Source organism: Bidens hawaiensis, unplaced genomic scaffold, assembly GCF_021521415.1.
Source record: "Bidens hawaiensis isolate Kalapana, Puna unplaced genomic scaffold, B.hawaiensis_p1.1 tig00020125_1, whole genome shotgun sequence".
NCBI classification, from domain to species: domain Eukaryota; kingdom Viridiplantae; phylum Streptophyta; class Magnoliopsida; order Asterales; family Asteraceae; genus Bidens; species Bidens hawaiensis.
In genome coordinates, this window is record NW_027493061.1 from 123647 (window position 1) to 195735 (window position 72089).

The 72089-nt window shown below is 35.7% G+C and overlaps 1 protein-coding gene across 1 annotated transcript; it reads left to right on the plus strand.

Moving 5' to 3' along the window:
* The first annotated feature begins 32833 nt into the window (after nt 1-32833).
* On the plus strand, nt 32834-41261 carry LOC143559935 (11-beta-hydroxysteroid dehydrogenase-like 2). The gene is made up of 6 exons (XM_077048355.1): nt 32834-33186; nt 33400-33592; nt 35787-35872; nt 36801-36932; nt 37012-37140; nt 40930-41261. Exons 1-6 carry the CDS (start codon nt 33004-33006, stop codon nt 41185-41187), a joined length of 981 nt encoding a protein of 326 aa, XP_076904470.1. The 5' UTR covers nt 32834-33003; the 3' UTR covers nt 41188-41261.
* The last annotated feature ends 30828 nt before the right edge of the window (nt 41262-72089 follow it).

The window sequence follows — 72089 nt, forward strand, 5'->3', positions numbered from 1 at the left end:
GTTAGCCGTGCACAACTCAAGAAGGGAATAACCGTAAACGGTGAACGCAACCGCATTGAGGTGAGTTTCTAGCCCCACTTCCTTGTTATGTTTTCGGGGCTGTGTGCATACTCGATGTGATAGTTAATACACTTATCTTAAGTGGTAAGTGTATTCCTTGTATGATTTTTGTATGATGATTGTTTGACGGTGCGTGAACGATCTTCGGATATTGCATGTACCGTCAGGTGGTAGTTAAGATATGATTGATAAGTATGATGAAAGATAGGATGTATGTATGAATATATGATGTATGCATAATGTATGTATGTTATGATGATGGTACGTGAACGCTCTTCGGAACTGGACTACTGGCGAGGACCGCGGCTGCTGCGGCTATGAGAGCTGGACTACCGACACGTCACCAGAGGCCGCTTCATAGATCAGAGAGACCGGGTGCTCAGTTCCCGGTCAGAGAGCCTCGCCTAGAGGATATTACTTTGGATTCGTTATATGACCGGATGGAGTCCGGTTTTGATCAGATCAGGGGTTATGTGACGGAGCAGCGGGACGAGATGAGACAGATGATAGAGGCAAACCAGAGGAGGCAGGATGAGCACATGAGGCATATGATGACTGCACTAAGGATTGAGTTGCCTACTTATCTTCGACAGCCGGACGATGCGGGTCCGAGCGGATCGAGCGCCCCGGGTGGTTCGGGGTATGGTCATGGAGTGCATTTTTATGGGCCGGGTCATCCAGAATTTGATAATGCGGAGTCATACCGTATTCTTGAACTGAAGTCGGAAGAGGAAGAAGACGACGATTGAGTTTCTGAGCTGACATGGGAGTTTATGTTTTGTGATGCTTTTATTTTATTTTATTTTTTTATGATGTTTTTGTTTTTATTTGGTCTGTACGGATATTATTTTAGACTTTTTGGTTGGGTTTGCGAGTTGGAAGTTGGTGGACATTTGAAACTTATAAGTAACCTTTATGTTTTAGATTTTATGTTTGATGTTACTTAGGTTTGTCGAGAGGAGAAGTCGTGTCCGTTCAGAAAGAGAGAACGAGTTACCATTTCATATTGAGCAGTTGGTGAGGAGAGCACCCATGGAAATAGACTGGCATATCGACAGTCTCGCATTTTACCAGCTAAGTCTTTTCCATTGTATTTTGTTTTTATGTTTTTTTGTTTTTTTTATGTCTTTGTTTTTATCTTTTTTAGGTGTTTGCTTTTTATTTTTTTATAATTCTAGCTTTTGCTTTTGATTTTTTCGAGTCGTGTTTCCCCTTGCCCACATTGAGGACAATGCAAAATTTAAGTGTGGGGATGGGACACAAGTGTTTCAACTAATTTGAGTTTTGTTTTCGTTTTCGTACTATTGTTTAAAAAAATAAAAAATAGAAAAAATAAAAAAATTGAAAAAGTTTTAAAAAATGTCCCTTAAGTCTAGTTTTTGTTGCGTTAAAGTGGGAGATGGTGATATTTATCGGAAATTGGTTTTTCAAACTACTAATAATATGAGATAAATAAAAGAAAGCGCACTTAACTTGGAATGTGTCGGTAGGCTCAGCCTTGAAAATGAAAGGACAATTTTGTAAAATGGGTCGGAAATCTCTTGTGGGTAAAGCGTTTTGTCCGTATAAAATAAGTAATGAAAGGTCAGCCATACTCAAGCCTCAATTATTGGTATGAAAAAGTGGAAATATTATAAACATTGAAAATTTTAAAAAATTCTGAATACATTATCATATGACGCTTGGGTAGGTTTAATGTTAGAGTATGCCGTGTAGCCTGTGATATAAATCTTAAACCACTAGTTTTAGTGTTTTAAACATCATTGGCGTATGGTTTTATAACCTTAAATCTTTTATTGATGGGATGCCCCGAGTCCGGAGACCATGGGTCTGTATGCCGACTATTCATCTGGGTATTCACAATTCCAAAAGGGGTTGTGAATATATAAAATAAAAGCTAAAAAAGAGCAAACCCGCAGTTTTCTGCCACTTAAGTGTTTAAACATGATCACAAAAAGTACAAAAGTACAAATGCATTACAGATGTAACATCCTACTTTCGGTTATATTAATAAATAAAGTTCGTTTATTTTATAGCGGGTCGTTATCGGTTTAGTTGAATAGAATACGACATGGACTTGTGTTGGGTAAATGGATATGGGTTATGGACTTGGGTTATGGAGAAATGAAGGAAAGACCATAGGCTTATGCCCATGATCAAAAATATATATACCCTTAATCCTCCATTTAATTCATTTACACATATCCATTACACCATCCAAAACACACACTTAAGATTCTCTCTCTAGTTCTCTCTCTCTCTCTCTAAACCGATATCAAGAAGGAAACCGAGAACCGACCCGAGGTAAAGATAGTATTTTATTGTTTGAGCTTAAATCCGTTAGATATAATCATGAAGACGACGAGCCGACACCGTTAAACCGTTTAAGTCACGAGATCCGGGTATAAACCGAACCTATGATGAGCTTAGGGGTCACCCTAGCTCAGATCTGGATCGAACGGGACGAAAAACGAGTTAAAACACGTTTTTCCGGCGAATCCGCGGTTTTCCGGCGGTAGCGCCGGAAAGGCGGCGCCGGAAAAAGTTGGTACGAGGTTAGCGATGTCAGGGAATGTTCTGACATTCCCTGACCTAACCCTAATTCGATAAGGGTAACTAGCGAAGTATGTGTGATTCGCCAGCCGATTCGCTAGGGAAAGATTAGCGAACTAGCATGTCATTCGATAAGGAAATAAGGGCGAACTAGGCCATTCGCTAAGGCCATTCGCTAAGAGAGGGACGAATGAACCCCCTTCGTTATAGGGTTCATTCGTTGACCTGATCAGTTCGTTAAGGTCCAATTCGCTATAAGGACCAGTTCGTTAAGATGCCTGATTCGTTACAAAGGCAGATTCGCTATAATGGCTAATTCGTTATGAATTCCCATTCGTTAAGAGCATCTTAACGAATCAGAACTTTGAAAGAATGACAGAACAGTCCCTGGACTTAGAAAAGAATGATTTAATTACAATTAGGCCCTTGAACTTTTAAGTAACAAATTAATTAACAATTCAAAATGTTAATGGAAAATTTGTTACGATAGTTAATGGAAATAAAATTTTTCCAAGCTGACCTGGCAGCTCGACCCCATCCAGTGGCTCTGCCCCTTGTACCCTCTAGGGGCTGCCGCCCCTAGAACCCCGCTGCCCCCGGACCCCCGTTCGTTGAAGGTAATTATTAAACTAGAAAGGCGATATGTGTAGTGATAGTTTATAGAAACGTATAATTATTATACAGTTAGTCGTGCACAGCTCAAGAAGAGAATAACTGTAAACGGTGAACGCAACCGCATTGAGGTGAGTTTCTAACCCCACTTCCTTGTTATGTTTTCGGGGCTGTGTGCATACTCGATGTGATAGTTAATACACTTATCTTAAGTGGTAAGTGTATGCCTTGTATGATTTATGTATGATGATTGCTTGACGGTGCGTGAACGATCTTCGGATATTGCATGTACCGTCAGGTGGTATTTAAGATATGATTGATAAGTATGATGAAAGATAGGATGTATGTATGAATATATGATGTATGCATAATGTATGTGTGTTATGATGATGGTACGTGAACGCTCTTCGGAGATTGCACGTATTGTCAAGGAAAGTATGTATGAACAGGTACGGTACAGTTACACGAAACAAAGGGACCAGACCCTAATAATATCTGTGATGTTAGGGACCAGACCCTAATAATATCTGTGATGTTAGGGACCAGACCCTAATAATATCTGTGATGTTAGGGACCAGAGCCTCATAATATCTGTGATGTTAGGGACCAGACCCTTGTAATATCTGTGAGGTTATAGGGCGAAAGGCTCTTTAAAACGTATGATTATGTATGTAAAGGAAGTATGAAGGTAAGAATGAAAGTATATGCACTTACGTGTGTATGTAAGAAAGTTAAGAGGTTAAGTATGAAATGTAAGAAGGTATTGTATGATTATGTGGTTAACTAGAACTCACTCAGCGTAGCTGACTTTTAGTATGCACACAGGTGAGTAGGATGAGGCAGCTCGCTTGAGGAGACACGTAGCACTGAATAAGGGGCTGGCATCGGAAGACTCAAGACGTTTATGTTTAATGTTTTGTTTATTTTGAAAGACAAGATGTTGTTTTAAGACAAGAGTTGTTTTGTTATGAAATGTTTTATGAAAGCTTTTATATTCCGCGAATGTTTTAATTAACTCTGATATTTAGAACTGCGTTTATGAGTCAATCCAACACGAAAGTAGGGCTACCGGTAATGGGGCCTTACACTTGATCATCCACGCTGTTAGCCATGTGGGGTCCCCTTGCTCGCGTCCCATTATGAAACGGACCACAAGGGACACGCCACATGTAATCCCTACAGATGAAATTTTGCATACTCACCTATGGTAATGGTTTGGTGTATTGCTTGATAACGGGAGTATGTCATGTTGTGGGAAACACTAGCTATAAAATAATTGAACCCTAATCATATCTAATGGTTGCTTGGTAGACTTTGATGCTTAAACTTAGATGGATAAACAATATCCTTGATCATCTTAACTATTCATGAAAAATAGAGCAATAAAAAGTTTTAAATCTGCTAATTTTGAGGTTTAAGTCAAGTTGGGGTGGTCTGATCCGGTAAAAGCTGAAAATAAGGGGGTTTTAATTGTGTAAACCACTGAGTAATATAATTGTCGGATCTTATCTGTCCTGGTAAAGATTAAGGCATGGGTTTAAGTGGACAACAATATCGATGATCGTGGTTTTGCGTTATTCTGAGCTTTAAAAATTAACCTATATGTTTGTTAGACTATAATTTTCCGATTCTGATCCAACTGCATCAAACTTTTTAGGGACGAAAAAAAATAAGTGTGAGGATATTTGATATCATGCTAAATATTTATGTTTCCCGTGTATAATTTATTTAATATTTTAATAGTTTATATTCAGTTTTAGTCGCTATTTGAATACTACTAATACTTTTATGTTTTGTAGGTTCCTGGATTTGATCGTGATCGAAAAGGACAAAAAACGACCTAAAAAGAGCCAAAACGGAGATCCGGAACGCGTAAGGAAGGAGTCAGAACAGAGAACCGGTCAGACCGGGCCGGTCTGGCCGGCCCCCTTGGAAAAGCACGCCGCGCCACACGACCGGGGTGCCCAAGGCCCGTCGCGCGGCGCATAGAGGGTACTGATGGGTTTTTAATTCGTTTTTGCTCAATGTTGGGCCTTGTTTTGGGTATTTAAACACCTTTAACTTAAACATGACATAACCTGAAAGCCACCAGCCGAATCAGAGAGTCATTGGAGCTATCTTACGAGTCTTGTGGGGATTTTGAAGGCAAGAGAACATCCGGTGAAGAGCTAGACGTTTAAGATCGAAGAATACGGGTTTTATCGCCTTTAATCTTTTGTTCTTTAGATTTTAACCATGTTTTCATTATTATTTGTTTTGTTTGATTTAGACTTTAAGATGCTAGGATAAATTCCATAAACTACCTAGGTCATGATGAACCTTAGTTCGGTTTGATTTTATTTGGATTTCGTTTTGTTATGGATTTTATGTTCTAAGTAAACGGTTGAGTTTGATTTAATTGATGCGTTTGATTGCTTGGTTTTGTTTACTTGAATTTATTGTTTCACATTGCTCTTGTTGATTGTTTCATATGATAGGGTTTTGTTAGGTCATTTACTGTGTGTTCTTGACTAGTTTGTGATTAATATGCATTAAAATCATAGAAACAATAAAATCAATTAAACAGATAAAAGTGAACTGCCAGCCTAGAAAGCTGTAAGGTGATAGGCTATTAATAGATCTTTGTTGGTCAAGATTGCTAGATTTAGTTCTTCGCAAGGAGTCCGTCTTGGTTTGATTGTCCGCTTAGTCTATTAAGTTAATTGAGTCTGCTTTGCTATCTTTGAATTCCGCGCTGTAAGGTTGGTTTTCGTCATAAAAGATACTTAGACATATGCGATTAAATAACCGTAAGGAAGTTCAATATAAAATTGGCGAGTCTTAAAACTTGTTAGAAATCCATAGGCATCTTCTTGAAGTTCAAGGATCCTGTTTGGGTTTTCTGTCAAGGGTCTATTTTATGATATCAGTTCCATAACGTGAGTTTTCTATTTATTTAATTCCCGTAACTTTGGGGATTCTGGCCTAGGTAGTTATCTTTATTATTTGAGTTAATCTAAGTGTTTAATTTGTTTTTTGAGTTAAATTAATTTGGTTAAAGGTTTATTAATTAATTAATTAAGATTAAGGTAATGATTATGTTTTATTATTATAATAATAATTAGGGTTAGGTTTTTATTATTATATTATTAGTTTTCATTAGTTAATTATTATATAAGTTTTAATTATTATTATTAAATTCCCCCTCAAATATTATTAATAAATAGTCTTGTCTTGTAGTTGAGTCTAATTTGCTAGTTTCGTAATTTAAAGAGTCTCGTGGGTTCGATATCCGGACTTACTTATCCGTACTAGAGTCGATCGGTTCACTTGTCGGTTAGTAGTTTAAGTTAAGTTTAAGGGCCTAGAGTATTACTTAGTGTCTAGATTAGTATAATTTTAGTTAATAATTGTTTAACTACTTTTAGCACATCACCACTTCCGCTTCCACCGTCCATCGAAATTGAGACTTTTTAAGACAGTTTCTCATGGTTGAAACAAATGGAAAAGATCTTTTCGCATGACTTGACAGGAATCTGTTAAGTGCGACCAACCGGCCATTAAGTGTTTGCACTTGCTTGAGGGTTTTTGGGGAGGGCATTTTCAGTGCCGCTTCCACTTTCTTTGGATTGGCTCTGAAGCCGCCGTTGGTCACGATCACTCCTAGGAATTTTCCTTCTTCCATTCCGAAGGAACATTTTCCTGGGTTAAGCATCATGCTGATCAAGCGCAATGTTCTGAAAGTTTCTTCAATGTCTTTCAACATCACTGTTTCCGCATCGCTCTTGATCACCAAGTTGTCCATATAAACTTCTAGATTTCTCCCAATTTGTGCCTTGAATTCTTTGTTCATTAGATGTTGATACATGGACCCGGCATTCTTAAGGCCAAATGGCATCATCTTGTAGCAATACGTTCCATTGTTCGTTCGGAACGCCATTTTGTTTTGATCTTCCGCTGCCACGTGGATCTAGTGGTACCCTTTATATGCGTCCAAGAAACATTTGAATTGAAAGGGAACAAGCGCATCCACTTTCAGGTCTAATTCTGGTAAAGGATAACAATGCTTTGGGGACGCCTTGTTGAGATCTTTGAAATCAATACACATGCCCCATTGGTCGTTTGCCTTTGGTACCATTACTGGGTTGGCTACCCACATTTGGTGCTGAATTTCGCGGATTATTCCCGCTCCTATCAGTTGTTGAACTTGTTCGTCTCAGGATTTTTCTTGCTCTGGTCCCATTTTTCTTCGCTTTTGTACAACTGGAACAATAGCTTGATTCACTTTCAGTTTGTGTTCCGCCTTGGCCCTTGGGACTCTTGTCATATTTGCTAGTGTCCATGTGAACACATCCACATTGCTGAGGAGTAATCTTTTCAGCGCATTTCGCGTTTCCTCAGAAAGGGTAGGCCCTATTGTTACATTTTGTTCTAGAAACTTCCTACTGAGTACCCACTTTTCCGCCTCTCTTACTTTGTTGGTTGTTAACACTTTTTGTGGCGGTATTTTCACTTCTGCCATGTGACATTCTTTGTTGGCATGAATCATCTCCACCCCCGTGGGAGTTGGCACCCCCAATATGCCAAGTGTTGTTGAGGGATTGACATTAAAGTATCCAATCGCCTCCCATCTCAGTATTACATCATAGTGTGGGTGTGGCTTTTCCATGACCAAAAAATACACATCCTCTGTTCTTGAGTGTACCCCGTCAGCAACCGTGACTGGGAATGTCAACTGTCCCAGCGGGTACTCAACACTTTGATTGAAACCTGTGATTGGGGCGTTGACAGGTGTCAGCCTTCGCTTGTCTTTTTCTTTCAACAAATCGAAACATTGGCGGTACATGATGTCAGACGTCGCCCCCGCATCAATGAAGAAACGAGGTGTTCGTTAATGGCCAAACACTGTTGTGATCACTAGGGGTGCTTTCCTACTCGCTCCTCCTTTCACCTTTGGGATAATCACTTACTCCTCTCTCCAGGTGGCATGCTCCACTTGGCTTCGCTTCTTGGTTTTCATGCCGCCAGAGATCATGTTAGCATGCAGGTCTTTAATTTTCTTCTCTGGCATCCTGGTATCGCGAGGGGTCGAACGTCTGTACTTTCCTTTGATGCTTTTGACCAGGTGCTCCAACCTTCCGTTTTTGACGTATTCTTCAATGGCGTCCTTCAGGTTTGAACACTGATTGGTTGTGTGATCGTACTGTTCACGATAATCACAGTAGCTTTTCATGTCTATGTTCGGCCCTGGTTTGATTGGAGCTTGTTTTTTGAATTGGATACCTTTCGTATACTTTATCTGTGATGAGCTTTTGGTCAGTGGGGTCCATCTGCTGGACGAATGTATCTGCCCCTTCTGTTTGCTTTTGAAGGGGTCATACGGCATGGTCTCCTTTTGCTGATTTTCATTATTTAGTCTTGACCATACGGAAGACATTTTTTTCCCTTGGCAGGCTCTATTGATATCATTTCTTGTGTCACTGCGCATTAATTCTTTGCCTAAACTCTTTTCTGTCCGCGCATATCTTTTGGCTGCGGTCATGACATCGTCCCAACGATGTGGCATACCATCCCTGCCCTTAAGGTTCCGAATTTGATCGTCGCACCTTACGTTTTGGCGGAAAGCTGCGTGATGGTCGGGTATTTTGTATATATATTAGTGTAATAATTATGTGGTTTTATGAAAATATTGTTAGAACTTTGGTACTTCATACGTGTTTTTGTACATCAGGTCATTGATCATTAAAGATGCTAAATTGGAGACTTGTACGAGCATGGAATGACATCTCGGGAAGACCGTAGCATGATTTGATGTCTTGGGAAGTGTTACAAGGATTCGGGAAGAGGATGGATGAGAAATCTAAACCAATGCTAAAACTCAACAAGATGGGTTGACAAAAAGCGACCAAGAAGTAAAACGGGCATACCATGGGCTAAAAAATGAGTTACGGGAGCCATAATATAAAAATTTTGGGTTTCTCGACGAGAGAAATCTGAATATGTGGTTTTCTTTGGTCTCGATACGCGATGATATGGTCATATAGCCATCGCGTAGCGCGATGGACATAAAAAATGGGAAAAACGGGTTTTGACCTATATCTTCTATTTTACGAACCCTAATCAGTTATTAGGACTTCCAGCAGCTGTTAGGAGATTTTGGGTGAATTCCAGGGCTGCCAATCATCTCTTGATCAATCCTAATAGCCTTCCACATTATAATTGAAGATCTATCGATGACGATGCTCGGCTAGTCTTCTCCGAATCATACCCGGGTGTAAAGTTTGTATTATTTTCAGTTTTCTCATGTACTAAGAACGAATACTTTTTAATAGTTGATGATTAATCTATGAGTATTGATGTTTAGTATTGCTGTGAATTTAGTCGGTTTAGGTTTATGTTGATCAAAACGATTAGTTTGTCGGTTGCTATAATAATGGCTCATAGGATTGTTTTGACTAGTTGAATTCAATGAAGCATGCAATTGCCCTTAGTTGAGTCACACTAGTAGGGATTGTTTGATAACCAGTGCCATGTGTTAGCAATTGGTGGTGCCTAAGGTTTAGTTCGTTAGTCAGTCTGTGTTATATCAATGATAGATAATCTGTTAAGTTGCATGAGATTACTGTTTGTATGCATATACTTGAAGCCCATGTGTGATTTGCTTTTAATAATTGCTTGAATTTGTTGAAGTGTTTAGTCAGTATTCAAACTCAACCTTATTTGCTTGTGTGATCAGCACTACCATTCAAACTTCATAATATTAGAAATTGTTTACACGATTACATTGACCACATACTCATTGTGTTCGACACCCTACTTACCCAAGCTTGAATAGGTGACTAAGAATTTATTATAAGTGTTTTTGACTAGATAACAACAGTCTAGCATCAAATGGCGTCGTTTCCGGGGAGTTAGTGCGTTTAGTGTTTTTCGTGTTGATTGATTTTTTATGTTTATTTTCGTTTTAATTTTAGTTTAGTTTTCAGTTTTTAATTAAAATTTTATTTTACCATTTTACGCGGGGTGTGTTATTTGTGCAGGTAACAGGTTTATGCACACCCGCCACTCGGACAGACAGTCACCAGTTGTTTTTGAGCCCGAAATTGAGAGATTAGCTCGACAGAACCGAGCTCAGAACAGAACCTCAGAGATGGAAGATCAAAACAAGAACCAGAACCAAGTCCCGCACCCACTCATCGAAAATTACACGTTTCACCCAGATAATATACCTCCACCGTTAAATTTCAACCACCAAACAACCAGAATAACTCAGCTTGTTTTTCTAGAACCCGAAACCGAAACCGAAACCTTGATCAGGCTAAACCATAAGTCCCACATAACACCCCTAAACATGGAGTTCGGATTAATCTTGATGGTGATCATCCCAATATTCCTACAGATGATGAAGAAGAGGGGGACGAGAATGATGTAGTCCAAGGTTTTGAAGTTGTGAACTAGTAAATCGTTGAGTTAGAAGGAATCATGTATTTGAGCCAGAAAACGAGGGTGATGATGATTGGGATGAAGAGGTGGAGGCAACGGTGAATCAGAAACATGGTAATTTTGTTAACAGAAATATGGGAGAAATGGTATTGGGCGAAACAGGGTTAACATAGCCGAAATGTTTGACAGAGGTCAGGGTATTCAGGTTAATAGAGGAGGTCTAGTGAATCTCGGGAGGGGAATGAGGAATTATGTAGCCCCAGTTCAGAGTGTTAACAATCGGTTCAGACCAGCTATATCAGATGGAGCATCCCCGATTTTCCCAGATGTACGAGTGTCGGGACACCAAACATTTAAGTCCCGACCGTCTTACATTAACATCGTGCCACATTTTCACGGAGTGGCTTCTGAGGACCCGTATTCACACATGTATGATTTTTCGGCTATTTTGCAGGATAATTGGTGATGGTACGTTTGACCAGGATGAGGTTCGGTTACGGTTATTCCAGTTCTCAATGAAATACAAAGCAAAACATTGGTTTAACTCGTTACCAATGTATAGTATCAGAAATTGGGCCGAGATGCAGCAGGTATTCTTGAACGAGTATTATTCTTAGTCGAAGACAAACGAGACCCGAATGGAAATCCGCCACTTTTCATAATTATCGGGCGAACCGCTTCACGAGGCATTCACCAGATTCAAAGAGATGATCAAAAAATGCCCACACCATTAGATTGAATTATGGGAATTGGTGAAGTGTTTTGTTGATGGGTTGACTTACGAGGATAGGAAACACTTGAAAGCCTCATGTAATGGTCAACTGTTGAACCAACCCGAGGAAGATGACTAGGATTTTTTAGTGGATATGTGTGAAGACTCTAAAGTAGAGGCAGCAGCTGAAAGACGAAGACACTAGACTACTTCCAGATCAGTAAAGTCAGTCACGAGTGAATTTGAACGGATATCCGAATTGGAACGTGAACTGCCCGTGTACAGAAAGGGTAAGAAGAAAGAAGTCGAGAAAGTTGGAGTGAAATTCCCGGTTTGTGAGGATTGTGGTGAACTCGGGCATAAGGCAGAAAATTGCCTCGAGATTTATAATGACGAGGTGGAGGAGTCAGAAGAGGTTAACTATGCTTACGGGGATTCTAAGGGCCAAGGGTTCAACTCAAACACTTATCACCTGGGCCTGAGGAATCTCCCGAACTTTCGATATGGGAATGCACCCACTCAGTTAAACGCGAATTTTCAGGGATCGAGCCAATACAAACAGCAGGGAAATTACCGCCAAGGTGGTTATCAGCAGCATGGTTTGTATAATCAGAATCAGGGTATAATAGAGATGGTAACCGGGGTGGAAATTCATCGGCTAGTCAGGAGCAGCAGAGGGGGTCCTCGGGAAATGCCGATGAGTCGGTGCACTCAAAGTTGGATACATTGATGAAGATTTTGACAGATGATCAGGCTGAAACAAAGAAACAGTTTGAATTACGGGATAAGTCCGCGGAGACAATGTCAAAGCAGATTGGTTAGCTCGCAGCAGATATGACAAAGTTTCAAAAGAGTGCGGGTCAACTCCCGAGTGATACTACAGTCAACCCGAACCACTATTGCTCTAGCGCCAGAAAGGGAAACAATGTGCACATCAATGTGGTAAGTCTTTTACCTAATTTTGAAATTTCTAGTGTTTAAGTTGATTCACCACCACAGTTTGTTGAAGGGGTGGTGGAAGATGTTAGTGATGAGAGTGATTGTGTTGGTCAAAATGAAACGATTTTCCAAAATAACTCAAAATTAAAAGCAAATGAAACATCTTTTTGTGAAAATTGTTCTTGTGATAAATGTTTTAATGAAAAACTGACTAACACAAGGGATGAAGGGGTGGAGCATAATACCACCCTGAGTAAACTCCAAGACCCAGGAGTGCCGTTTTTATCAATTCAAATTGGGGAATTTTAAAATGATCGGGCACTTCTAGATTTTGGAGCATGTGTTAGTATCAAGCCCGGTAGTTTATATGATCAGTATGAATTTGGCCCGTTAGAAAGGGTCAACACCACCGTGGTGTTGGCGGACCAAACTCATACACTTCCTCGGGGCATGGTGACTAATGTAATGGTTCAGGTGTAGGAATATTTCTACCCAGCTGACTTTCTTGTACTTGACTATGCTAAATGTGTCAATAATACACAACCACAAGTCATATTGGGTAGGCCATTCCTTGCCACAGTACATGCGGTAATTGATTGTGTTAAGGGGGTTTAGGTAATCCAGTGTGGAGACCGTGATACACGGTTATTATTGTTTAAAAATGCTATTAACTCTCTTGTTTACAAGTGTGTATCCTTGGACAAGGATCACACAAAAGAGTAATGTTTTGTGATTGACAGGATATATAAGAAGGGATTTGAGAAACAAAAGAGTGATAAGGTGGAAGAGAAAGGTAACCGACCAAGGACAAAGAAAGCGAGACATCCACCCAACCAAAATGATCGGGAGTGGAGATTGAGGATGTTCAGGCCAGATCTTGGCCAGACGCCCACCTTGAATGCAATAAAGTTTCAAAAGGGTGGTAATTGTACATTTTGTATATTTTAGTTTGCATTTTATTTTATTTTTTTTGTATTACTAATTGTATTTTAAGGGTACCATCATAGCAAAAGCTAAGTGTGGGGATACTTCATGAGAAAAGTTGGGATTTTGATGTGTTCGATAAAGTTTTTGTCAGAACACGAGGTTTCAGTTTAGCTACACAGAGTGCTTTCATGTTCTTTTTGTTGTGATTAATTCAGGTACGTATATATTTTGTTGTATTTTGAACTTTGTGGGTGTTGTTCACTATAAACCCTCACGAGACCTTACTCGTCCACTCGGGCTACCAGGGGGTTTAGGGCTTGTTGCATACGCTAAATGCAATCGTGATTCCAACGAAAGTGAGTTAGGTCTTTTTACATTTTTAATTATTTTAACAAAATTTATTATGAAATTAATTAATTTGGCTCGGTAATTGTTTGAATAAATTTAACAGAAACTCATTTTTATAACTCTTAAAAGACCTATGTCTTACACTTGTGAGAAGCTTGCTTCTACACATCTCGATATTTTGTAGGTTCGGTTGTTAGTTTTGGTAATTGGTTTAGATGAGTGTGTACGAGTGTTTACAAGAGTTCACGAGCCGATTGTTCCATTCTATTGTTGATGATATCAGGTGATTTCAGTTTCATAATCTATTTTGTTTATATTAGTTTCAATGTTAAAAGTTTAATTGTATAATTGCTAGTAGTACCATCACATTAGAGCCCCGAGTTTTTAAATTGTTAAAAAAGTCAATTTCAACCCATCCCTCAAATGTTCATTAATTTTTTAAATATTTTAACATTAAGGACAATATAAACCTCAACTGTGGGGATGGGGGAAATTTGAAAAATTTTAGCCCGATAGTACCTCGAAGAGTGTTCGGAAACCAAAGTTGAATACTATTAATTATTACCATTAATGCCAAGTTATAGGTTTCTGGTCATGGTTGGTTTTTCAGCTTCTCGATAGTCTTACTCACAAATGTTTTTAAAAATAGAGGTTGAAAATGGGGTTGTTTAGGTGGGGATAACGAGTCAAGGGGACGGGTATACATGTTTCATATCGGCAGCCCATTATTCCATACATATTGTGAGATGGCCCCCTGTACTTAATACTCATATAATATAATAGATATAAAACATGTCTTACACCATTGATTGAGGGAAACCGGTATGTTTTACAGAGTTAGAACTTGCTTGTCACATGCTTATCAAGATCTTAATACCACCACCTGTACGGAGATTAGGACTTTAGAAAACCTTTACATACACTTTTCCTCCTCTAAATAAATTTCCTTACCCGACATTATCCCCTAGGAGCCCGTTTGGACCTCATTCTTGTTTATTTGCTAAACCAGACATTACAAACCATTCCAGCCTTGGCCTTCATTATATTCTAACCCTGTGTGATGAAATCCAGTTCGTTATCGAGTTGTATATAGTCAGTTGTTGAGCATAGTACACAATGTACGTATGTCTCGGTTGAGTTGTAAATATGTGTTTATCAGAGTTGTATAATTATTTGCTTCAGTGTATTATCTTTCAGTTTGTCAAAATAAAATGAAAAAAAATCAGCAAAAAGCCAAAAGGAAAGTCAGTTCTTATTCAGTTATGTAATTAGCAGTCTGTTTGTTTTTGATTAGTTGTATGTGTATTTGTTAACTGGGTTTCATCCACCTTAGTCACTAAGTATGCCTATTCCGCACCCAACCTAAGCCTCAACAAAACCCTAGTCCGAATCTTTATGCAACCGGTGGTAATGGGTGGAGATAAGACTGACCTGCAAGCTTATTAAGTTGTGACTCATATTTGGTATTTGTGGGCAGAGACATATACTGGCACATCTTTTGCTAGTCTAGATATTAAACCGAGAGGAGTATTGATAGTGTTAGGGGTATGAATATGTATGCCTTAACCGGAAACAAAGTACACTCGTCTGGGAGGCTCTATTGTTTTTATAATATCATTTAACCTTATTTGTGGGATGTCAATCTAGAAAGTGTTAGTCTGGGATACTGCGTATGACCTTAAACCTTACTAGTATTAATGGTGATAATTTACATACCTATGATGGAGGTTGATGTTTGCTTTAGAGTTTTCTTGAGCGCCAACAAAAGATAAGTGTGGGGATGTGATGGTCGGGTATTTTGTATATATATTAGTGTATTAATTATGTAGTTTTATTGAATATATTGTTAGAAATTTAGTACTTCATACATGCTTTTGTACTTCAGGTAATTGATCGTTAAAGATGCTAAATTGGAGACTTGTACGAGCATGGAATGATATCTCGGGAAGCCCGTAGCATGATTTGATGTCTTGGGAAGTGTTACAAGGATTCGGGAAGAGTATGGATGAGAAATCATAAGCGGATGCTAAAACTGAACAATATGGGTTGATAAAACGCGACCAAGAAGTAAAACGGGCAAACCATGGGCTAAAAAATGAGCTACGGGAGCCATAATATAAGAATTTTGGGTTTCTGTAACGATTCCGACAAAACCCGGTATACCCTAACCGGTAGACAATAGTTACGTTATATTTAACGTCGGGTACATGAATTACCATAGTAATTATACGAAAATACATGGTTCACTGTATTGATTGTACGTGAATATATAATTCATCGTATTGAATATGCGATCAATCGATCGATAGTTATTGAAACCCGAACGAATCGAGGGTTCAATTATAGACGATATCTATAATATTTAGTGATTTTACGAAGCATTAATGCTTCGGGATAAGTGAAGTACGGCGCAGAAAAAGAATTTCGATTTAATGGTACGTCGGTACATTAAACGAAACCTTCAATACCAAACCGAGCAAGAGATGATCGATCAAGCCGAAAAAGATGCGCAATAATTAATAATATGATGTTTTAAGTTAATAAATGCCATGGTTTAAGTTTTTAAAGTTTTTAAATCGGTTTTATATAAATTTCATTTTTAATCCGAAAAACGACCGTTTTAGCCTCGTTTTAAGCCGAATTAAACATTTAACCGAAAAACGAACTGAACCAGATTATCCAAAACATTATCCGGATTACGGAAATCCAATTGTGTGGCTAGAATTGAAAGAGGTGGGTCCCACCCCACCCCCCTCATATTCCGATCGGACTAGGGTACTCTCGTACCCTTCATTTTATTTTTTTTATTACAAAGCATTCCAACATTATCCATCTTTCTCTCAACAATTTCATCCAAAAACCGAGAATTGTAGCAAGAACAATGAGGTAAAAATCGAGTTATATTCGTTTTCATCTTCGTTTCTTGAGTTTGTTTGCAAGAAAATGAGGTTTCAAAGATGAAATCCGATTCTTGCATGATCAAGTGATGTATACGGTTATACAAGGGATCTTGGTCCAAGAACGGAGTTAAACGAACCAAAAACGAATTTTTACGGTTTAAATCTTTGTTTTTGAATCATAACCGAAACTATAGTGTAGAGGCTTGATCGTGAGTGTAACTTGCTTGGTATTGTGGTATGTTGGTTGTAGGTTCTGTGTTTAGTGGTAGATAAGGCGGAAAGATGAGTTTGTAGCTTGTAGTGGCGGAAAACGAAAAGTATATTCGGTTTATGTTCTGTTTTGGAGATTCGGACAGATTGTGATGTGTTTAGAGTTAGGTCATGAAATTTTACAGAGGTGTTAGATATATGAAAATATGAGTTCTGTGAATGTTTGGTAATTTTTGGACAAAGGATGAATATTTGGTGAATTTAATGCTCGGTTTTGGCCAAAAATGATGAAAAATAGTTAAATATCATGAAAAATTCTGGAAAATTGCAGATAGGCTTTTTATATCATGTATAAGTCACACACAAAATTTGAGGTCAGTTGGAGAAGTCTGAGTAGGCTTTTCGGTTAAACGAGGTCTAGGGTTTTCTAGCTCGGTTTTAGTGAAAATGGCATGTAAAAGAAGATTTTGGTTCTGGAAAAATTACAGGGGACTATGTGGATGGCAGAGGACATCCAAGAAAAATTTGGGATTTTTCTAAGATCGTTTGGTATTTACGACATATTTAGTGTTTGAATGGTGTTTAAAAATAGATAAATAAATTTTAAATATAGAAATTAATTCTGGAAATATTTTTATAAAATTCCCCACTGTCAAAAAGTGATTTGTGCAAAATTTCAAGATCCGAGACTAAACGGATAATTATTTGTGCTAAAAAGAAGATAAAAACAAACTTTTAAAGTCTAAAACGCATAAACCGGTAAAGTTCGTCTAAACGAACTGACTGGTTCATAAAAACCCTAAAAATGAACTATTTTCATATAATAGAGTTAATCAAGTAAAAATGAATCATCCGAAAATAATTCGGATGATTTGGGTATTTTTAACCGATTTAACAGTTTCCGGTACGCTAAAGACGGAAACGGGTCCCGCGGCCGATCGGGGCGTCTAAACCGAGCTATAATTTCACATCTTTAATTAAATTATCAGTCAACCACTATTTTCGGGTCGTGTGTGACCAAACTCATTTTTGAAACATAAAAACGGATAACCGTGCTAGGCACGCAAAACGGGGAAAACAAGCTATTAGAAAATTGACTGTTGAACTCTAAACGACATCATAATCTGAGTCCGGAGAAGTGTTTCTGGGTTAACAATGCCCCCAGAACGGGTACAGTGCTGGGCTAACAGTGTCCCCAGATGTACCGGTTGATACAGTTAAAGTTATATTAATAATGAGTGTATAGTAACTATCGTAGGGATCATATTACAGTTTGGACGTGTTAACTGATAATGATTGTTGTTACCTGCTTGCATGTGCTAAGGTGAGTTTCACGAGCCCCTTTTTCTGAATTGTTTTCAAATATTTTCCCGGGGCGGAAGCATGTTACTATTGAAATGTTTAAGTACATACTGAACGCATGGATTTGCGTGTATTTATAAATATTTGATTGTACGGGAATCGTACGGAATGGGTACAGTACTGGGTTAACAGTGTCCCCAGATGTCTCTAAAAGTGTATCGGGGTTAACATTGCCCCCGGAATGGGTACCGTACTGGGTTAACAGTGTCCCCAGATGTCCAAAGAGGTGTTTCTGGGTTAACATTGCCCCAGGAAAGGGTACAGTACTGGGTTAACAGTGACCCCAGATAATATTATATTATGATATTGATTTATCAAGGTTTACTCAAATTATGAAACTCACCAACTATTCGTAGTTGACCTGTTTTCTCACATGTTTTTCAGGTACAATTAAGATGAAGTGATTGCTTACGTGCTAAGTGCTTGATGTGTGTAAGATTTGCGTGTGGGATGTTGGGATACATTATAATAAACAGAATTATGTATCGTATTGTATGATGTGTGTATCACCTAGACGGTAATGAAATACGAGATAATGTAATTTGAAATTTAGTAATGTAATCAGTTTTCTTTATAAGCAATGTGGTTGATATCAGAGGTGTCTGTTGCATCCGGTTTACGTTTCCGCTGCGGTTTCGGGGTGTTACAGAACTTGGTATCAGAGCCATTGGTTATAAAGAATTAGGATGTCTTTAAAAGATACCTAAAATATAACCAGTAGTTCAAGTATTATAGGATCTGAATATCAACTAATAATTTATAGTGACGAGGTCTGGATGAACTTGGATGGACAAGTGAGTTATTATGGTCCGGAACATAATAAGAGACTTGTCCGTACGAGGGAATTCAGGGGAAGTCACGGGGTACATTAATAGGTAAAAATGGCAACATATGTGTAAAGTAAATAATATTATTTATACGTGCTAATGTGTATATATATATATATATATATATATATATGTACATATCTTGTGGGTACATGTATTGAGAAATAGGACCCGGATAAGGAATCAGGGGATGAAATAATAAAAGTACCGAGGATGCTGAAATTTCTAGAGCATCGGTTGATGATAAGCCTGACTTATCGGGCCATAGTTATGATAGTACCAAGTTAGATCTCCCGTTTGACATTAGCCAGAAATATCTAGTAACCGTAACTCCCAACCGAAAGTGATAAATTCCTTACCCTACCAACACCGGTACCGTATACCCTAATAACCCCAGATGTTCACCCGAACCGTCGACCCTCACGTACGGACGGACCCGTACCTGAACCCGTTCTTATTCCATTAAGGTAAATAAATAAATAAATAAATAAAATAAAATAAAAAATAATAATAATAATAATAATAATAATAATAAATTTGATAATAAATGAGCAGATAAAAATAATATATAGAAATATATATATGTATTTCTCACTCTCAAACATATGAGACATACCACCTCCAGATCGAGAATTACTGATTTTAGCAAACCTAGAACGCTTGAGGACATTGACTGAGCAAGTGATAGAGTTTCCCATAATAGTAATTAATAATATTTGAAGGCAACCCATGTTGCGCGATCACCTTGAACCTTGCAACTCCCTATGTTATCCTTACATCCGTTAGATGCCCATACCCATGTATACTCGAATAGAATGATTACCCATACACAAAGAGGTGTTGGAATCATTATAGCCTAGTTGGTTGTTCGTTCGTAGGTGGTATACCGTGTATGCCGGATATACGAATAGACACGGATATTATAACTCCGTGGTACGTAATCGTTTGGTGCTCACGGTGAGCATGTATCGGTTATGCTAACATGCAGAAGGATATTGAAATCAAGCATATTAAACATTGATCTTTGTTGAGAAAGATCTATATGTCAGTTGGTGACAAGGGTTATGAAACATATTTAAACGTTAACCGACGTCAGGTTAAGTCCATATGTTATTATATTTGTGGGACATATATACTAGATGCCGGTATGTGTAATATATATGATAATATTTGGTGTGTATGTGTACCTGTTGTTATGATTGAGCTGGTAACGAGTTATACGGTGAGATTAGTATTGATTACTGCGTACGGGATGAGTACGGCAGAATGACATAAAAAGAGTAGCTCCAATGATGGAGATTGATATGATTCAGTTGATTGCTCAAAGATAGCAGATGATGATACCGAATGTCGTATCACAGATCACTGCTAGTGTTGATGCAAATGTGATCGCAGAATTATAGATCGAGCAATCACATGATTATGAATATTTCAACTCTTAGTGTTATTACTAAGAGTGATAATGTTCCACCGAATACTATTATGACTACAAGTATTAGTTATAAACTAAACAAGAATAGTAGTCGTAATGAACTAGATCCGGTATGAAGGATATGTTTGTTGGTTGTGTTAAGGAAATTATTAATAGTTACTGATGGTAAAGGGAGGAATAGATTAGCGAGAGGATAGAAAAGATCGAAATGGTTAATGGTATTGATATGAGTCTAGAACATTGTGTAGTGAAATATGCTACAGATATGTAGGTAGATTATGTTGTATCGTGATGGAACACGATGGTACAAAATTTTAGTTAGAAAATTATCACTCAGATGATATGGTCAGAGTTTAAAATTCTTGTGCTAGAGCACTTTTATTCGAGTAATTAAGTTCAGAGATTGGAAACTGAGCTATGGAAGATAGAAATGTTGTGTGCTGATCACTTAGAACACGCTAATCGTTTGAAGGAATTGTCATGTCTGATAACATGGCTAATTACTCCTGAAACTAAGCGAAGTGAGCGCTATATTGGGGACTAACTCCATCGATAAGGAGTATAGTCAATCCTGTGAAATATACAACCTTTGGAAGGGTTGTGTCACAAACCAGCCCTGATATATTTGACTCTATGGGAAGCGGACTGGAAGGACGTTAGGTGAGACGTCGAGTGTAAAGAAGAGAAATGATAACGGTATAGTGCAAGATAGACTTTTGAATAAGTAGGTATGTCCTACAACCCAGAATTATACTAAGACTAGTTCTGGTGTGAAAACATGAACCGCATGAAGGGTCCTTCCCTAAATGTGGAAAATGTGGTTATCAGCAGGAAGAAGAATGTCATGTGATAGTAGGCCACAGGTGTGGTAAAGAGGGACGTAATGCCCCAATTGTAGAACTAACTGAAGCCATGTGAACCGGCAACCCCAACCCATTTGTGTACAACCACTCCGAAACCAACAACTTCAATAACAATCCATCCAAAGAAATCAAATTATGCCAAACAGTTGTACTTGCTATGAATGTGGCAGTACAGAACGTTTCAAGAGAAATTGCCCAAAGTTGAACCAAAGTGTCGTTGGAAGACGAACCTCATGACAAGCATCAACCTCTGATCAAGAAAGGAGCCGTGCTTTTGCGAGTAATTCGGATAAAGCATGTCATAATCCAAAGGTGGTATTGAGTACGTTGTAGTTTTAAATCAATAGACTTCAGTGACATTTTTACGGTCATCGATAGAAGTTAGTTCCTGTTGACCTCCTATCATTTGGAAAGATACCGATTAGTGAAACTAAAGAACCCTATACTGTAGAATCGCTAAAAGGTAAATCCCTAATGGTTAACTAAATTGTTCGGAATTGTCCTATTATTCTGAACGATTAACCTTTCCTTATTGACCTACGACCAGTAAAGTTAAGAAGTTTTGACGTAATAGTTAACATGGATTGGCTAACTCAACATGAAGCTGAAATCAAATATGAAAAGAAGATGATTAGAAGCTCTCCTTCGGACGATGAAGCGATTAGATACAGAGAAAAGTGTACGGTATTATGTTACCACTCTAATCTCATCTTGAGATGTTATAATATTTACGACAAGAAGACGTGGTGTATTTAACAAACGCGATTGCCAAAGTATTTAAAAGAAAACATATAGAAGATATCCCGATGGTACGCGAATTTCCACAAGTTTTCCCAGAAGAACTTCCTGGATTACCGCCAACCCGACAGGTCGAATTCAGAATCGATTTAATGTCTCAAGCTGGTCCTGTTGCTAAAGCACCCCACCGACTTGCACCGTCCGAGATGCAAGAATTATCCAATCAGTTACAAGAATTGTTGGATAAAGGATTCATACGACCTAGTGGGTCGCCATGGGGTGCACCAGTGTTATTTGGGAAATGAAGGACGGAAGTGTTAGGATATGTATTGATTAGGGAGAATTGAATAAAGTGACGATCAAGAATAGGTATTCACTTCTTTGAAGTAAATGATCTGTTTAACCAACTGCAAAGGGCGATTTATTTTTTAGAAAATTGATCTTAGATATAGTTATCACCAAATGAAAAAAATCCAAGAGGAGGACGTTGCAACAACAGCGTTTCGGACTCACTACGGCCATTATGAATTCTTAGTTATGCCTTTCGGGCTAACAAATGCGCCGGCAGCATTCATGGAACTCATGAACCGAGTCTGTAAACTTTATTTTGACAGATTTGTCATAACATTCATTGATGATATTTTGATATATTCGCAACGTAAAGAAGAGCACGAACGACGGTTAAGGAAAATTGTGGAAGTGTTAAAGCAAGAGGAGTTGTATGCGAAGTTTTCGAGATGTGATTTTGAATAAAGAAGGCATAATCCTTTGGTCATGTTGTAAAGCAACAAGGATTTCACATAGATCCAAATAAGATAGAAACCATTAAAATTGTGCCAAGAGCCGATTTTAAGTCTCCCTGATGGAGACGATGGTTTTGTCGCGTATTGTGACGCATCGCGAAGCGGGTTAGGATGCGTGTTGATGCAGAATAATAAGGTTATAGCCTATGCTTCCCGACAGTTAAAGGTACACGAGAAAAATTACACTACTCACGACTTAGAACTGGGAGCGGTTATCTTCGCACTTAAAATCTGGAGACTTTATCTCTACGGTACGAAGTGCACCATCTTCACTGATCATAAAAGTTTGCATTACATATTCGATCAGAAAGAACTGAATATGAGGCAACGAAGATGGGTCGAGTAGTTAAGCGATTATGACTGTGACATCCGTTATCACCCCGGCAAGGCTAACGTGGTAGCCGATGCCTTGAGTAGGAAAGATCGGATTAAGCCATTGCGAGTGCGAGCGCTGGGGATGATAGTCCAGTTGAACCTTTCGGACCTGATTCGAGTCGCTCAAAGTGAGGCGTTAAAAGAGGAACAATTGGAAAAGGAGGGACTTTACGACAATGAGAAGAATGTCGAACAGCACGTGGACGAAATTCTCTACTTCAAAAATCGGGTTTGGATCCCGACCCTCCATGACCTTCGTGAATTAATCATGGACGAAGCGCATAGATCGAAATATTCCATACATCCGAGATCGGATTAGACTATTGATGATACGAATATCTGAAAGGATTTTATTAATGGCCGAGTTTGGAGAAAGATATGGTTACGTATGTTGGTGAATATTTAAGTTATGCAAGAGATAAGGCTGCGTACCGAAAACCCTTGGGAACGCCACAACGACAGAAAATTCGCCAATGATAGTGGGAATAAATTACAATGGATTTCGGGACGCAAATTCCCAAGATATATCAAAGGCATGAGGAAAATTGGGTAATCGCAGATCGATTAACCAATCCTCGCATTTCATCTCAATCCATGACGATTACCACAATGAATTCTCGCTCAAATTCATGATGGTGAAATGGTATCTCGTCGTGGAGTACCAGTTTCAATTATCTCAGATCGAAATAGTCATCCTACTTCCATTATTGGAAGGCGGGGAAGGAAGCATCGAGAGCTTGAAGCTTTCTATGGGTGAAGTAATTATCACCAATTTGTTGAATTGAAATTGGGCGCCAATCAAGCCATAAGATTTGAATTGATTCGAAAAACAACCAATCGGATTTATAATATTTAAGATAAGCTGAAAGCAGCGCGAGATTGGCAAAGGATTTATGCCAACATTCAAAGGAAACCATTGTCATCGGAAAGGGGTGACAAGGTATTTTTAAGGCATCACCTTAGAGAGGTGATATGAGGTTTGGCAAAACCGAAAATAGCTCCTTAATATATTGGGCCTCATGAGACTATCTCCATGATTGGTCATTTAGTTTATCGATTAAAGTACTCCATGGGCTAAGTACTATACATGATGTTTTTGCCATGTATATGGATTGAAAAGTACCTAAGCGACGAGGCAACGAAAGTACCAGTAATGGAGGTACTCATAGATGACATGCCTGATATCATAAATAATTCCGTAGAGATAGTAGACGAGAGAACTAAACAGTTTGGACATACCAAGCTTTATTGATTAAGATTAAATGGAATTCACAGCGAGGACCAGATTATACCTGGTAACGCGAGGGTGAATTCTGAGGGAAAAACCCCCACCTTTCTCTCGGAAGGGGATAGTGGACGTGTAAAATTTCGAGGACGAAATTTCTTAACGGGGGGAGAATGTAACGATTCCGACAAAACCCGGTATACCCTAACCGGTAGACAATAGTTACGTTATATTTAACGTCGGGTACATGAATTACCATAGTAATTTTTACGAGAATACATGGTTCACTGTATTGATTGTACGTGAATATATAATTCATCGTATTGAATATGCGATCAATCGATCGATAGTTATTGAAACCCGAACGAATCGAGTGTTCAATTATAGACGATATCTATAATATTTAGTGATTTTACGAAGCATTAATGCTTCGGGATAAGTGAAGTACGGCGCAGAAAAAGAATTTCGATTTAATGGTACGTCGGTACATTAAACGAAACCTTCAATACCAAACCGAGCAAGAGATGATCGATCAAGCCGAAAAAGATGGGCAATAATTAATAATATGATGTTAGTTAATAAATGCCATGGTTTAAGTTTTTAAAGTTTTTAAATCGGTTTTATATAAATTTTATTTTTAATCCGAAAAACGACCGTTTTAGCCTCGTTTTAAGCCGAATTAAACATTTAACCGAAAAACGAACTGAACCAGATTATCCAAAACATTATCCGGATTGCGAAAATCCAATTGTGTGGCTAGAATTGAAAGAGGTGGGTCTCACCCCACCCCCCTCATATTCCGATCGGACTAGGGTACTCCCTTACCCTTCATTTTATTTTTTTTTTACAAAGCATTCCAACATTATCCATCTTTCTCTCAACAATTTCATCTAAAAACCGAGAATTGTAGCAAGAACAATGAGGTAAAGATCGAGTTATATTCGTTTTCATCTTCGTTTCTTGAGTTTGTTTGCAAGAAAATGAGGTTTCAAAGATGAAAACCGATTCTTGCATGATCAAGTAATGTATACGGGTTATACAAGGGATCTTGGTCCAAGAAGAGAGTTAAACGAACCAAAAACGAATTTTTACGGTTTAAATCTTTGTTTTTGAATCATAACCGAAACTATAGTGTAGAGGCTTGATCGTGAGTGTAACTTGCTTAGTATTGTGGTATGTTGGTTGTAGGTTCTGTGTTTAGTGGTAGATAAGGCGGAAAGACGAGTTTGTAGCTTGTAGTGGCGGAAAACGAAAGGTATATTCGGTTTATGTTCGGTTTTGGAGATTCGGACTGTGATGTGTTTAGAGTTAGGTCATGAAATTTTACAGAGGTGTTAGATATATGAAAATATGAGTTCTGTGAATGTTTGGTAATTTTTGGACAAAGGATGAATATTTGGTGAATTTAATGCTCGGTTTTGGCCAAAAATGGTGAAAAATAGTTAAATATCATGAAAAATTCTGGAAAATTGCAGATAGGCTTTTTATATCATGTATAAGTCACACACAAAATTTGAGGTCAGTTGGAGAAGTCTGAGTAGGCTTTTCGGTTAAACGAGGTCTAGGGTTTTCTAGCTCGGTTTTAGTGAAAATGGCATGTAAAAGAAGATTTTGGTTCTGGAAAAATTACAGGGGACTATGTGGATGGCAGAGGACATCCAAGAAAAATTTGGGATTTTTCTAAGATCGTTTGGTATTTACGACATATTTAGTGTTTGAATGGTGTTTAAAAATAGATAAATAAATTTTAAATATAGAAATTAATTCTGGAAATATTTTTATAAAATTCCCCACTGTCAAAAAGTGATTTGTGCAAAATTTCAAGATCCGAGACTAAACGGATAATTATTTGTACTAAAAAGAAGATAAAAACAAACTTTTAAAGTCTAAAACGCATAAACCGGTAAAGTTCGTCTAAACGAACTGACGGGTGCATAAAAACCCTAAAAATGAACTATTTTCATATAATAGAGTTAATCAAGTAAAAATGAATCATCCGAAAATAATTCGGATGATTTGGGTATTTTTAACCGAATTAACAGTTTCCGGTACGCTAAAGACGGAAACGGGTCCCGCGGCCAATCGGGGCGTCTAAACCGAGCTATAATTTCACATCTTTAATTAAATTATCAGTCAACCACTATTTTCGGGTCGTGTGTGACCAAACTCATTTTTGAAACATAAAAACGGATAACCGTGCTAGGCACGCAAAACGGGGAAAACAAGCTATTAGAAAATTGACTGTTGAACTCTAAACGACATCACAATCTGAGTCCGGAGAAGTGTTTCTGGGTTAACAATGCCCCCAGAACGGGTACAGTGCTGGGCTAACAGTGTCCCCAGATGTACCCGTTGATACAGTTAAAGTTATATTAATAATGAGTGTATAGTAACGATCGTAGGGATCATATTACAGATTGGACGTGTTAACTGATAATGATTGTTGTTACCTGCTTGCATGTGCTAAGGTGAGTTTCACGAGCCCCTTTTTCTGAATTGTTTTCAAATATTTTCCCGGGGCGGAAGCATGTTACTATTGAAATGTTTAAGTACATACTGAACACATGGATTTGCGTGTATTTATAAATATTTGATTGTACGGGAATCGTACGGAATGGATACAGTACTGGGTTAACAGTGTCCCCAGATGTCTCTAGAAGTGTATCGGGGTTAACATTGCCCCCGGAATGGGTACCGTACTGGGTTAACAGTGTCCCCAGATGTCCAAAGAGGTGTTTCTGGGTTAACATTGCCCCCGGAAAGGGTACAGTACTGGGTTAACAGTGACCCCAGATAATATTATATTATGATATTGATTTATCAAGGTTTACTCAAATTGTGAAACTCACCAACTATTCGTATTTGACCCGTTTTCTCACATGCTTTTCAGGTACAATTAAGATGAAGTGATTGCTTACGTGCTCAGTGCTTGATGTGTGTAAGATTTGCGTGTGGGATGTTGGAATACATTATAATAAACAGAATTATGTATCGTATTGTATGATGTGTGTATCACCTAGACGGTAATGAAATACGAGATAATGTAATTTGAAGTTTAGTAATGTAATCAGTTTTCTTTATAAGCAATGTGGTTGATATCAGAGGTGTCTGTTGCATCCCGTTTACGTTTCCGCTGCGGTTTCGGGGTGTTACAGTTTCTCAACGACAGGAATCTGAATATGCGGTTTTCTTAGGTCGCGATACGCGATGAGATGGTCATATAGCCATCGCGTAGCGCGATGGAAATAAAAAACGGGAAAAAAGGGTTTTGACCTATATCTTCTATTTTACGAAACCTAATCAGTTATTACGACTTCCAGCAGCTGTTAGGAGATTTTGGGTGAATTCCAGGGCTACCAATCATCTCTTGATCAATTCTAATGGCCTTCCTCATCATAATTGAAGATCTATCGATGACGATGCTCGGCTAGCCTTCTCCGAATCATACCCGGGATGTAAAGTTTGTGTTATTTTCAGTTTTCTCATGTACTAAGAACTAATACTTTGTAACTGTTGATGATTAATCTATGAGTATTGTAACACTCGTTACTTTTCAAACCCAAAAGTCCGGCCCGTTTTAATTTTTTGTTTTTTTTATTTATAAATGTATATAAATATAAATATATATTTCAAGATTCGTCAAGTTATAAATCAATCATTTTCTATTCGTTTCGTTTAAATAACAAAACTCCAGTATTTAAGGTTGTACTTAAACGAATCTCGAGCTACCCAAGTATAATACGAAAGATATCTAACTTCATAAACTTTTGTATCATTTTTGTAACATTCAAAAGTTCAAGGTTTATTATGTAAATATATTTTAAATTATGTTTTAATCATATATGAAACATGAAGGACCATTTGTGTAAAAGTTTCAAATTATAATAATATTATAATAAAATAACATCCCACCCAGCCGTCCCCCCTTTCTTTCCCGTTTTCCCGACGTCCACCGCCGGCGACGGCTGCGAACAACTTCGGCGAACCCCAAAACACACCATAATACATATTCGTTGATCAAATTTATTAGTTTGACGCGTTTATCCATTACCCACGACCATAACTTAATCATAAAAATGTGTTTTAACACCTAATCAATCCGCAATTAATCCTAGTAAACGGCCGGAAATAATTAAAACCTATTAACGAGCAATCAAGTCCCTACGCTCAAATTAGTAATATAAATAGGATGCTAATCATCATATAAACTCGTCCCAAACATCAAATACATCTAATATACTCTCTAAACCTCATAATCATTCGTCAAAAACCCGATTCCGGTCGCCTCGCCGTTCACCACCAATTAAACGTTGTTACAGGTAATATTTATATTCATTATGATCTTTTTTATCCGTAAATCCAAACCCCTAACAAGTTTTGAGCAAACATGGAACGGATTTAGAGTATTAGAAAGCTAGGGTTTTATTGAAGAAGATGAACTTTTAGTATATGATATATATTTTTGTTTCTGGTATCACAACAAAATTAACAAACTGGTCTACTGATTATTTCATGTGAGTCTGGGCAGAAAGACCCTGGTTCGAACCCGGGTCAGCCCGTTTTTGTTTTTCATTTTCTTTTTAAGTCATTTTCTTTTATATAATAGATAAAATAAAATCTATAAAAAAATATATTTTTTTTATGAATTACAATAAATCGAATAAAGTTTATTTATATTAAATAAAAATTAGTTTTAAATTATATTTATCATATTTCACCTAAAAACACGACTTTCGTTTCCGATAAGTTTCGTTAGAAACCCGATTAATATATTATAAATAATTATTATTGCGTTAAACTTTATAACACGCCAAAGAAATTATTTTCTAAATAAAATTTCATTAAAGATCCATAATTTATGATCGCTATAGATTTTCAAATTCGCCAATCCTTGTTTAAAACTCGTAAAACATATATATACTTTCGTTCGTAAACTTTAAACTTTGTTAACATATTCGTTGTTCAAAATAAATATATTGTTAACATCAAAATCCCATAAACGTTATAATATCCAAACTCGATATTAATCTCGTAATTTAATATTAAAATATTAATTTGTTAATATTCGTTAGCGTATATAAATCATATTATCCAACTCATAATCAAATTACATTCAATACTTCCAAATCCCGACAACCCGATTTATTTCCTTTTATAAATTGTTAGTTAATATTTTATTTTGTATATTCAATTCTAGTTCGTGAAGTTCAATTGATTTGGTTTCATTCATACGCTATTGGTTTTATTTCAAATTTGTCTTCAACTTTAAGGTGAGTTTCTCACACCCCCTTTTTACCCTTTTTAACTATTTTTGGGGTAGCATATATATCCTATCAACAAATCAATTTCATTTATTTATTATTACAAACTACAATTCGTTACATGGACTTGTGTGTTTATTTGCTTACTTGCTCAAAGATTACGTGCTCATGGTTTCCTCATTAAGTATGATCATACGCCCCCCTATGCACTCAGGACCTCGATGTTATGAGTGGAATAGGGACCCCCGATCCGAGTACGTTGGTTGTTACCAACGGAAAGGACACTTACTTGCGCTATTATCTGAGTACATTGGTGCACAATCCCAACTGGAAAGGACCTTACTTGCTCATTTACACTTGTTAATGGAATTGTATATTTTTTTATGTACTTATATCAAAACTTGTGTGAACTCACCAACTATAGTTGACATTATTTTATATATATGCTACATGCACAACGATTAGAAGATATCATGAGAAGAAGACATTAGTACTTAGGTTATATTAATAAATGGACATGTTAATTGTTATTATATTTTCCTTGTATTCTTTGTTACAAACTTGTGTACTTGATGTGTAAATCAATTGATGGTAATATTGTCACTTAATAGTATCACATGTGTTTGAGCAATCTGTACGTCACACTCGGGCGTATTCCGCTTTAGCCGGGGTGTTACAAGTATTGATGTTTAGTATTGTTGTGCATTTAGTCGGTTTAGGTTTACGTTGATCAGAACGATTAGTTTGACAGTTGCTATAATAATTGCTCATAGGACTGTTTTGACTAGTTGAATTCAATGAAGCATGCAATTGCCCTTAGTTGAGTCACACTGGTAGGGATTGTTTGATAACCAGTGACGTGTGTTAGGGATTGTTGGTGCCTAAGGTTTAGCTCGTTAGTCAGTTTGTGTTAATCAATGATAGTTAATCTGTTAGGTTGCATGAGATTACTGTTTGTATGCATATACTTGAACCCTGGGTGTGATTTGCTTTTATTAATTGCTTGAATTTGTTGAAGTGTTTAATCAGTATTAAATCTCAACCTTATTTGCTTGCGTGATCAACACTACCATTCAAACTTCATAATATTAGAAATTGTTTACATGATTACATTGACCACATACTCCTTGTTTTCGACACCCTACTTACCCTAGCTTGCATATGTGATTAAGAATTGATTATAAGTGTTTTTGACTAGATAACGACAGTTTAGCATCATTACGCGCAAGAGTTTTTCGCTAACACCACCAATGTTCAAAGCCTCCTGGTTAAACCTGGTGATGAAATCTTCCAACGTTTCATTATCTCTTCTAGTCACATTAAGGATGTATGTTGGGTCACTGATGTGACGCCGTTGTTGGCTAAATTGTTAGGTGAACTTACTTGATAAGTTATCCTAACTTGTTATCTGGCTTTCTGGTAGTCTTTCGAACCAAGCCCTCGCTGCTCCGACCAACGTTAGTGTAAAAATGTGGCACCATAATGGCATGGTCCACCCTGATACTAACCCGGCGGCTATGTAAGTTTATAAATGATCGTCTGGAACTGACAGACCATCGTACTGGCCTACCGTTGATGGAATCTTTGGGTTTTAAGGTAGCTCCGCCTCAGCGATCTTTCTTACGAACCTTGACTTTCCCGTCGATGTAATTGGTCGGTATGGTTCGGAAAAGTCTTCATTCGCGTCTGGATGGTATTTTATTAGCTTTTTCGTGGCGGCGTCCAGACCCCTCCAACTTGCTTCGTAGTTGGGGTCATCTAGCCGCGAGTCACCTTCCAGACGCGATTGATGTGACTTGTCTTCTGCCTTGCTGTTCTGTCAAACGACTGGCGCTTTTCCAACTGGTGTTTTTGTACGAACTGGATTTGACTCCTCTTCGTACTCATCCTCTTCCTCTTCACCATTACTGCTGGCTTCCGCATCGAACAATGTTCTTGGTTGAACAGCTGCCCCAGTTTTTCTTGGACCTTGTCCCTATGTTTTTGTTGTTCAGCTTCTAACCATGCCATTATTTGTGGTGGCATCGTTACTTGTGACCGTGATTTATTTTTGCTTTCTTCGAAACGGTAGGGAGGAGGGTGGACTCATCAGCGATGCCTCCACCATTACTGATTACGTCAACAATTTCTATGTTTTCTTCTTGGTTGGTCTTTGACTATTGGCCAACCTCTTTAGCTGGGGTTTCGCCACTCATCTGGATCAAGAAAGGAGCGTTTTAAGAGTTTTGACTATTCTAGCAATATGCACGGATGGCGTTAGTGAAGAAACATGGATCCACCCTTTAGGTCTAACAAGTTAGTCCAAGGGTAATGGTTGAGTGTTCCCCACGATGGGTTATAATCCTTCTTGGCGCAGATGAGTATATCCTGCAAAACAGAACACCGTGAGCTCGTTACGAGAAAAGGGGGGGTGATTCTCTCGTAACCACCATCCGGCGTGAGAATCAGTACTTGGTAGTATGATAAGAATGTATTGAGAGAGAAAGTTATATTGTTGGATCGTAGATCCTTTACCCTTTGGAGGTATGTTGGTATTTATAGCTGGAGGAGAGAGAGTATGGCCAACCACCTTATCAGCTTTTTCACCAATTGTATTCTCCACTCGTGCAGCTGTGGAGGTTGGTGGAGGTTGGTGGACATCATTGCCTTTTGACATTGACGTGGTGTACTATTTTGTACAGTCCTTTATGTGTTGTCAGATCCCCATTGGTTGGGTGATATTCCCGATGTAAATTTTTCATTTTTGTCCCATGCTGGTGGGTATCTCAGCGCTACCATTCCCGAGGTGTCGGGGATTGTTTATTATATTAGGCTACGGCTATGGCGCCATGCAGCCCGCCTAGCGCACCGTCAGTCCGCTTTTATCAAGCTTATGGTTATGGCGCCATGTCCTCCGCCCAGCGCATAGTTTATCCACTTACTAGGTGTTATACTAATTTGATGGTGGGTTCAATACCCAACCTCTACGGTCCACAACCTCTATCAAGTTCCAACAAAGTAAACAAAGAATGGATAGAACTCCACACCTTTAACAAAAAAGTAACTTAAAATGTTCAACTTTTTTGAAACAAATTTATTCCATTTTATACAACGTAACAAGACGTGTATGGTAACTCTCTTTTTGATTAAACCCGTTAGGATTTTTTAACAGGTAGAAGTTTTTTAATTCAAGTTGTTGGAAATAAAAAAAGTGACTTAATTAACACATGACGCTCTAGTGACTTGTTAAGTAAGCATGTAGAATATACATGACATTCCAAGCTTATAATAAACAAACTCACAAACCCAATAACATATCCCCATATCTTCTGTGATACTCTCACTGCATGTATCCGGCATGCGTGGTGATCGGTACATAACTCCGTTTGCATTTTCAACCAACACACTTTGAGACAACATCATTTTACGGTCATATATCAAACATTATATTACCAATGGATCCGATTCACAAAGTCCTGAATATATTATTTCCTGTTGTATCAATCTTCTTATTCATCTTCCTCGTACCTATACTCTCACTTTACCGCCTCGTAAGGTTTTGCGTTAGATCTGTGTACCTGGAAAACCTCGCCGGAAAAGTAGTATTAATCACTGGAGCTTCCTCTGGAATCGGTGAGGTAAGTTATTATACATACAACTTTTAATTGTTCATTCTGGTTAGGTTTGTGGTTCGGGGTCGTTTCATTTGTTTTTGGGTGTCAGCTTCTTTTTTGTTTTTTTATTATAACATTTTTTTTACTAGTTTCTTGCTAGTGGTGGTTTCGTTTTAATACCAGTTTAGTCTTTCAATAAAAATTACGACTAGTGTTTTTTACTGTGTAATTTTGAAGTATTTGGCGTATGAGTATGCGAAACATGGAGCGAGACTAGCGCTGGTGGCGAGAAGACAAGAAGTGCTAGCGGTGGTCGCTCGAAAAGCGAAGGAGCTGGGATCACCGGCGGTGATTGTGATCAAGGCGGACGTTTCAAAGATTGAAGATTGCAAGAGATTTGTTGATGAAACAATCAACCATTTTGGGGAATGTGAGTTTCGTAATTAATCTGATTATTTAATACTTAACGATAATGATTAATGATAGAAGTAGATATAAGAGTAATATAAATATTATTTAGTTTAGTTATATGCCATGTTTTATAAACCGGTTCAAACCGGTCGGTTGAACCGGTTAAACCGGATTTCGCACAGTAGGCCGGTATTTTGAGTCCGGTATTTTTGACCGGTTTGCTAGAACATCGTACCGGCGGTTTTTGTCTAAAATACCGGTTTTTTACCAGCAAACCGGTTTTAAGCCCGATAAACTTTTGATATTTGCGGCCCATATTTTTTCAAAATTACTTTTAACCCAACAATTAACATTCAAACGTGTAAAATTTATGACTATTTTTTTAAAATTGACTGCTTTTGCATAATTTTTTAATATGGATTATCTTTTTGATTATTTTTTGTTATAGGAATCATTTAGTTTTGGGTTATTTTTGGATTGAAGTTACATTTATAGAAAATTATAATGTAAACTATTTAACCGGTTGAACCTCCCGGTATAACTCGGTTATAACTCGGTTCAACCGGTTATACCATTTTTTAGTTCATTCTGGTACAAGTAAAATACCGGTTTTTAAAATATTGGTTATATGCAAGCCAACATATTAATGATGTACACACATTAAGTATGTTTTAAGACAAAATTTGTTCATATTTACGACATTGATTTAACTAAAGCCCATTTGATGTTGATTGATGATCTTTTTAGGTTAGAAAGTGTTTGATTCAAATAGTTTTACCAACTACTACTATATATAAGTGTAACACACCAACCGTACGCATATACTTGGTATCTGGTTTTATAGCTCTAGACGTGCTACGAATTTCATGGTATCTATTTGTACGGTCATTACACATTTACACTTATCTATTCACGTATTTCTAACGTCTCACTAGTTGTTTGATTGAAATTTTGTCGCTCTTCAAAGAAATTTAGTCATATAACTTTTTCAGGTGTCTTCAAAAATCTTTCTAAGAATAAATGCATTTGTTTCAAATAGAATATTTTATAAACACTTATACATATTGTTTGAAATGATAATATAATGGACTTTTTTCACACTCTCACATTTATCTTATAGTATTTCAAATATGTTTTATAACTAATATTATAGTTAAACATATGTCTTTTTAATTATAGGTTAGAAATATTATACAGATAATTTATTTAAATATTATTTAACTATTGTTTATGTATTTATTCTCAAGTTTTAATGTTTCTAAAGAACATTTTTAATTTAAATTGAATATTTAGTATTAGCTTAAAATTTACCGGTGATTCACTAGGTGTTCAAATGGTTCTCAATATTTATTATAGGAAAAAAAGAATATTGAATCAAGAGTTAATTAGATGGATAGCAACGGGTCACCTTGTAGTTGGTAAGACATCGTAGTCCATTGTTAATAATACAATATAGGTAAATTCGCAATAAATAATTTCATCTTTTTTACATTGGTTGATAGTAATCTGATTAATCTCACTTTTAAAAATCACTATTAATGGTTGAACCTTTCAATTATTTTTGTCTCAATGAGCCTCTGTTAAAAAACACTTAACGTCAAGTGTTTTTTTCGAGTTTTACACTATTGTTTTTGGCTTAAAAGATATGAGTCGACGGGGGTAAAACTTATCTCAAAACACGGTGATTCAAATGACTTTATTTTTGTTTATTGGAAATTCAAACACCCGAATTAAAACATTGTTTCGTCGTTTGGATCACCGTCTCGAAATAAGTTTTGCGTCTTTTGACTTGTATCTTTCTTTCGATCAAATGCCATAAAATATTGGTTTGAAACTCGAAAAAAAACTTAACGACATTCATTGTTTTTTACAGAGGTCCATTGAAACAAAACTAGTTGAAAGGTTGGACCATTATTAATGATTTTTGAATATGAGATTATTATCAGTTAATAAACAAAAAGTGAGATTATTGGTTACGAAAACAATCAAAGTCCTTGTGTAAGTAGTTCAATAGCAGAGATAAAGTCTCTAATTAAACATTCAAAGACCGTGGACTGGAGTTCCTGGAAACAAAAAATTTACCTATAAAAATAGAACGAAAAACATTAATTACCACTTATTTTTTTGTTTTATCATGTGGATACTTTGTCCTACCGGTGTATATATTTTTTTATCTAACGCTTTTAGAGTATTGTTAACTTACTTTAAAACAGTGGATTGTTTGATAAACAATGCTGGAATCGGAAAAGTTGGTCTCTTTGAAGAACAGAAATACATAGCCGACCATACTTCAGTCATGGTACTCATCCCTGTCACACTAACTTATTTTTAATCATTTTACAGTAAGTTTCTTACTAGTCCATAAACTATGAAACGTAATAAATAATTTAAAACTTACAAGGTAACACGCTCATTTCAAAATTAATATGGAAAAATCTGTTTAAATAATCTTAACTATGTACTATTGGCAAGTTACAGTCTCAATTAACAAGTTAGCAACTGGCATTTATATATTTTAATATATTTGTTTCCAACGAGACGCAACTAGCAGCGGCTCTTATTGTTGGAAAACCATTTTGGTAGGGATGCTTGGGTTCTCTAGTGGAGATCCAAGTTTGGTTCCCGCTTGTGTCATTTTAGGTGGATATTGACAATGAATGACTTGAGATAGACCTTGTACAAGGTTGTCAGTTCGGATTCCGAACCCACCCGGGTTTTTGTCCCACCATGTGTTATGCCAGAGAGTTTTGCTCTTGTAGCGGCACATTGGCATTCAAGTGACAGCCGGCGGTATGATTTCCCGAGGAAAAGCCCAAACAAACTCTAAGTCAGCATGTGCCCGGTTAAGACAATATAGTCTGGCCAAAGTGAGGCATCGGAGCTCTCCAAATTTAATGAGTGTGTGCAGCAGCCTAAATAAAATAAAGTCGATATTCTAATAAAAAAAATATAATACATATGTTAAGAGTTAGGACACCCTATATTTATTAAAACAATTGAAAAAAAAGTCCAAAAGTAAATAACCTCTTGCAATTCTTTTTTCTTAAACTGATGGAACCAACTCCAAAATTTAAATAACTAATTCTTGATTACGATTAAACAGGCTTAACTATGCTGATAATATAGCCAGTTCTTAGTTTTTATCCGGTTCTGAGAACACCTTTAATTTCATAAACTGAAATGAAATAGAAAAACATAAGTCCATAACTTGACATATATTTTATCAGGATATAAACTTTTGGGGTTCAGTTAATGCCACACACTTTGCACTTCCACATCTAAGGAAGAGCAAGGGAAGGATAGTTGTTATCGGTTCAGTTGCTGTATGGTTCAACTCACCCACCATAAGCGTGTATAATGTATGTACAAAGAATGACATTTCTTTTTAATAATTGTTTTCATAATTGGTCAATTCTGTTCTCACCGGTAAATCTACAGGCAAGTAAGGCAGCACAACAAAGCTTCTTCGAAACCCTACGGCTTGAGCTGGCTCCAGACATTGGAGTATCGATCATGACTCTTGGGCTAGTTAACACGTACTTATCTACCCATGAATACTTATCCAAGGTAAATTATTATAGGTCTATGAATGTATATTAGATTACTTAAACAACTTTATATGATGCATGATTAGCAGAAACTATGTGTGAAAGTTGCTATACATACATACACACACACATATATATATAGGATTGATTTCTTTTGAGAACTACTTTGAGTTTTAAGAACTCGAAAGATCTCAACGTAACAAATTTTTTTTCGAATTTTTTTTACACATGTGTAATACGTAAGTGTAATTAATGTACAAAAAATTACGGTATTTTTTTACACACCGAATCGATTTTTTACACATTTGTAACTAACGTTTAAACTTGTGTAATTATCAAAAATACTTATTCTCTCTTCTGCTTTATTTTTTTAATTAAATTTAATCTAAGCCACATATTTCATATCATTTAATTAAATGTGTGGTTCAAAATTGAGTTCTTAAAGTTTTTAAAACTCACCATGGTTCTCAAAATAACCCTCCCGTGGGTTATAATAAAAGAAATAATTTTCTAGAAAGAGTAAAAATAAATCTAAGTCATTGGATATATGATCTAGTGGTTGAGATTGGTACTTTTTAAAATACAAATTAGTTTCTTAAGATCAAGGATTTAAGCTAAATAGTTTCCTAACTCTAAATTTTATGTTATTCATACTCTTTCTACAAAACTATGTCCTTTTATTTTAACCCACATATATATATATATATATGGGTTGTTTTAGATTGTTTCTTCTATTATTTATTTACTTTTTAAATTTATATTTTTTTATTGTATGAAAGTTAATAATATACTTATGGTTTGATGATAAATTGTTTCACAAATAAATGAGATGTTATAACCTACTTTAAAAGCTATATGGTTTTAATTAGACTTAAGACCCGTTAATTTTTTTTACTATAAAATTGATTTTTTAATTATAAATAATATTTATGAAAGTTAATAATATGTTTATGGTTTGATGAGACCAAGACCCGTTTATTTTTTTTACTATCAAATTGGGTTTTTAATTTAAATAATATATATATATATATATCTTTTTTAAAATAAATATGATATTAAGTTTTATTATATCCTATTTTATAGGAATTTTACATAAATAATTTGGTGAGAATAATTTTTAATTTAATGAGATGTTATAACCCTATTTAGAAATATCTGGGTTTGATAAGATTCATACCCATGAATTCGGGTCAAATGCATGAGAGGTCTTCATTTAAAAATCAAGCAAATATGGTGACTCCAAAAAAAGGGGGAGCGACCACATCGCGGCACGTAGGATTTTTATGTTTTCGTTTATATATATATATATATATGATGAGTATCATTACAGAACTCATAAATTATTTTAGAACTTTAAGAAACCCTTAAAAACAAACGTATTTTATAAAAGTTTTTGTATGTTAGTGTTATTTGAGTGTAGTTTTATCATTTTTTTATATCTATGTTTACGACTACAATTTTGAAAATTAGTTTTTATACATATCTATGTTTTTTTTACACATATGTAAATTTCATCATCATCATCATCGTACTCAGTATATCCCACCAATAGCAAAGCTATGGTAGGGTCTGAGGAGGGTAAGATGTAGGCAGCCTTACCTCTACCCCATAGGGATAGAGAGGCTGCTTCCGGTGAGACCCCCGGCTCGATAGTAGTTTTGCATCAAGCCTTGGGCATAAGGCACATAGCACTCAATCATCGGGACACCAGCTGATCGGTGCATGTACCCTTATCTTTCAGCTATCAACGCCACTACATGATGCCTGATTAACCGTCCGTCACTTTTAACGTTATTTTCACGAGATTAGTAAAATAACGTCAAAATTAGTGCAATTTCACTTTTGCCCACCCGAGGGTTCACACATATATACATCATATGTGCGCACCGCAAGCAGGGCTAACATATGTAAATTTGTTAGTACATAAATTTTACACATATGTAAACTTGTGATTAATATATGTAATAATTTTTTTTATATAAAATATGATAAAACGACTCTTAAATAATGTTAATATATAAAAAAATTTTAAAAAATGTTTGGTTGTTAAGAGTTCCTAACTTTTTTAGAGTTTTTAAATGATACTAACTATATATATATATAATTATTTACCATAAAATCATACGTGTCACTCTCAGGTTGTTCTCCCCATTCTCTAGAGCCACCAGATTGCTTGATTTCTAAATGGAGGCTTCTCATGCATTTTATCCGAATTCGTGGTTATGGGTTTTACCAAACCCGGATAGTCTTTAAATGGGTTATAACATCTCATTTATTTGTGAAACTCATTCATAATCAAACAATAATTTTTGTGGGTTATGAGTCTCACCAAACCCGGATAACCCTTAAAGGGATTATAACATCATTTTTATTTGTGAAATAACTCATTAATCATCAAAGACTAATTTCCACGGGTTATAGGTCTTTACCAAACCCTAATAGCCCTTAAATGGGTTATAAGATCTCAAATATTGGTAAACACTTTCATCGTTAAACCCTAATTTAATTTATCTCTTTTGCATGTTCTCATTTGTTGGTCTATCATCTCCTTCGCCGGTTAACTTCCGATACTACCCACCATCGTCAACTACATCAACGTCCCTTTTTCAATAGATAATTATTTGCGTTTATGTTTGTTCATTTAAAAAAATCAACATGCCTGTGTTCGTTTATGTGTGTTCGTTAAAAAACTAAAAAACATACACATCTCAATTGAAAAAACCCAAACGCTAAAAAATATAATAACAAACTAATATATGTGTATTAAATTAAAACAAAACTACGTTAAAAAATAAAATAAATCATCATAAAATAGCAAAACGATTAAAAACAAAAACTTGAATAAATCACATAACAAGGAAGGATCAAACTAGTATATATATATATATACATATACATATATATATATATATACATATACATATATATATATACATATACATATATGTGAGCGTTTATTATATAAAAGCTCGTGTCTAGGCTGACCTTTACAACCCACTAGTATTACACACAACTTAATTACCCACAAATTCGTTTAAATCTTTAAAATAAATAAGTTAAACACGTCGTATTTTCCTTTTGTATTCTTTCATAATATGTATTCTTTCATAATAGTTCATTTAATATATAATTTGTTTTTTTTTCTCTATAAACATGCAATATTTAACTTATTCAAACATATATTTTTGTTTGTTTATTATTTTTTTTCAGGCGTTCTAATATAATTTTCATAAATAACGACTGATTGTTTATTAACGTACATGCTTTTTTACATTAACAATACCAAAAAAAAAAAATACTTTATCTTGAAATAACTCAATTTTTAATATAATCAAAGTTTTGCTAAATGATTATTCAAAATATATGTTCAATATATATATATATATATATTAGTTTCGCTTTTCCCACATGTAATTCTAAACCTATACACAAAAACCACCTAAAAACGATACGATCAATGACCGCAGGGGTGATTTGTGGGACAACGAAAACAAGTTAGGACTTTAGGCTCACACTTAATTAAGGTATTCAAGTCTAAAAAAACATTATATATAAATATATTAGAATGGATAAAATAAACTCAAAGTAATGTATTGGTTTTGTGGTAGGCTTGGTTGTTATTAAATTTTAGTTTACAAGTTCAAAACTTGTAGTAAGCAAAAAAAAGAAAAAAAATTCCTTAACAATTGTTATGAAAATGCCACAAAATCTTGTTTTGAATTAGGCCTCCACATTCGTTGAGTCAGCCCTGATCAATGACCGAATATTTAAACCACGAGCAAGCTAAATATATTATATTTGTTGGCAGACAAATTTAGATTGGACACCGTTGCTATCTGCGGAAGTGTGCGCTAAGGCAGTCGTAAATAGCGTGAGACGTGGAGATGAAACCTTGACTGAGCCTAAGTGGATGCGTACAATGTATCTATGGGTGATGTTACTACGCGAGCTAGTGAGCATGACCCTCCGGATCCTTGCAAAGAAGAGAAAGCGTGTGTTACGAAAGCAAGAATCACGTAGTAATGGCAACGGTTCGGTGCATCCACTCAGTTTCAAACATGACTAAACATTATGAAGAACACACGAGATTTGTATTTGGTAGCATGCCTCTTAATTAAAGCACCCGAACACAATATTAGCAATAAAAGCTTGTTTCACCGCATGTAAAAGATTGTTAATGTGTATTTAATATTATTATTTTGTTCATGAAAGAAAATAAATTGATCACGTTATAGAGTAATATTTTGTAACAAGCATATTTTAGTTTATATATTGGTTTAGTACACATGTGTATTATTTATAAAAGATACTTTAACTTTCGAAAACCTTTTCTAACTAGAAAAGGATTGTATATGATGTTACGAAAACAGAGTAAACTTTATATGAAAGCAAAGTATATTTGAAGTAAAACATGCGAAGTATACTTGAAGTAAAAATTGCGGTGGACTTGGTTTAAAGTGCCAGTTTTTTCTAAACGTTTAAAATGCACACATAAGCCCATGCTTGGCTACAACAACAGTGGTTGCTGACGGAAGTTATCCTCACGGGGGGTTTTAGCCCCCACTCAGAAGCTTATGAGACAGTGTATTTAATAGAATTTATAGGGTAATTTTGGTTAAAAGCAAATTTAGACCCCCTTTTCTTTTTTGTTAGGCCCTCATGCTCTACAATCTTTCAAGTTTTAACCCAATGAACAAGATTTAAAAGCCCAGCCCACGTGTATTCTTGCTTGTTAATAATGATCGATTAAAAGAAAAGAGAACAAAAATCTAATGCTCGCTGAAACGAAGAACACGATTCATGTTCATTATTTGTAAAATACTCAAAGAAGTTATAATTTATCATTTATATGTTCATTTTATCTGATTATTTATGATATATGAGTGTTTTTGAGTGAATATTGTTCTAAAAGAAAGTTATATCAATGAAAGAGGTTCATCTAAAAGACAAAGATACAATATCAGCAAGTAACATTGGTATATAAATTATTTTATTGTAATTTTTTTTATTATAATTTTAATTGTTCTGACAGAATTATCTTATTTCAAAACACAACGGCTTTCATTTGGTATGACTTATTTTCTAACCTTTTGTTCGTTATAGTTGATGATATTGTGTGCAATTTTTAATTAAAAGCTTTTGTAATTTGTAGCATTGAAAAAAAAAGTATTCGAAAGTGTTACGAATGAAGTTATAATTGACCATTTTCAAAAAAGGAAATCACGTAAAGAACAATTGTAATAGGTATATTGCCACGTAATATTTAATGAAGTATGCATTTACATTTTTATGTAGTTAATTTTATTGATTACATTTTGCCCCCACTGAGTTAAACTTCTGAATTTTCCAATGTTGCTTGGTTTGCGTTTTGTGTCTCCTGGAGCATTAGTTTGAAGTGGGCCTCATAAAAGTCATGTTGAGGAATAGGTTGTTGTAAATTGTAATTGTAATAGCATTGAAATACCGTTACCACGCCTATTTTGAAGACAAATGACGTCGTTATATCCCCGATATCTTGTCGAGATATCCTGTATAGACGACATTTCGTTGATATAAGTTTCGTCGCAACTTCTTTGTTGCAATAGTTGACACAAGTTGTCGTAGAGTCGTCGACACAACGTCAGCTATCACGACGAAAAGTCTTCGACATAGCCTAATTTTTAATAAAAATATTTAAATATTTTTAAATACCTTATATCAAGGACTTTTCGTCAGTATAGGGTATTTTTTAAATAAAATGTTTTCTTGTTTACCTTATATCAACGACAAGCTTTCGACACGGGTTATTTTAAAAAAAGACGTTTTTTTAAATATCTCAATTCTTTAATATTTTTTTATTTTAAAATTTTCCAATCTTTTAACCCAACAATACAATACAAGAGACTACAAATAAATAACACTGAAAATGTTAGCTAACTAGTTTTTTAGACGGCGTGTTGCGCCGGGCAAGTTAGTAAAACTCGGATGGTGGTAAAACTCAAGTGTTGTCAGCCCCTAGTATTGTGTCAGTAAGTCGACACAAATTCGGTCGTTTCGGTGATGTTTATTATTGTACCGTAATTAAAAATAAATATAAAACAAAAATGTATAAAACTTGAGGTGGACCAATAGAGTGACGTTAGTCGGTAAAACTCGAGCGTTGGTAAAAGTCGACTGTTGTCGATCCCAGAATTAAACAAAAGAAAACACAAAAAATTTGACGTTCACTCGGTTTTCGTTACGATGACTAAACTAAAGAAACAAAAACAAACTTTTCAGACCAGTCCGGTGCCGCCAAGTGGCCCAATAAGGTACTTGCAGCACCAAACCTTCTATTTGTTATATATAATACTTGTCAAATACAAATTACCATAAGTATCAAAATCTTACTTCTAATACATGCCATATCCTAAATTATTATATGTATCAAAATATTACTTCTAATACATACCACATCATAAATAACCATATGTCTTGAATCTTATACAAAACATAAACGATAATCTCTCCCGTGGCAAATTTCTACCATCCACCTATAAGATAAAGCAAACAAAGTTAAATAAACTTCTATTATATTTATATATGAAAATATTATTAAAATGATACCTAATCAATTTTCATCATCTTCAGCATGTTGCCTTGAAGATCCCGATTTTTTTTGACCATTGCAACTAATTGAGCTAATTGATCTACTATACTAATAAAGCAATAATTTTTTCCATAAATAATATGCATTTACATAATTTCTTGCTTTTAAAATAATTCAAAATTATATTAAATTATATTCAACATACTCTAATCTCTTATACCATTAATAATACGCGTGTTCCTTAGTGAGTTTGGGTTTCAAAGTTTCATGGTATTTATTTTTATTTTGGTTTAATTTCGGTTTTTGGTTTTTGTTCGGTTTAGTTTTTATATATTTGTTTCGTTTCGATTCGTTTTTTTTAGTATTGCAATGCGATTACGATTTACAACAAACTATTCAGTTTTTGGTTCGGTCTTAGTTTTTCAGTTTAATTTAGGTTTCTGTTTAGTTTTATTGGTATTTGGTTTTATTTAGGTTTTCGGTTTTGGCTTTGTTTTAGTTTTTTTAGTTTAGTTTTGTTTTAATTTGTATTTATTTTGTTTGGTGTTAGGTTTTAGTGTCTATTGAAAAATGAAAGAATATGCAGGGTTCAAAAATTAAGTGAAAGGTTCATATGAGTTTCAATTTTCAAGTGGGTTAAAATCATTGAAGCTTTATATTGTTTATGGATCTTCATAACCAGTAATAATGAATTCACATTTGATAGAAAGGATTTCAAAAGCCAAGAACGTTGTATGTGTTACCCTTCATTTTTCTTCTTAGTCTTCAAGTGTGTTATTACAATTTTCATTTATGAAAATAAGCCATTTTAAAATTGTTTCGATTTCCTTTGGCTCCGGTCAAAATGAGTCAATGTAAAAGGGTATCGGTTTAGTTCTGGTCAATGAGTCAATATAAAAAGGTATTGATTTCATTCAGCCTTCAACGGGTCTTTTTAAATCGTATCTATTTGGTTCAAGTCATAACAGGTCAATTTTAGAAGATATCAAATTTGGTTCGGGATAAAATGAGTCAATCTCAGAATGTAACGATTTAATTCTGGTCAAAACATGTCATTTTTAAAAGGTATTGGTTTGGTTATGTTCTTAAATGCGCTTTGGACGTGCTTCAGTTTATTAGGGTGTAAGACTTTTCACATGAAATGTAAAAACAATTTTCGTAGTTAGTTAGTCACTATGTTTGTTAGATTGGTGAGAAAAGAAGCCTGAATAATTCTTAAATGTTTATCGGGAATCTTTTCTTGATATTTATTTTCTGATTTGCTTGCTTTCCAGACTAATGTTAATAAAATTTGTTAGTTTTTAGTTAATATTATTTTTACGTTTATGAACATTATGTTTTAAAGTTCTAAAATTTTCTTCATAAACATTCAACCATGTAAAGTTATTCTTTGTAAGTTTATGTATGTCAATACTTTATTTGCGTATGGATATGAATTGCAATTAATAATCATGTTGTTGTCTCAAAAAATATATTAAAAAATAACTTTAGTTTGAAATTATGTATGTGTTTTTACTTGATGATTTTTGTAACATCCTACTTTCGGTTATAATAGTGTGTCGTTTATCGGTTTAGAAAAATAAACTAATAGAAGGCGGGCTTGGACTTTAGAAGATGGAATACCCCTTAAACCCCGATCCTTTCCATTTTTATCTCTACACCATAGCCTACACCATCAAAAAGACACACAAACACTATCCTATAAACCGAGCCAAGATACGAAGACGAAAACCGAGCTTGTTGGTGCTGGAACGTCGTGACAAGTCAAACCAACATCAAGACCATCTTGTGTTCGTAAACCGACTCGTTTAGGGTACGTTTACAACAGAAATTTATTCATTTAGGCTCGGATTCTTCTAGGTAATCTTAGATCTGTTTGAGAATGATAAAAACGAACCCAACAAAGAAAACCTCACTGAAATCCATTACAATTTGATAGGGTAATTTGTCGAATGTATAATCGGGTCCATAATGGAACAAATCGCACCCTTAAACATGTACGTTTGGCTGATTTGATGGTTAGGGTTTGTAGGCGCTTGGATTCCGAATTCTCTGATACCTAAATCATGATGTTTTGTTAAGAAACGAATGTTTAATTGCAGATCTAAGATATGTTGACTGTGGGTGTTCTTGGCGATTTTGACTTTAACCTGTGAGTCAAAGTTGAATAAGACTGATGCCATTCGTTATGTTCAGATAACGAATTAGTTCACCCATGTTGAGATGACGAATTAGTTAACCAGTTCGTTATAATCAGATAACGAATCAAGTGATTCGTTATTCACCCAATTCGTTATGTTAAGACAACGAATCAGAATAACGAAGAAGCTGGCGAATCAGAAAGATAACGAATTAATCTAACGAATCAGATAACGAATCAGGTGATTCGTTACCCACCAATTCGCTAAGATCTGATAACGAATTAGACCACGAATCAGGCTATGTTCAGATAACGAATTAGGCTCAATTATATATAATGAATGAGTTAACGAATTAGAAAATAATTTAAAATCCTAATGGAAAATGTGTTAAGGCAGCTCAACCCAGCCAGGGGCACTGCCCCTTGGACCCCGCTAGGTGCTGCCGCCCCTAGAACCCCGCTGCCAGGGACGCTGCCCCCGGACCCTCGTTCGTTGTGGGTTATAATTGAATTAGAAACACAATATAGATAACGATAGTTATTTGATACGTGTAGTTGTTATACAGTTTGCCGTGCACAACTCAAGAAAGGAATAACAATTATCGGTGAATGTAACCATGTTCAGGTGAGTTTCTAGCCCCATTTCCTTGTTATGTTTTCGGGGCTGTGTGCATACTCGATGTGATAGTTAATACACTTACCTTAAATGGTAAGTTTATGCCATGTATGATTTATATGTTAAATTATGTATATCTTGAATGTAAACGAAAGCTTGTCGGTACGTGAACGATCTTCGGATATTGCACGCATTGACAAGGGAGGTATGTATGTAATAGATGAATATGTATGATAGATATGTATACAACATATGAATATGTATGAATGAGTAAAGAATGTATATGTACATTATGGGTATGTAAAGACAGAATGTACGAAGATGAAGAAGTAAGGGATCAGACCTTAATAATATTTGAGATAGAGAAGTAAAGAGGGATAAGACCCTACTAATATCTGAGATAGACAAGAAAGGGATCAGACCCTAATAATATCTGAGATAGACAAAGGAAAGAGGGATCAGACCTTAATAATATCTGAGATAGAAAAGGAAGGGATCAGACCCTAATAATATCTGAGATAGAAAAGGACAGTAGCTATATAGTATGAAAGTAATAAAGTATGTAATTATTATGTGTCTTCGGATGCATAATTGAAGGTAAGTATATGTATTGTATGATGTATGATTAACTAGAACTCACTCAGCGTAGCTGACTTTTAGTATGCACGCAGGTGAGTAGAATGAGACAGCTGGCTTGAGCGGGGGCACATGGCGGAAGAATAAGAGCCTGACTTCTGAAGACTGATGATATTTTATATTTATTGTTTTAAATTGGAAATACAAGAATGTTTTAAGACAAGTTATGGTTTATTATTGTAATGTTATGAAAGTTTTATATTCCGCGTAAACTTTTAATTAACTATGATATTTAGAACTGTGTTTATGAGTAAATCCAACACCAAATGTAGTGCACCGGTAACCGGGCCTTACAATTTTATATTCAGCTTGTATCGTGCACGGGTCAATAACCTAGTTATGCGATATAACGAGTGTGGAAGAACTAGAGGTTCGATTCTTAGACGGGGTTTTGTATAATTAACAACTAGCTTAATAATTAAGTTTAAATGAAAGAATTAGTTTAGGTGAATATTTTTTAGTGGATTTTAATTGTTAAATTCAAGTTATATATATTAATCAATTTTAGATGGTTTGGTTTGATCAAAATAAGTGAACCGAAGAAATTAGAAGAAGAAAGACAGTTAAAGGAGTGGTTCAGTTTTATCTAACTCGAACCCGAGGCTAGGTCGGATTCACTTCCAAAAAAACTAAATATGTAAAAGAAACATTTTTTCTCATTTATTACAAGTTAAAAAAGAATTAAACAAATATCCCAAAATTAAGAACAGGCATAAACCTAGATCAAGAATCACTAAATTGGATGTGGAAACAACTCAAAATCAATGTGTTTGATTGAGGGGGTTTCAATCCACGGAAAATATATAACATAAGACAAATCACAATTATCTGAAAAATAAAGTTGAAGATGAAGTATGTGAATCAGGTTTAACTTATCGTGGTCAAATGCTGAAGAACATCAAAATTGAAGAAGAAATCGTGAGAGTGAAATGTTTTGAGAGTTGAATAGCAATGAGCAGAAGTAGAAGAACGTTTTTTATATAGGAATTCGTCTAGGGCTTGTCTTATCGCCTAATTGGAAAGAATTGTTTAAAAACATAAATTTAGAATGAGAGAATCACAATTAACGATGAAATCACGAAACTTGGGGAAAAAGATAACCAATTACGCATTAGAATATGCTCTAGAATCATCTAAACATCGGTTAAATGAAATATTATCAAGTTTGGAAAGGAGTTGGATAAAAACTTGAAGTCCCGTCCAAGTTTTGAGTTTCAACTAACTGCATCGCGTATCGCGAAGACTAGAAAGACTAGTCTAGTCTTCGCGTAACGCGGCTTAATTAAATCACGATGTTTTAGTGTCGGTCGCTTATCGCTAAAGGTTTAAGGAAAACCCTTCGTGTAGCGCGACCCAATTGAAAACTGGTTAATTCCAAGCATTTTTGCGCATCGCGAAAGACTGGGTTAGAGTTCCTCAGAAGTGCTAATATACTGATAATTATATACATTTTCCTTGTATACTTAATGTATTATTTTATTATTTTTTGTTCGTTTTAAGTTAGAATTCGTATAGTACTAACATATTTGTGTTTTATAGGTTCTGGAAGTTGAACGTGGTTGAAATGGGCGAAATACGAGTCAAAATAAGATTAAACGAGAATCCGGAACCACTCAGGAAGGAGCAGGAGAGATAGCTGGTCAGACCGGCCATTGGCCAGCCTCTTAAGTACGTCGCGTCGCGCAGCAATTCTTGCTTACTTGGTCGCGCGGCGCCTAGAGCAAATATTCCACAAAGTCAACCGTTTTTGTCAGGTTTAAGGCCCAATTGTACTATATAAACACCCTTAACCTTAACCTGAAGGATAACCTTCGCCCCAGTCGATATTGGAGTTTCTTGGAGCTTAGGATTGCATATTATGGCGGTTTTAAAGACAATGGATCATTCGGTGAAGTGCTATTTGATCAAGATTGAAGACTACGAGTTTTATAGCCTTTAATATTTCGTTTCTACTATTTTCACCATATTTTCCTTTATGATTATTTTTTTCGATTTTTCGATTGTTGGCTAAACGTTATAGACTGCCTAGGCTATCTATGAACCTTTGTTAATGTTTGACTTTTATTGGGATTTACTTTGCTATGGTTTTATGAATCTATAAGTGGTTTGGTTTTATTTAGTTGATGCATATGTATGCTTGGTTTTGGTTGATGAGTTTTGTTGTTCCACATTAAACTTTATGATTGTTTCATAGAATAAGATTTTGTTATGTCATCTACCGTGTGTTTCTCACTAGTTTATGATTGAATTTGAATAAGATCATAGGAACAATAATATTATTTAAAAAAAATAAAAGTGTGTTGCTAACCTAAAGAGCTGTAAGGTGATAGGTTATTTTTTTAGATATTTGTTGATTAATATTGCTAGATTTAGTTCTTCGTAAGGAGTTCGTCTAGGTTTGATTGATTAACATTGTCTATCGAGTCAGCTGAATTTATTAAACTACCTTTGTGTTGGGTCAAGAGTTTGACCCAAATGAGAAGATTTGACCTAAATGAAGAATATGGAAGATTGGAATCTTCTCAACTTCCTCAGAATCTGCTAAGTATTGAATCCGAGCACACCTTGGGATCCGAGCAAGCTTTTACTTATCCGGGTATGAGATTTTGTCTCCCGGGCAAGGTTTACTTCAATTAGTCTTCTTAAGTGGATATCCGGGCAAGGTATACTAATTTAGTGCATTCTCGAGTAAGGATCACTGATTTGGTATCTCCAAGCAAGGTTCACTTTGTCAAGCAGGTTTGTTCTTCAAGACCAAGTATTTTACTCTTCCGAGTAAGGTTTGGTCAACCAAGTCCATGAAGCCAAGTGATTGGAAGACCGGGCAAGGTATTCTTTAATAATTATGGTCCGAGCAAGCTTGATGTATAAATGGAATATATCTCTAAGTAACATCAGGAAAGGTTCAACTCAAGCAAGGAACTGTACTCCCGAGTACGCCTTGCTAATAAGTTATTTATGGCAAAGAGTTGAATTGGACCATCGAAGAACAAGGTTGCTCGTAAGGGGTTGTCGGGCAAAGTCAGGCAAAGTCAAGAAGACTGAAGTCTACTCGGTGAGTATTTTACTTGGTAAAATATTCTTTAAGTAAAGTCTACCCGGAAACTGATCCCGAGCACACTTCTATGTTACCAAGTTATGAAGGATGGCCGAGCATACTCGGAAAGACAAGATTGATGCAAAGCCTACCCGGAAGACTTGTTTTACACTTAGTTTATTTTGAATATGTAATTTGAATATGTATTATCGGATAGGGTTTCTAGAAGGAATGACAGCTGTCTTAGGTTGGCAGGCCTATAAATAGAATGTTTAGGGCACGCCGCCAGAGAGAGGCGAGAGAGAGGCAGAACACACAATACGGATAAGACTGACTCATTTATTGAGAGAATATTGTGTGACGGCTGTCTTAGGATTCCTAGAAAACCCTAAATCGATTATCCTTTTGTATGATTAACATTATATAAATGGAAATCTTTTGAGTGAATCTTGAGTGTGCCTTCTACCTGTGATTATTTATTGCAACCGTATGTTTGTTATTGATTCCGCCTTTAACAAACGGATATCTTTCTAAATATAGCAACCCGTCATTAACTCTCTTGTCAACACGATTAATCTGTGTGAGTTATGACTTGATTGATTAAGATCCAGATGAAATACAAGGGACTGACAAGTGGTATCAGAGCTTGTTTACTGCTATTTTAGAAAGATTGTTGCTGATTGAAGATTTGAAGAAGAATGACGTAAGCAGACCACTGTTCGATTGATTTGTGACGTCAGCAACTCTGTTTTTCATTTTTTTTCTTCTTCCAGATCTATAATCTACCGGTGTTTTCTCTTCCTTATTTCAATTAAAGTTCTAATCTTTATATCTAAATCTTGTTCTAATCACATCAGACACATCAGATCTAAGCATTTTGTTTTCAGATCTGATTATTTTGAAACTCCTTTTAAAGAAACTGATTTTTGATTTCTCAAAATGTCTGGATATGAGGAACAAGAGGTGTCTACTAACAAGATACCTAGGTTGTATGGACAGGAAAACTTTATCAAATAGAAGGTACTTTTTGAAGCAGCCGTATGCTACAATGATATTGACATGTGGAACTCCATCAAGAATGGTCCACAAACTGCTGTTGAAGAAGGTGCAAATGCTACTGCAACTGCTGCTGTAAGGGAAAAAATGAGAAAGGTGGATGACAAAGCCTTAGCTATGATTAAGCTAGGTTTGTCTTGGGAGATTCTGACCAAGGTGGCTCATCACACAACATCCAAGCAAATGTATGATGCCATTCTTGAAATGTATGAAGGGAATACTGAACTAAAGAACATAAAGAAGCAAAGATTGAAGCAACAGTTGGAAAGGTTCAAGTATAGAGATGGAGAAAGGTTGAAATCAATACTAGAACGGTTTCTAAGTATTGTGAATGAGTTGAGAACAACTGATTATGTAATGACTGACTTTGATTTGAATACAAAGTTACTCAACTCAATGCCAAAAGAATGGTATACTGCTTGCAAATTCATCCTTCAGAAGCAATGATGTAGTATGCTTTCTTCAGGTTGCTGAACTTGAAATGATTGAGAATGAGATGATCAAGGAAGATAGACCATGTTTCAATGTTTCAAATGCATTGATTGCACCAATGGGAAATCTGTCCACCAAGAACCAACAGCAAATTCCCATTATTGAAGAACCAGCTGATCATAATGCTGTCACTCCAAAATCTTTCATTGGGGGTAGCACAAGTAATCAAGGAAATCCGCAGAGGTTCAGTGTGCAACTGATTGATGATTCTGATTCTGTCTCTATGTCAAGTGGAAATGTTCCTAACACTGGAACAGGACATAGTCAAAGCAATGAAACACAAGCCTTGTTGTCTATGTTTACTGAGTCATATAATGCATTTTTTGCAAAGAACTTAATTCACACAAGTGTGGTACAAGATGATTTGGAACAAATTGATGCAGATGATTTGGAAGACATGGATTTGAAATGGCAAGCTGCCATGTTGGGTTTGAGAAGTAGAAGACTGTATAACAGAACTGGTAGGTCTCTGGATTCTGGTCCTAATGACAGGATTGGTTTTGACAAGTCAAAAGCAATATGCTACAATTGTCAACAACCTGGTCATTTTGCAAGAGAATGCAATCAACCAAGAAACTTTCAAATGAATCAATTCCAGAATCAACCAGGAGGTCAGCATCAATATCAACAAAATCAACCAAGAGGTCAGCAGAATTACCAACAAAATCAGCCAAGATTCAACAACAACAACAATCAAATGAACAACTTCAATAACAACAACTACAACCCAAACTTCAACAACTTTCAGCCTCACATGAATAGTCAACAACAAAGTATGCAACAGAATCAAGATTTTCAAATGAATAACAATCAAAACCTTCAAGCAGCTCAAAATGTACCAAAAACCATTGTTCCAGCAAATCAAAATCAAATCAGAAATCAAGGAAATGTGGCAGTCACTACACAACATGAAGGAAATTTTGATTGGAGCAATCATGAAGAGGACATTGCAGATGACATCAGGAAAGCAAATGTGGCATTCATGGCCATAATTGAGAAAGAAAAACGATCATCATCTCAGGTACACTCTGCTCCTACAGTTGATGTAAATGAACTTATCATTGAATTGAAAACAAAAGTAGGCAAGCTGGAAAGTGAGTGTTTCAAAAAACAAAGTATCATAAATGAGTATGAGGCAAGTAAGATGATCAGTGATGAAAAGATTAAAAGCCTTGAAGAATTAAAGATTATTTGATGATCACATTGAGTTTATTTCTTTTTGTGATAACCTTGTTACTTGAAGTTGATCTTTGGAGTTCAAAGCCTCGTTCATATGCTCTTACAACTATATCCAAAAGTGATATAAGAGTGATGATTTGAAATGGACATTGGGAGAAGCTTAACGTGAGGGGGAGAATTTCAATGAAAGACAACGAGTTATGAGGTGATCATGAAAGAAATTCGATGGCATCGGTTTAAGGGGGAGATTTTTGGGACTTATTTTTTAGACCGACGCATCGAATTAATCGTTGGGTGAAAAATGTATTATTTGGTCTCAACCAAGGGTGGATGGCTTGAAGACCAAGTCATGCTAGGCTAGTATAAATAGATGTTTTTATTCATTTGTCTAGTATGAGTGACTGTATTGTGTATGTGTGAAATTTAGGGTTTTATCCCTTTGAGAGAGTCTCTGCCGCCAGGATGAGCTCTCCTGGTGGTGGCTGAGATATTTCTTCCTTTTACTAAAAAAGATCTCAAGAATGGGATCATATTGACTAAGTAGCTATCTCAATACTTCACTCTCAGCATTATTATGACGACTTAGATAGGTTAACAGCAGGTATAAACTTAGCATGAATTTCATCTTTTTGGTGATATAATATAGGTTCATTTAAAGCATAATGCATTAATGGTTAACACTGTGCAATGATGCCTCATATCTCTTCTCAAAGCTTATTTGGCTTTCCCCAGATCACCCCAATTTGACTCCAACCTCCTGTATTTGGTCAAAAATATTTTTGTATGACAGAACTTATTGTATTTTTGTATTTTTTAGATTCAAACATATCTAGAGGTTGAACATTGGACTTACAGTTAGAAACATGCCTTTCATTCAAGATGAAACAGTTTTTGCCAACATCTTTGTAGTTCTAGTTGTAACCCTCTTGTTTGATAAAATATTTAAAACACTTATCAACTTTTGGTTGATTTATTCATTCCAATTTCGTTGCAATTTTCTTTAATAAATGTGTCTTCAAAGCAAGTGTGGGTGAAACAATCTTGATCATCCTCATCAAGATTGTAAAAATTTCAATTGAACATATTCAAAAGTTGGTTGACACTAAAAGTGATTAGATCCTTAAGCTTGGTCAACACTTGTTCTTGTAAAGCTTTTGATGAAGTCGTGAAATTGTATGAAGTTTGAATTCCATAAGCTTGTTGATGATTGGAGAAAAATTACCAAAATACCCCTGGTATATATCTTCCGTAGAGAACAGCTTGGTCAAACAGTCAACGGTACAAAAAGTCTCAAAAGTTTCTTCAAAACTTTGAAATATTTCACAAACTCTGTTTCCTAGCACAAAATGTGCTTGGGAGCACTTTTCCTAGCACAAAGTATACTCCGAGTACATTCCTAACACAAAGCTTACTCGGAAGAACTTTCCCAGTACAAAGTGTACCCGAAAAGCAAAAACACTTGTGATTTATTTATTTATTTATTTTTTTTAGCACAAAGTGTACTCGGAAGCAAAGTGTACTCGGAAGGCAAAGTGTACTCGGAAGCAAAGTGTACTCGGAAACAAAGTGTACTCGGAAAGCAAAACACTTGTGATTTTTCAATTTTTCACCGAGCACAGAGTGTGCTCGGGAGCAAAAGTGTGCTCGGAAGTACAAGTGTGCTCGGGAATACTTAGTGCTTTTTCATTTTCCACCAAGCATGCTCGGGAGAAAAAGTGTGCTCGGGAGCAAGGGTGTGCTCGGGAGTACTTGGATTTTTCATTTTCTCACTTAACACCAAGCATGCTCGGGAGCAAAAGTGTGCTCGGGAGCAAGGGTGTGCTCGACAAACTTGAGTTTTCTCTTCACAAGCATAATTGTTCAAGACAAAACAAAGTATGCTCGAAAAAGAGTCTGTTCGGATAAATAACAAAGTGTGCTCGAGACTTAAAGAAGATAGTTTTCTTGAGAACAAAGGATATGCTCTGGGTTTCACAAAGTGTGCTCGAATTTGATGTGCTCGATATAAGATGTGCTCGAAATAACCTGTGCTCGAGCCAAACAAAGATGTGCTTGGGCAAAACACCTCTTGTGCTCGAAGCAGCACTTAGTCAATTTCCATACTCGAGTCCAATCTTATTTTTTCATAGTGTGCTCGAGACATCAAAACTTTATTTCTTCGTCATCAGTCACTGATTTGCCCTTGCAGAACCTGCTCGAATATTCACTTTGCATCTGCTGCAACAAACAATGATGAAATTGCCTTCAGTACTTGTTCATTCTTGACTTGTACATTCTCCTTATCAGTTTGTACCATCAGCAATATTTTTCAACAAACATCTACTGTTTGTGCAGCACGAGCACACAAAACCCTAATTTTTCAAATCCAAAAATCAAATTTCGTAATCTGAAATTAATCACTATAGCCCTATCCAAGTCATCTCGAAATCAAAGAAACCTATCTTCATATCATAATCAACCTTTTCAGATCTAGAAATAATCAGATGAACAGTGTTGCCCCAAAACGAGCCAAATAACACTGTTACATCAGATCTGGACCGTTTTGACCCAATAAAGATGAAATTGATGTTGGATCTCCAAACGAGTCATCAACCCAAACATCAATCTATATACTTTTCTCCGAATCATCAAATAATTTCAAAACCCCCAAAAATAATTTCAACGAACTTCATCGTTTAACGTCCAGGGTGGATTCAAGAGCGAAATGAATCTGTTCAGCGGTTAGTCTGAACGATTCGGTAACCCAGGCTTTGATACCAATTTTCAGTTCCGAGCCCCGGTGCGGAAGTGTGAATAATATTGTCAATACCAATCAACGGTGTGGAGCTCGGAACCAGGGTTAGGATCGAATCTAACTCAGATTCACTCTTGAATGATGATATCAGTTGGACGGATGAGGTGTATTGGGAGAGAGCCTGATTTGATTAACAATCAACAATAAAGTAGGATGAACAATTGTAATCAAAACACAAACAAGATAGAAAAGGTAGTATAAAATATTAGCTGAATGATTCTCATTAAGATGAAACACTCATACATACATTCATACATACAATCAATTAAGAAATATCTCAGCCGCCACCAGAAGAGCTCATCCTGGCGGCAGAGACTCTCTCAAAGGGATAAAACCATAAATTTCACACATACACAATACAGTCACTCTGTTTATGTGTATAGGTTATAAAGTTGTCGAAGAACAGGTTCTTGAAGATTTCTCCCTATCTTCTTCAAATTTTTTACTGAAATTATCTAAAGTACTGAACTTTATGACTAATTTCACTTTGAATATGTTTGTTTATGTATTTCAGATATGGCAGAGCAAGAAAAACCGAAGTATGTGTTTGAACCAAAGCACAATATGTGCGCATTATTACAAGTGACACCAGAAAATGAACCAGTGGCTCGAATGATATTGTGGATGGCATGGTCAAACATCAACTTTGCACTCACTGAAAGTCCTATAATTACAGAAATCACTCCTTGGATTTCTGGAGATTTGCAGAGTTTGTTGAAGATGTGAATGGAAAAAGAATAGAGGCAACCGTGGCCAGACAGGAGATTCAGATCACAGTGAGATGATCAGTGATGAAAAGATTAAAAGCCTTGAAGATGATTGCATGATCATTTACAGAACTCAAACCAGATACATCACTGAGATTGATGGTTTAAAGAAGATGTTAGTTGAAGAAAAGGTTCAAAACACAAGACTAAAGGTTGAAACTGAATTTCTGAAGAATTTAGTCTCAACTGGCAACATATGTGGTATACTGAATCAGGTGAAAGAACAAGACAAATACAAAACAGTTCCACCTCCATTCAACAACAATTTTATGCCAAAAGTTGACAAAGAGAAAAGAGATGCATACTTGCAACAATTCAAAGATGTCTTTCAAGACAGGGAAGAAGTTGTTGATTTGTACAAAAAGTTAGAAGTGAATGAAGAAGGAGAATTTGTTATTAAGAAAGAAGTAAAAGAGGACAAGTTAATTGGAGTTCAAGTCTCTGAGGATGACTTTGATTCAGTTGAATTGGATCAAGATGATTTGAGTAATTTGAGTGATCAAATTACTGAAAAGGAAATCAAAGCTGCTGAAAGAGGAAGAAAATATAAGAAACCTGAATCTGTTGATAAACTTCCAAAGTATCCACCAGTCCCACCAAAATTGAAGAAACAGAATGACAAAATGAAAAGAGAACATGTTTCTTTTGATATTTGTGAAAGGAGGAAGATAGACTACAATGCAGTCAGACCTCCAAGCAAGGCTGTATTGAGAAGGATAAAACTGAACAACAATAAGAAGAAGGTGAATGAAAAGGTTGATACAGAAAATTTTATCCCAGTTTATCCAATCTTTTCTAGTCATGAGGTGCTTGATGTTGGAGAAGTGGAAACTATGGAAGAATATGAGAAAAGACTGACAAGGGTTAGAGAAAGCAGTGATGAAGAATCTATGATTATGAAGAAAATTGTCTTTGTCAAAAGCAAAGTTGAAAGACAGGACATCAAGATTGAGGAATTTGTTCATTTTTCAATTGATTTTGATGGTTTAAAGAATCAGAAGACTCTAGGAGTCAAGACACCTAAGCCAAGTGAAAGATACAAGAAACCAAAAGAACATGAAGTCTTCAAGGGCAAGGTTTGGTGCAAAAGGTGTGATGAATATGGTCACCACACAGATTCATGTAATGAAAGATCCTAATTCAAACCATTTCATGCACCAGATGGAACAAAGTATGGTCAAGACTTTGTCCTGTATAAACAGAAGTATGATGAATATCTGGGAAAAGGAAAGGTGTGTGGCAATGAAACCATGAACAAAGAAAAGAAGAAATCTGAAAAGGAGACAAGGGTTGACAAGAAAATGACTGAACTCGAAAGAAGAAGCAAATATCCTAAAAGGAATGAGAAATTGACCAAAAAGAACTATCAGTCTGTGAGAATCAAGCAAGATACTCAATCAGTCAAATCTGATGGTTCTCAAAGATCATCAAGCAGTGAAAAGACAAGAAGAAAAGATGCACATTCTAGAATTAAACCAACAGAACTCACTGGTGATGAGAACTTTCTACTAAGACATGGATATGAACCACATGGTTTCCTTTGGAAACCCAAGACTGAGAGTAAGGCTGAACAAATTGCTGATGTAAGAGACTACTCTGAGATGAATGATTATGTGATACAGGAGTATGTCACTGACTCAGCTAAATACCAGTGTTCAACCTCACTTGTCAAAACTCCAAGAGAGTGTGATTATGAAACTGATCATTCATATAACTTAGAATTGGCTCATGAAGATCCTAAACCAAAAACACTTACTTCCCAAGCTGTGACTAAAACTGAATCTGATGAGCTGCAAGTTGATAAGACTTGCACTTCATCACATAACTAATCAAATTTTCTCTGTATGTGTAGGAACAGTCCACTCCTCTTAATGACATATGGTATATGGATAGTGGTTGTTCTTGGCACATGACTTGTGACAAGAGATCTCTTGTCAACTATGAAGAGAAGTATGAAGGTCCAGTAGCTTTTGGGAGTGATGAGAATGGTGGAAAGATTGTTGGAAAAGGAATCTTAACAAATGGGAAAGTCTCATTTGATAATGTATTTCATGTTGAAGGTCTTCAGTACAATCTGCTGAGCATATCACAAATGTGTGATAAAGGTTACAAAGTCAGTTTTGATGATTCACACAGTTTCATTTTAAAACTTGAGTTTGTAATTCCACCTGAAATGATTATGATGATGGCACCAAGAAATGGAAACTTGTATGAGTTGAATATGAAAGAAGCCATTTCAAGAGGAGGTGCATGTTTTGTTTCCAAAGCCACTGAAAATGAATCTAAATTGTGGCATAGGAAACTGTGTCATGTAAACTTGAAGAACATGAATAGACTGGTCAAAGGTGAGCATGTAATTGGATTACCTACAAGAGAATTCAAGTTAGATGATCATTGTGACTCATGTCAAAAGGGAAAACAACACAAGTCTACTCATAAGACAAAGCTCATCAATTCAATTGATCAACCACTTATGTTACTTCACATGGATCTCTTTGGTCCTGTGAGTGTGCCAAGTATTGGAAAGAAGAGATACTGTCTGGTGATCATTGATGACTATTCAAGATATACTTGGGTTTATTTCCTAAGTACCAAAGATGAGACTTCTGAGTTGATTAAGTTCTACAAGACCAGTGTACTTGTAGAGAATAGGAAGAAAGAATTGGACTTAGAAGAATTGTGGAAAAAGGTTGCTAGAAAAGAAAAGGAATACACTTTTGTGAACAGCTCCTCAAGCAAGGTCATTGAACAGGATTAGGCTATGAACAATCAAGACAGTCCAAATGTACAGAATGATCAAGTTCAGAATGAGAGTGACACAAGCAACCAATCAAATGAAGAAGCTGTCACCACAGAAAGATTTCAAGACTTATTCCAAAATTTGAATCTGGGAAACAATGGTGCATCTACTTCAGGATAAAACAATGAGGAAGCACCACAGGTTCATGATGTAGAAGCTGATTTGATCATTGAAGAACCTGAACTCAATGAAACAAATCTTGACACAAATTTGTCTACAAATATGATAATACAAACTCCTACTGTTGAAAAGAATCATCCTGCTGAAAATATCATTGGTGACTTGCATGAAAGAGTTACAAGGAGTCATTCTGAGATAGCAAACATCTGTCTGTACTCTTGCTTTCTATCTCAAATAGAACCAAAGAACATTGCTCAAGCTTTAAAAGACAATAGTTGGGTAGAGGCAATGCAAGAGGAATTGGCACAGTTTAGAGATCTACATGTGTGGGATCTTGTAGACAAGCCATATGACAGATATGTAATTGGAACCAAGTGGGTTTTCAGAAACAAAAGGGATGAAAGGGGTTTAGTGATTAAAAACAAAGCTAGACTTGTAGCACTGGGATGTCTTCAAGAAGAAGGGATAGACTTTGAGGAAGTGTTTGCACCAGTTGCAAGACTGGAAGCCATAAGAATCTTCCTTGCATATGCTGCCTCAAAGAACATTAGAGTATTCCAGCTTGATGTTAAATCTGCATTCCTAAATGGAAAGATTGAAGAAGAGGTGTATGTAGCTCAGCCACCAGGTTTTGAGGATCCAATGTATCCAAACAGGGTGTATAAGTTAAACAAAGCCCTTTATGGACTGCATCAGGCTCCTAGAGCATGGTATGATGAGCTATCAACTCATCTACTTGAAAATGGTTTCACAAGGGGAGCCATTGACAAGACACTCTTCTACAAAAGAAAGGGGTCAGATTTGTTGCTTTTACAAGTCTATGTTGATGATATCATCTTTGGATCTACAAATGAAATTATGTGTTTGGAGTTTGAAGGGGTGATGAAATCCAAGTATAGCATGAGTTCCATGGGTGAAATGAAATTCTTTCTGGGACTGCACGTTCTACAAAAGGCTGAAGGGATCTTCATTCATCAAACTAAATATGTGCAGGACATTTTGAACAAGTTCAACTGTTATGATTACAAGACTGCTTCAACTCCAATGGACATCAAAGAAAAGATGATTGCTGATGAAAAGGGGGAGTCAGTAGATGAACATGAATACAGAGCCAAGATTGGATCTCTGATGTATCTGACTGCAACAAGACCAGATATCATGTTTGCTGTGTGTGTATGTGCAAGGTTCCAGTCAAATCCAAAAGTCTCCCACATGAATGCTGTGAAAAGAATATTCAGATATTTGAAGGGAAAACCAGACTTAGGAATTTGGTATCCTAAGAATCAAGCCTTTGATCTGCTTGCTTATACAGACAGTGATTATGATGGGTGTAACATGAGCAGAAAGTCAACATCAGGGGGATGCCAGTTTTTGGGTGAAAGGCTTGTGTCATGGCAATGCAAGAAGCAGACTACAGTATCAATCTCCACTGCAGAAGCTGGATATGTTGCTGCATCTGCCTGCTGTACACAAGTTCTCTGGATTCAAAATCAGATGCTGGATTATGGTTTGAATTTTCTAAACACCCCTATTCTGATTGATAATACTGCTGCATATTTTAATGTTAAGAATCCTGTGCAACATTCTAAGACTAAGCACATTGAAATCAGACATCTCTTCATCAGAGATTGTAGTGAAAAAGGTCTGATTGAAATGCAAAGAGTTGATACAAGTGATAACTTGGCTGACCTATTCACCAAACCACTTGACAGAACCAGGTTCAACTTTCTTTTGAAAGCCCTGGGGATGATCAACTCTGATGAAATCTGATTAAGGATGTTTGATTGGTTGTGTACCTCTATGTGCTAACTGAAGAGTTTAGAAGAGGTCACACATGTTGAATGTTTTGTTAAAGTATGTTGCTGAGTATGTTACTGAGTATGTTACTGAATATGTTAAATGTGTGTGGCTTAACTGTATGTATGTGTGTCTCTCTGAGATAACTGTTTATTTCATTAGAGATTACACATATTGAATATGTTTCAACTGAATGTTGATTGAATATGTCTTGAATATGTCACTGTTTTGAAGTTAACTGATAGGTGCTTAAGTAAATATCTGTGCAATTTGTTTGAAATTGATGATAATTCTTGACTATCATGTTAACTGATATGATGTTATGATAAGTAGTTTGATCTGTTTGGGTGAAATTAAATACTTGTCTGATGTCATAAGTAATCACATGTTTATGGTTACTTGAGTATGTGCTTTATCTGATCTTCTGATGTTGTTAAGATAGGATAGACATTGAATGTTAGAACAGTCTGTTTTCTTGATGATGTTAAGAATGACTAGATTTGATTATGTGATTCAACTGTTTATGTCAAAATGTGTTTTATGTCAAAATTAAGTGATTTAATGAATTTTATAATGAATTTTGCATAAATACTTTATTTTGATCAAAACATGAGCAAGTTGATAAATGGTGTTGAGATATGATAAGATTATTCAGTTCAAGCTTTAAAGAAGCTTAAAAGAAGGATTTTTTTTAAAAGAGAAGTCTCATAAAGTTGTTTTTGCTGAAAACTATGTCATTTACCCAGTTGGAAGGACATGCACTTGTGTATATTTGGTCCTTAAATCTCTATAGATTCAAAGGATAGCCATTGACCTGAAAAATGAATGCATTTGGGGCAACTATGACTTGTTTCTTATTCCTTCACTTAAAACTATGTCAATAGCTTTGACTTTAAAAGGACATATAATCACATGTATGTTTGGTCCTGTTGACCACTTTTGGTCAAACAGGATAGCCATTAACCTGACAATGAAGAGATATTGGGGTGATTGAATATTAAACTGTATTTATTGGGAAATGATAGTACATTGACTACTTAGCTGAACATATGGAATTAATAGGCTAAAAAGACCTTAGTATAGTACTTAACATGTATGGTTGCTTTCCCATGATGATGTAAAATCTAAGGTGATATAAACATAATGAATATGCTAATCTTTATGTGGAGATGCATAGTTGTTTTGCATGTCTCAAGATAAATCTCTCCGAATGATAGGCAGAAAAGTGATTACCCAGTTATACACGAGCCTGTTGTTATTTGGTCAACCAAAAATGAAACATCTTTAAATATAACAAGGAACATACTTTAAGAAAATTTGAGAAAATATCAAAAACAAGGGGAAGAATGAATAAATCAACCAAAAGTTGATAAGTGTTTTAAATATTTTATCAAACAAGAGGGTTACAACTAGAACTACAAAGATGTTGGCAAAAACTGTCTCATCTTGAATGAAAGGCATGTTTCTAACTGTAAGTCCAATGTTCAACCTCTAGATATGTTTGAATCTAAAAAATACAAAAATACAATAAGTTCTGTCATACAAAAATATTTTTGACCAAATACAGGATGTTGGAGTCAAATTGGGGTGATCTGGGGAAATCCAAATAAGCTTTGAGAAGAGATATGAGGCATCATTGCACAGTGTTGACCATTAATGCATTATGCTTTAAATGAACCTAAATCATATCACCAAAGAGATGAAATTCATGCTAAGTTTATACCTGCTGTTAACCTATCTAAGTTGTCATAATAATGCTGAGAGTGAAGTATTGAGATAGCTACTTAGTCAATATGATCCCATTCTTGAGATCTTTTCAGTAAAAGGAAGAAATACCTCAGCCGCCACCAGGAGAGCTCATCCTGGCGGCAGAGACTCTCTCAAAGGGATAAAACCCTAAATTTCACACATACACAATACAGTCACTCATACTAGACAAATGAATAAAAACATCTATTTATACTAGCCTAGCATGACTTGGTCTTCAAGCCATCCACCCTTGGTTGAGACCAAATAATACATTTTTCACCCAACGATTAATTCGATGCGTCGGTCTAAAAATATAAGTCCCAACAATCTCCCCCCTTAGACCGATGCCATCGAATTTCTTTCATGATCACCTCATAACTCGTTGTCTTTCATTGAAATTCTCTCCCTCACGTTAAGCTTCTCCCAATGTCCATTTCAAATCATCACTCTTATATCACTTTTGGATATAGTTGTAAGGGCATATGCACGAGGATTTGAACTTCAAAGATCAACTTCAAGTAACAAGGTTATCACAAAAAGAAATAAACTCAATGTGATCATCAAATGCACCATTTTCTCTTAAACTATAATCTGAAAAGAAAAATATATTTTGACAAAGTGGTTTACATCAAAAAGTGTTGCATTTTGCCTAAAATAGGTTGAATATGTAAGTTCGGGTAAGGTTTGATGCATTATAACCTTTCCGGGCACAAAATGTTTGAATATGTATTTTCGGGTAAGGTTTAATGAACTATAACCTTTCCGAGTACGGAACAGTTGATTATGTGTGAATATGTTGTTTCGAGTAAGGTTTGATAATTTTCAACCTTTTCGAGTAAGCTTAGTCATTTTTGACTTGATTATGTGTGAATATGTTGTTTCGAGTAAGGTTTGATAATTTTGAACCTTTTCGAGTAAGCTTAGTCATTTTTGACTTGATTATGTGTGAATATGTTGTTTCGGGTAAGGTTTGATAATTTTGAACCTTTCCGAGTAAGCTTAGTCATTTTTGACTTGATTATGTGTGAATATGTTGTTTCGGGTAAGGTTTGATAATTTTCAACCTTTCCGAGTAAGCTTAGTCATTTTTGACTTGATTATGTGTGAATATGTTGTTTCGGGTAAGGTTTGATAATTTTCAACCTTTCCGAGTAAGCTTAGTCATTTTTGACTTGATTATGTGTGAATATGTTGTTTCGGGTAAGGTTTGATAATTTTCAAACTTTCCGAGTAAGCTTAGTCATTTTTGACTAACTTTATGATTTTCGGGCATGCTTTGAAGTGTTTACACTTTCCGGGTAGAGTACACTGTTGTACTAATCTCCCGAGCAGGCTTGAAGTCTTGAGATGATTATGTGTTGTTATAATTAGCTTTTAACAAGTAATTCTTGTTTTGGGCAAGCTATGCATGTTATTTGCTGATTGTGATTCCAGGCAAACTTTGTGAACTTAAGTTAGTACACCGAGTAAGCTTTGTAATTTGTGTGAATGTGTTGTTAGGAAAGGTTTGTTAATCTTTCCGGGCACGCTTAGATGTTACTGTTTAAGTCTGTCATTTTTTTTTCGGGTATACTTTGAATAAGATTGATGTTCGGCATACCTGATGATTGAATGTGTTTATCCTAGTAAGCTTAGTGCTAACATAGGATTTTCGGGCAAGCTCTATGAAATTTTAGACTATAGCACACTTAAATGTTTATGTGTTTAATTTCATTCCGAGCATGCTCTGTGATATGTGTATGATTTCTTTGAAATTACAAGTGTTTTCGGGCAAACCTTGTTTTCCGAGCACACTTTATATTTCGGGCACACTTGTGTTCCTTCAATATACTTGGTAATTTCAAAACTTAACTTTCCGAGTACACTGTCTGCTAGAATTCCTTTCCGGGCACACTATGTACTATATGAAGGTTATTCGGGTATACTTTGCATACGATTGTTGTTCGGGCACACTATTCTCCAGAAAGATTGCTCGAGCACACTATGTTTTCAAGCATACTTGAATGAATGTGTTGATTGAATATGTTAATTGATTTTGATAAAATTGATTATGATTCTTATGAGGGTTCATGCTAGATAAGTTTTAATTTGAAATTGAGAAATTTTTTATTTGATGATTATACTTGATTATATGCCTTGTGATTAATTTCTCAAGAAATCGAATATTTCGGGTAAACTTTCTTCATTATTGTCTCAACTTTAAATTAATTTATTTGACCAAGTAAGGTTTGTATGTGGAAGTATACCGAGTAGAATTTGAATATACTAATCTTTCGAATAAGGTCTTATGATCTTAAATGAAATTAAATGTTTTTAATATATCGAGTGGATAATGTTACTGGTTGACAGCTAATAATTCACAAAATGACAAAAAGCATTTAAAACCCAATTTCAAAAGGTATAAAGAGGGAGTTAGAAAATTTTTTTCAACATTATTTCCCTCTCTCTCTTTCCACTGCAAATCTGGTATCACAAAGCAAACCCTTCTTGAAATAGATAAGAAATTTATGAGATAAAAGACAAAACACTTTTAAAATCTCTCACTTTATCTGACATGCTGAAAAAAAGCAAAATATGCAGACCTTTATTCATAACTCTTTTCTGATAAAGCTACAGATATGTACCTTACATTTGACTTAACTCTCATTAAATGAAGACTTGCATATGCTATTAAAATTTTGAAACTTCACATTTCAAGAGTAACTCACATTTGTGTTTTTGTGCAGATTTCTATATCATTCAAGACAACGGTTTGAATTGACATATTATTTATACTTTAATATTTTTTTTGGGATCTAATTGATAATTGTGTGTTCATTGATATAACAGAAAATCAACAATGGATCCAACTCCAAGTAATTACAATTCCTACAAACATCATCTTTCTGAAGAACTGAAGAAAGCATTGCAATGAGTTCAAACCCTAATTACTGAGGTTGAGAAGATCTCAGCTGTCCCAAAACAGGGGGAGAAAGTACTGAATCAGGGGGAGAATTCGCTGAAGCTTCTCTCAATTTATGAAAAGAACAGCTCAGAGGATGAAGCTGACAATGTTACAGAAGATGAAAAGGAAGATCTTGAGGAAAGAAAGAAATTAAAAGGGAAAGAAATTGCTCAAGAGGATGATGAAATTCAGACTTTAAATTCTCAGAAGGAGAATACAATGGACACAGAAATGAATGAATCTGAATCAGAAGCCAAAAGAGTCTATGTGCAAAGAATGACAGAAATTTATGACAGAGAATTTCTTTCTCAAGTGATGTCTGATAAAGACTTTGAAGAACAAGAAAACTTTTGAATATGTAATTTTGTTTATGTAATTTGATTATGAAATTTGACCTTTAATTTGATGTGTATTTTGCTGAGTGTAAGTAACCATAGAGTGTTTTGGGCCAGCTAAGGTGTTCCAATCTAGGGGGAGATTGTTGGGTCAAGAGTTTGACCCAAATGAGGAGATTTGACCTAAATGAAGAATATGGAAGTTTGGAATCTTCTCAACCTCCTCAGAATCTGCTAAGTATTGAATCCGAGCACACCTTGGGATCCGAGCAAGCTTTTACTTAGCCGGGTATGAGATTTTGCCTCCCGGGCAAGGTTTACTTCAATTAGTCTTCTTAAGTGGATATCCGGGCAAGGTATACTAATTTAGTGCATTCCCGAGTAAGGATCACTGATTTGGTATCTCCGAGCAAGGTTCACTTTGTCAAACATGTTTGTTCTTCAAGACCAAGTATTTTACTCTTCCGAGTAAGGTTTGGTCAACCAAGTCCATGAAGCCAAGTGATTGGAAGACCGGGCAAGGTATTCTTTAATAATTATGGTCCGAGCAAGCTTGATGTATAAATGGAATATATCTCTAAGTAACATCAGGCAAGGTTCAACTCAAGCAAGGAACTGTACTCCCGAGTACGCCTTGCTAATAAGTTATTTATGGCAAAGAGTTGAATTGGACCATCGAAGAACAAGGTTGCTCGTAAGGGGTTGTCGGGCAAAGTCAGGCAAAGTCAAGAAGACTGAAGTCTACTCGGTAAGTATTTTACTTGGTAAAATATTCTTTAAGTAAAGTCTACCCGGAAACTGATCCCGAGCACACTTGTATGTTACCAAGTTATGAAGGATGGCCGAGCATACTCGGAAAGACAAGATTGATGCAAAGCCTACCCGAAAAACTTGTTTTACACTTAGTTTATTTTGAATATGTAATTTGAATATGTATTATCGGATAGGGTTTCTAGAAGGAATGACAGCTGTCCTAGGTTGGCAGGCCTATAAATAGAATGTTTAGGGCACGCCGCCAGAGAGAGGCGAGAGAGAGGCAGAACACACAATACGGATAAGACTGACTCATTTATTGAGAGAATATTGTGTGACGGCTGTCTTAGGATTCCTAGAAAACCCTAAATCGATTATCCTTTTGTATGATTAACATTATATAAATGGAAATCTTTTGAGTGAATCTTGAGTGTGCCTTCTACCTGTGATTATTTATTGCAATCTTATGTTTGTTATTGATTCCGCCTTTAACAAACGGATATCTTTCTAAATATAGCAACCCGTCATTAACTCTCTTGTCAACACGATTAATCTGTGTGAGTTATGACTTGATTGATTAAGATCCAGATGAAATACAAGGGACTGACACTTTGAGTTCCCCGTTGTAAGGTAGGATTTCATTATAAAGGTACTCGTTCATAATTAATTAGGTAATCGTAAGGGAGTCTAATATATAAAACTGGTGTGTATTAAAACTCATTAGAAAACCATAGGTGTTTTCTTGAGAAGCGTCAGGGGTCCTGTTCAGGTTTTCATTTAAGTTTCTATTTTTATAATTCCAGTTCCATAACAAGTATTTTCCAATTAATTGATAATTGCAACTTAGGGGATTCTAGCCTAGGTGGTTTTTCATCATCATCTGAGTCAGTCAAATTAAACTTTCTTTTGTTTTATTTACTTGTCTTTTCTAAATTAGGTTAATTTATTAGTTTACCCCCCTTAAACAAATATAAAAATAATCGTGTCGGTTTGTTGAGTCTAATTAGATATTTTACGCAATTTAGAGAGTCTCGTGGGTTCGATATCCGAGCTTACTTAGCTTTACTAGAGTCGACCGATTCACTTTCCGTTTATTAGTTTAGTTGAGTTTAGAGAGTCTGTAGTATTACTTAGTGTCTAGATTATGTTAATTTAGTAAATAATTTTATAGCTGCTTAGCACATCATGTTTTTGCGCCCTTGCCGGGGAATTTTAGGCGATTGCATTATTAGCTTCGATTAGACTTACTTGCTACATACGTGTTATTTTCTTTATTATTATTATTTTTAAGTCATAGGAGTCTAATTTAAATTTTAGTTTATTTTTGTTTTATTTTTAAGTTTTCAAGTCTACTTACTTGGTCTTTTGTGGTTTTCAGGTATATGCCACATCTTCTATCACAATGGCCACTAGTAGGAATTCTTGAACCCACACGATTAAAAACCGAGTCATGTACATCATCAGGTTCAAATTCACCCCTTTCATAGAAAAATCCGTTGATCTAGAAACTACACCAAAGTCATCACTGCTGTCAAGTCCGAGAAGTATATCAGACATTCAAATGGGTGACAACAACATAAATGTTTACCGGCAAGCTTATGATGGTTTCACCGGAAACCACTCGCTCATCATCATTCCTGAGATCAATAACCAGAATTTATGGCATATTCCATCCTACATCATGGCCTCTCTTACCCAACATAACCAATTTCATGGGCGTGAAGATGAAGATGCACCAGGACGCGTTAACCGTCTTAGCCATGTTCTTAAGACTTTCAATTTGCAATGTACTACTGAAGATGCTATATTATTACACTTAATTTCCGTTTTCACTTGCGGAACGGACCACTACTTAGCTCAATTCGCAACCAGCATGGGCATTTAACATTTGGGAGGCACTTCGTTTAGCATTTATGTAACATCCCCAAATTTAATGGCTATAATTTATAACATAAAATGGATTTAAGAAATATCATAATAAGAACTATTAAGTTCTTCAAATAAATTTAATGTAATCAATTTTATATATTTATAAAGTTTATGGCCCAAAAATACAACTATGGTGTGTTGAGTGTAAGTAACTAAATCATAGTTTAGTAGTTGATTGTAATTGCTGAAAGTACAAGGGCTAGATTGTCGTTTATTGAAAGATCAAAATATTTGGTCAAAATAGGGGATTTCTAGTAAGAAAGAAAAATGTGATAGTGTGGGTGTGAGAGTGTCGACGTTGAAAACGAGAGGGGAAGGAGGTGACCCCAAGTTGAAGCCCTAGAACTCAAATTCTAGGTTAATCAACCAGAAGATTGAAGGCTACATAATCATCTAGTGGTTATTTGGACGTGTGGTATGTAAATTCCAACTAACACCCAATTTAATTGTGTTCTTGAATTGGAGAAATATCAAAGGTTTGATGGAAAATTTGAGCTTATTGTTCATATTAGATGGGTTAAATCATGTGTCTATTGTTATTGCATGTATTAAACTCTTTGATTAGTAACTAATTTGTTGCATGCTTAGAAACTAATAGTTACTAAATTGGTTTTGATGATAGTTGAAATAAAGGAAGAAATCATAGTGTTAGTGAGTTAATTGCACTTCCACTAATATGGTAACGCATTTGGGGGATGTTTGGAAACCATGAATGGGTCGAATTATGATTTTGATGATGTAAATGATGAAGTAGGTGTCTTATGCTTGTTAGGCTCACCAAGTGTTTGATAAAATACCACATTGAATAAATTATGAGATTTAAATGGAATTATTGATGCTAACATATGTAGAGATATGTGAATGTATGAATATGCGGTAAAGATAACGTGGGATGTGTTTTATTGTTCCATATGCGGATTAAACTTTAAATGATCTTACACAATACCTTTGTTATGTGGTATGTTGGCTTGCAAATTAGATACTCGATATGAAGCTCGGATGTTAATGGAACGAGAAGAGATTCTAAGGATGTTCTACCCTACGGGCGAAGTTTAGTAGCACATCCCATACTTGTGCTATATACTACTTATTTATAATATGTAAGCATCATGAAACAAGTGTAGTTGTGACTAAGTTGGAAAATATAACAATTAGTTTGGTTAAATGCTAAGTTGTTGCTTGTGGTACATGGTTGCGGGTCGCAGGTTATCTTGGATATTGAAAAATGTCATTTCTACCTGAAATGTAATTTCAATAGTCTTGACACATTTGTCTACATCTTATAAAATGTTTCAAGTCAAACTGGTTTAGATAAGAAGTCAAAACAGGTTTGTACAACTGAATTACGGTTGCTGTCCAAACCAGACCAGCCCACGTGCAGGTCTCGTTTCGGGACCTTAATCATTTTATTTTTGTACGAATCATTTCCAGAAGTTAGTTAATATCGTAATGGAATTTATGTAATTTTTAAAGATTTTTCTAAAATCTTTTGATTTGGTTTTGTGAATTATTTATTATTAAAATGAGGATTTTCAGTAACCAGGACAAAAACCATTTGCGGGTGCTGTTTCAGAATCTTAATCATTTTAATTTGACATGATTTTTCGTAGGAAGTTAGTTACCATCACAAATTATTTTATGGAATTTTTGTAGAATTTTCTGAAGTGGGGTGGTATGGTTTTATGCATGCTTCATTAATAAAATCGCGACTTTCAGCAATGTGTTTTGTAATGTTATAACCGGTCAAAGTGTATACATTACTAACCAAATGATAACTGGTCAAGTGGGGGATATATGTATTTTTAAAAATTGTGTTTTGTTTTATAAGGAAGGTGTATACATGCTTATGAGATGAATGGAATAAAAGTTGACGATAAAAACAATCAATGATCTTGACCCGTTTGTCTGGGTTTGGTTATTGTAGTATAATAGTAATGCTTTCCAACTTTGAATCATGTTGGGCTATTATTTTATATTGTTAATGAACTTCATTTAGTTGTGAATATGATGTTTAGAAACATGTACGAGAAGCTCAGGATCAATCTGGCGAGTTAAGATACATAATGAATTGAAACTTTGAAGTTGTATAACGGTAGCCGGCGTAGACTACGCTGGACCTGGTTTGGTTTTAAAATTTGACTAATGTTAATCCGGGTTTAATGTCTTATTTTTATATAATATTTATATATTGGTAATTATTAATATGTGGTATTAGATTGCTTTAGGTGAGGTCCACAAATGGAACCAAAAAGCCGAAGATCAAATGCTCGGGTTTAGACGCAATACACATCTAAAGTGCAAGTTCCTAATTTTCATAAAGAGCTATGAATAAGTTTTAAAATATGTATGGTCTTTGACTAAAAGGCAAGTTACTATGGATATTATACATGATGATTTATTGATATAATTTGATTTTTATGTTATGGAAACAAAAGTTACTTCTAGGACCATATTTTTCGCAATAAAATATGTTAAAAAGTCGTTTTCAAATTTAGGGTGTTATAAGTTGGTATCAGAACATTGGTTTAAGGGATTCAAGTATTATGGGGGCATACTTGACTTAAACCGGCTGTTGGTATTAGATGTGGATTCCCCCGTCCGAGACTTGATCAAGAAGTGAAAGGTATGAAAAAAAAATATTTTTTTGGGTTAATAGCCTACTAATATGTTTGTGTTGTAGTAAGTTGATATGAATTAAACTCTTTTATCAAGTAGACGAACTGGTATACGATTCTGAAAGGAGGATCAAGTAGGAGCATGGAGGTATGTATTTACATTAGAAATGGCATGTACCTTTAGGTACATGAAGAAGTTATCAGTTAGTTATTAAATTGGAAGCTTGTCATCAAATTGATGATAAAAAAGTAATGATTTAAATAAAGAAAGGTAAAAGAATATTTAATAAGGATAAGCTTGTATCGGAACTCGATTACCTAGAATGGAATATGGTGATAACATGAATGCCTATGTATAGTGTGTGGACTACGCACTTGGCCGGTGGAGTAGCAAACATACAATACTACAGTGTTCTTGGATTTATCATAATCACATTCAAGATAATGAGTAGGAAGAAGGTGGTTAAATAACATGAGGTCATTTGACTTCAAGGGTGTGTATGAAATCTACAGATTATATTTCATACAAGGTGTTGTGATAATATTCGAATTTCACAAAGGTGAAAATGAAATTGTTTGACTTCAAGGGGGTGTATGTAATCTATGAATTTAATACAAGGTGTTGTGACAATCTTTGGATT

Bases quoted from the DNA above. Each gene is read 5' to 3' on its own strand.
- LOC143559935 (XM_077048355.1), top strand. From the start codon at position 33,004: ATGGATCCGATTCACAAAGTCCTGAATATATTATTTCCTGTTGTATCA. The intron at 33,187-33,399 runs GTAAGTTATTAT...GTAATTTTGAAG, and splicing joins CTTCCTCTGGAATCGGTGAG to TATTTGGCGTATGAGTATGC. The intron at 33,593-35,786 runs GTGAGTTTCGTA...ACTTTAAAACAG, and splicing joins AATCAACCATTTTGGGGAAT to TGGATTGTTTGATAAACAAT.